This window comes from Nuphar pumila, chromosome 2 (genome assembly GCF_984573655.1).
Source record: "Nuphar pumila chromosome 2, dmNupPumi1.hap1.1, whole genome shotgun sequence".
NCBI classification, from domain to species: Eukaryota; Viridiplantae; Streptophyta; class Magnoliopsida; order Nymphaeales; family Nymphaeaceae; genus Nuphar; species Nuphar pumila.
Window position 1 is genome coordinate 118175314 of NC_143250.1, and position 72089 is coordinate 118247402.

The following is a 72089-nucleotide window of genomic DNA, read 5'->3' on the forward strand; positions in this document are numbered from 1 at the left end:
CATGCCAAACAAAAGAAAGGTCCCTTAGAACTTGGATATTCATCCTCAATTAAGAACAGAGAAGACAAAAACTCATGAAAGCCAATGTGTCATATGTGGCAATAGCAAAAACACTGGAGATTGGGCAGATCCAAATGAATATGCTTCGCACAAGTAAATAAATCCCTATGCTGGTAAAAGATTCCACACTTGAATACACAAGAACGTAAAAAACTCACTACTCACAACACTGACCAACATTGCATACAGCACAAAATATCGCTGAAACTAAGTTACTACCTTACTGGCCTGAAGATTCACATCTTTCTAGCCCTATACAAGAGAAACACCCACTCTACCATAGGCCGTCTCTAATCAACTTTGAAAGATATCCTTCCCTCATTGCAATCCAGCACAACTTAAGCCATGATTCCAAAAATCCCCACTACACCGAAAAGCATCAAGACCTTAATTTTACAGAAGCATCCTATAATAAAGAGTTTGAGGGGAAAAACAAACATGAGCTTGCTCATGCACAAGTCCAGCTTATGGCTGCCAAAGCAAGAAGCAAGTGTTTCAGAGATGCCTTGAGGCAAGAAACACAAAGCATTTAAGAAGTGCTAGAGAACAGCAGGAGATGACATGAAAGCGATAGTGGATATGAATAGGGGGTAGTGAAAGCAAGCAAAAAGTTCTCTGATAATTCTTTGTAGATAGCCCCAAATTTGGTTTAATAGTGCATCCCAATAGGGGACGACCATACTTGTTCAATTTATCTCTCTCAACTTGGATTCTATGAGGTGGGCCCTGGAAAATTTTAGAATAAGCAGAAGGAATTCTCAAATCCTCCAAATGTAGAGCTCGTGGCAGCATTCTCTAAAACTAAAAAGTACACAACGGATCCTTTAATTTGATCCCATATTTACATCAGGTAATTAAGGGCCCCATTTTTTATAACAAAAAATGGCGACATAGAAGCAATTTGTTATCCTTAAATGCACTTATGCAGGTTTTGCGGTAGAACCGTGCTTGTTAAAGGAAGCATGGTTGCACTAGCAAGAGAAGGATACTTCCAATGTCAAGGAATCTTGATTCCCACATTGGGGTGGTTGGTACCCATCTTTGGAAGCACACTTCCTGTTTCCCTAGCAAGCTTCTGGTAATAATGATCCAGCCTACTGATGACCATCTCAGCAATACCAAATATTGCAATATAGATTACAAGATAACTAATTGGCAATGCATCTATGCGCATGAACCTTTCAAATAAGGATAAGGAATTTTTTCCCAACATGCCTTCTTTAAAGCTGATTGGACAGAGTTCCAACTACGAAGGGTGCAAAAAAACACCACAAAGGAATAATAAGATCACTAACTTGCAACCAAAAAATGCAAGATCCCAATCTCGATTTACAACCACCAGAATAGCATCTTGGGGTTTTCGTTAAAGGCATGAATCATAAACATTTAATGGTCATTCAAATTCCCATAAATCTGATTCTCTTGCACTTCAAACAAGAGGATGTTATGAACATACCAAACAAATAAAGTCCCTCTTGGATGTTTGTCCTAAGAACTGAGGAACCAAAAACTCATAAAAGACAGTGAGGAGGCATGTGTGGTAACAACAAGAATATTGGGGATGAGCAGATCCAAGTGAGTATTCCTTACTGAACTAAAATAATCCCAATACTGATGGAAGGTTCCACAACTGATTACTCCAGGACATAAGCAACTTACTGTCAGTAATACCGACCGACACTGCATACAGCAATACACAAACATCACTGAAAGGAAGTTACAGGGCTGAAGATCCCCTTCTTTCTAGCCCCATATATGAAAAACGCCAACTCTAGCATAGGCCATCTCTAATCAACTTTGAAAGGTATAATCCTCCTCCATTGCTATTCACTGCAACTTAAGTCATGATTACACGATCCCCCACCTACATAGACAAGCATTAAAACCTTAATCTCGCAGAAGCACCCTTAGTCTAGAGAGGGGGCAAAAAAACTTTAGTATAGGAAGACCTTATGAAAGTCTTTAACAAATAACCATGTTTACATGTATTGCCTTCAACAAAAACAAAACGAAAAAACATTTTCGAAGTAACACCTGAAGAAAAGTACTAGTGGAAAAGACCATTGGGGGATATTCCATCTTGTTTGGGTGATTTGCTCACACCAAGAACGAAAGAAGAAGACAACCTCAAGATTCATTCTAAAAACACAGAAACGAATACCATCAATCGAACAACGTCTTCATGATCCCCAAAGAGCAAACTCCAAAATCGAGCTCACGTATTGAAGAAGATTCATTCAAAGAAAAAAGAAAAAATTTGAAGTCAATATAAAGGGGGAGTTGGCTAAAAAATTTGGACCATTTCTCGATTTGTGCGTGTCATCCTTGCGCAGGGGCCATGCTAATCTTCTCTGTATCGTTCCAATTTTATCAGATGTTTCCGAAGAGACGATTTAAATGTGTGAAGCTTCATTATATAAAGTACCAAAAATTTTAAGAAGTGCGCGATTTGGGACTAAAATATTCGGCCCTCTAACAGCCGTTACATGGGATCGTAAAGGGTCGAGCTAGGCTCGAGCCCTGTCCGGGCTTGGCCCCGCGCTCTTCGGATGTCGATAGAGCATAATGTGCCCAACCCACCCGCAAGTCCACAACGTTGCTCAAGTAGAGATTTGAACGGGTCAGATATGGTCCAATTTGTCTAGATTGTAATCTGAATTTGGATACTCTGCAACAACCATCCTACTCGGTGGAGTTTAAATTCATTTGGATTATGAATAAGTGTTCGCATAATATGCAGTGACGCTGCATCATGCATCGCCTACGCGGCCACCAGTCTTGGCATTTCCAAAGATGGGTGTGATCTCCATCTCGACAAATGGTGACATGGGTAGCTAGGGATGGCAGTGGACCGGGGGACAATGGGGCTCTGACCCACCTCGCCCCATTTGGACCGGGGATGAAGGGCATGAAACGGGGATGAAGGTTAAAATATATCCCCTTGCAGGGATGGACTTACGCTTTTCCCCGCCCCGCCCCATCCCCGCCTAGCCCCACCCCGCCCTGCCTCGTCTCCAATCCTTTAAGGGGTGACTATAAACTAAGGGGAAACGGGTCCCGCCCTGCCTCGCCCCCGTTTGAATCGGGGATGGAGGACATGAAACGGGGATGGAGGCAGGGGTGGAGGTTAAAATCCATCCCCGGGGATGGAGGTGAGGATGAAGGTTCGGATTTTGAAACGGGGCAGGGGTGGAGACTTTGTCCCCCACCCCGGTCCACTGCCATCCCTATGGGTAGCCAGTGACAGCAGCTGTGTTGCATCATGCATCATAGCTTCATAAGGAATGCTCTCTATGAATAATAGTACTAGTTTCCTTAAGAAATTTGTTGAAAAGAAGTGGTGGTTGTGAGGGTGGTGAGATGAATGCGCCAAATCAAATCCCATCGGTTCACGGTTGCGTTCATAGCTTTCAGGCTGTGTGGTGGTGGGGCCCCACCCAGGGTTTTCTGGTTTCAGCGAGGGTTTCTCATCATAAAAAAAAGAATAAAAAGTAAAAATAGATTGGATAAGATCCACATCTAAACATAGATGTACCACAACTCTTAATCCTAGTGGGGAAAAGTCCATATTTTTAACATCCATATCCTAGAATAGTGTGTTAAATTCATACCAAAGTCCAAGCGAATTCCATTCCTTTGCTCCTAAGGCAGTGGCGGAGTCAAAAAATTTCGTTGGGTGGGCAGACTTCGGGTCTCGGGGACAATGCTATTGTCTTGAAGAACGATCCATTTATTCGGACCAGTGGCGGAGCCAAAAATTTTTCGCTAGAGGAGCAGTCGTTTGTGGAGAGATAAAACTTAAATAAGCCTTTGAATTAAAACAACAATTGTTACAAACACAAACAACTACATTTATAAACATAATAAGATAAAACCTTAAATTGTATTTTTAAACTAAAATAGAGATTGTTCACTTAAGAAATACAAACAACTAAATTCATGAAAAATTTACAATTGGCATCTTCTATTTTTCATATTTTGAAAACAATTCATAATTGCATCATCACTAATGGTATCAAATGTCTCCTTCTCTATGTAAGTAACAAAAGCATCATTGATTCATTCATTTGTCATTTTATTACATGGACGACTTTTGATATTGTTCATAGCTGAAAATGCTCTTTCAACACTTGTTGTTGCAACTGGCAAAGTTAATGCCAACTTAATCAATAGTTACACATGAGAAAATACAATGTACTTTTGAGTTGCTACCATCACCTCTACTAGCTCTGCTAAAGATTTTAAACTTGAAAACTGGTCACTGTTTCGCATTTCTGCAATATATATATCCAATTGATTTTAAAGTCTAATTATGTTTACTCTAGAAAAGTCCTCAGGGTAAAGCTCAACAAAACGAATCAACTTATCTTTATCAAAAGCATAAAAAGAATTGTTTGTACTCAAGCATGCCATTGAAAGGAAGAGCTTTGTATTTGCTTTAGTGAAACGAGCATTCAACTCGTGAAGTTGCAAATCAATAATAGCATAAAACACATCAATACGATAATAATGCAATGTGGTGATCTTTTCAACCTTATGTCTTGGTCATCCTTGAGGTGTATATGAGTCCCCTAGATCAGGAATCAGAATATCAAATCTCTTACAGAATATGGACACTTTGTTTATGAGAGAGTCCCATCCATTGTCTCTCAGACCTTGAAGACATTGTTTTGATATAGTGACTAAACTCATAGCATTCATAATGTCTTGATATTTTCGCTGAAGTGCTTGTGAAAGGTCATCAGTTATTCTCAAAACTTTATACATCAAATGTAAGCAAAAAAACAAATTCAAAATTTTGTAACTGATGATATAAAATAATTGCATCTGGACTTTTTTCTGAATATGTATCTTCTGCAATGAAATCTAACACTTGAATAACAGAAGAATACATACTAAGTAAATTAACCAAAGCATTATAATGAGAACTCCACCGAATATCACCAGGTCGTTTGAAACTTATTTCTTGATTTAATCTACGTCCTATTTCAAGTTCACCCAATGCAAGTGTTTCAACAATTCACATAAATTCTGCTTCTCAAATAAGCTCAGATCTCTTGCATGAAGTGAAGAAAAAAAGTTGACAACCTCCCTAATATATTGAAGAACACATCAAGCAATGATTTTTTTAGCAACACCAACTAATGTTAATTGAAGTTGATGTGCAAAACAATAAATATAATATGTAGATGCATTTTTATGTAATATAAGACTTTTCAATCCATTAAACTCCCCTCTCATATTACTTGATCCATCATAACCTTGCTCACTCAAACTTGATATGCTTAATTTATTCTTACAAAATGCTTCTTCAACTGCTTGTTTGAGTGACATATAACTTGTTTTAAGAACATGCACAAGAGTAAGAAATCGTTCAATCACTTGACCTTTTTCATTAACAAACCGTAAAACAATAGCCATTTGTTCTTTAGTTGATACATCACGAGAATCATCAAGTAAAATAGAAAAAAAAGCATCTCTAAGTTCCATGATAATAGCATTTGTGGTTTGTATAGAAGCAGCCCTGACAATATCCTTTTGTATATCAGAAGATATCAATTTGTTATTTTTTGGAGCACTTTTCAATACAACTTTATTTATGTTATCATTGATCTTTATAAATATCTTCAATAACTCAATAAATTTTTCTCTATTAAGAGATTCTTCAACTTCATCATGCCCTCGAAATGTCAATTCTTGACTTAACAAGTATCTGCTTATATTAACAATTGCCCAAAGGCGAAGTCTATATTCATCTTTCTGTCGAACCTTTTGTTTATAAAGTATAGCATCAATATGTTGTTTTTGTTGCATCAAATGTTGACACTTCATTCATCCTGAATTGTGAAAACTGCTAGAGCTTCCAACATGTTTATCAAACCTCTTTTTGTCTTTCCAGTTATCAAATCCTTCAGATACAAATGCCTCTGCACTAATATTCTCTATATTTTTTTGCCTGAAAAGATAACACTGTAAACAATATGCTTTATGCTTACTTGTACTATACTCCAACCAATCCTTATACTTATCATACCAAGCTAGAATGCACCTCCATTTTCGGTGGTTTAGTTGAAACGTACAATCTCGAGGTTGACAAGGACCCCAGATCATATATGCTCTATAAACATTATTAAGGATATTAAGATGATAACTAGAAATAGAAGGACGAAGTGCAGGGTCTGCAGGTAACTCTGATTCATCAATTTTTGTTTTGCTTATTTTCTGACTTGGTTCTCCTTCTCGAGTTATAGAAGATTTATCAAAGATTGACTTTTTCATTATAAACTTATTCATTCCTATGCAACGAAAAAAATAAGATGTTAGTAATATGCCGCTAAAAGAATAAACACACAAGCATAAGTCGAGCCTTAACCCATCATCATATGATCATACGAAGGGGCTCGGTTCCTTGCTTGCAGGCAACAAAGGCTCTTTACTTGCAAGCTGCAGAGGCAGGTGCAGAGACACCGCACTCTGCCGACACCGCACTCTGCCTGCAAGGGTGCCAGGGACAGGGGCCTCACCCTTGCCTGGCAAAGAGCAGTAGAGGCAGAGAGCAAGGGCTCCCTGCTTGCCAGGACAAGGAAGGCAGGGGAGGGATAAGGGACTCTCTGTCGAGCCTGCCACAATAGAATGGGGGGGGGGCACAACCCCCCCACTGGAAAGGAGAAAGGCAAGGGCTCCACCCCTGCCGGCAACAAGCACAAGAGCAAGGCAGGGGGTGAAGCCCCATGTCGGCAATCAGAGGAGGTAGGGGAAGCAGAGCCCCTGCCGACAATCGAGGGATAGGGGGGAAAAGCCCCCTATCAGGAAGGGCTCGCAGAGGCAAGGGGGGTGAAGCCCTCTGCTAGAAACATCAACAAAGGCAGGGGGTCACCCCTCTGGCGGGAAACAACAAAAGAGGCAAGGGGGTCACCCCCTGCTGGGAACTAGGAAGAGGGCAGGGGAGGCTCCCCCCCCCTGTTGGAAAAACATCAAGGAGGCTAAGAGGGAAGGGGGGCCTCGCCCCCCACCGAGAAACAAGGGGAGTCCTCTGTCGGGAAACAACATAAGGCAGGGGGGAGCGAAACTCCTTGCTGAACAACATCAAGAGGCACCCCCCCCCCCCAAAGCCCCAGCTGACCACACCCACTGGTAGGTCGAGCCCTGCTAGAAAATGGAGCGACAGGTAGGGGCTTCAGCCCCTACCGATAGACTAGAAAAGCAAGAGAGAGGGGGGTCAGGGGATTACCTGCCACGGCCGGTGGCTGGCGATAGTCGTCAGCGAAAGGAAGATGACGAAGGAGGAGGAAGTTCTGACACCAACGACTTGCATTGTCGGAGCTTGCAGCAGAGAGGGCGAAGCTTAGAGGGGGGCACTGCAGGTTCACCAAAGAGAGGCTGGCGGCGTAATCGCTGGTGGTTGCAGAGCACGAGGGAGGAGCGTCGGCGAATGTGGTCGTCGGTGACAGATAGGGAACGGAGGGGCGGAGCAGAGGAGAGAGGTAAAGTGGCGAAGGTTTTACCCCTCGGCCCTTTCGGCCTGCGTCTTTTAAAGACGCAGGCTCTCGAATGATCAAGAGCCCGAGTCAGGCCCGGGTAGGGGTGGCAAAATCTAACACGACCCGCCAAATTGCTTCTTAGGCAAGTTCGGGTTTGGCTTAAATAGGTTCATGTCATAAATGGGTCGACCCGCCTAACCCGTTTATTAAACGGGTTAGGTTTGTGTTAGGGGTATGCCAATCCGCCAACCTGGCTGACCCGTTTAATAAACGGGTTAGGCAGGCGGGTCAACCCGTTTGCCCAAACCCAACCCGCCAACACGCCCACCAATCCATTTACCCGACCTCGACCCACACGCTAACCTGCCAACCTGACCTGTTTATTAAACGGGTTAACCGTGTTGTGTCGGGTTACCCGTTTAATAAATGGGTCGGGTTCATGTTTGCCACAGCCGACCCGTTTAATAAACGGGTCGGGTTTGTGTTGAGGTATGTGACTCGCCAACCTGCTGACACGACCCGCCAACCCGACCCGATTGCCACCCCTAGGCTCGGGTCTGGGTCTGGCTCGGATCTGATCTGGGTCTGACTTAAGGGAGCACCCTCGACACGTGTCCATTTTTTTTCCGACTCGGTTTCTAATTCTGGGGAGGGCGGCTGCCCACCCATGACCACCTCTGGTCACTGTCCAAAGGACATGTTTGAATCATTGGTCAAACACTGCCTGGACATGCCATGTTGCGTTTGTCTAATACCTATGAGTCCATAATGGCTTGATGAAAACAAGCAGTCGGGGTGATGTTTGTTCCCTCTGGGATGCGCCCTGCACCGCGTATCAAACGTGGGATAGTGCTCGGGCAGGGACCGATCTATCCCCGTATGAGTGTGTCCCACCATTCAAACATGCACTAAGTCTTAGTAAAATAATAACGGAGGTCAATCAAGCAAATCTCGTATGTTTATCAAGTAGGAAATGGTGCAAGTGTGAACCAATATGAGTTCCACTTCAACTCTTACCATGGCTACATTTTGGGAAAAATTGTGGCCTATATTATTTGTTTGGGCATGGATTATTCATAGTAAAGGCTGACCAAATATGGGCAGAGGATATACCGAAGTACCTATCCAAAAATCTGGACTGGACCTCCTATGATTTGGGATAGGTAATTTTTAGAAGGTTTGACATGATTCATGGACTACAAGGTTTAGGTAGGATGGATTGTGTTACAATGGGTTCACACTTGGTTTGGGGGGTTAAGGACAAGGGCTAGGACTTATGCAGATCACAGAGATCATGTGATAGGCTTTCCAGTGAGATTGAGCTTGCTGAAATGAGGTCAACACGTCTCAAGCAGGCTTGAGAAGGTTGGAACACACTGATACTGCGAACTCGGGGCATAAAGACTTGGTTGGACCTTGGGCAACACCCGAAGTCTAAGCAAGGCTTCACAAGACCTCGAAAGGTCAAGTAACCAGAGAGAGAAAGAAAAGGGTGAGCCCTTGAGAGTGAGATAGAAAGACATGAGATAGAGAAGAGAAGAGAAGAGAGGGAGATGTTCCCTAGAGAAAGAGATAACTAGTAAGAGAGAATGGAGATGAATTATGATTTCATTTATTTCGTATCTGCAAAAGAGAAATACAAGGCCTATTTGTAGGTCAAAAAGACCCTCATAACTTATGAGCTCAAATTACAACAAATATTAAAAATTTCACTAAGTTTGAAAAAGTACACTTAGACTCCAAATTTGACTAGGCTATTTTCGAAATCATGACCTCTAAAAATAATCAAGTCGCTTCCTTATTCTTGGCCCCTTCCTCACCATTCTTAGCATTCTCTATATTTTGGATCTCAAAAAATAACCTAGGTTGAGTTTAGCTTTTTCTCTTTTTAGGTTCTCCAAAATTATTTTAGGCCAAAAATAAGAGAGGATGACCTATGTGTGGGCCCCACCAAGCCCATTGCTAAAAATAGTAAAGGACGCTGCTTGTGTGGGCTCCACCAAGCCCAACTGCCCTAACCAACTGGATTTATGGATCTGGGTTAATCTGAACCGTATCAAGAATCAATTTGCTCTCTTGGATGTTTTTCATGTGCCTACTATGAAGAAAAAATGTTTCTCAGTCATCAAGTACAATAAAGATAATAATTGTGTTTTTTAATTCAATGCTAAAGGTTTTTGTGTTAAAGATCAGAGCAACAAGAGAGTATTCTCCTAAGAGGACTCAGTATAGGAGCCACTCATTTTTCTTCACACTAAGGATATATTTACTACTTCTGGTTGATAACTATTCATGTTTTCCATAGATCGTTTCTTTGTTTAGATTAAAAAATTTAAATCCATAGTTGAAAATCAACTTAAAAAAAATCTTTTTTTTAAGTCAAGTATGATAGATTGCAAAAGTGTTGTTGCTCTAGCAACTACCAAAGTTTCTCTTTCAAGATTGATTGAAGAATTATTAGAGAATCCAACTCAGTACACAAGTATTGTGGAAGCTTTACAATATGCCACATTTACCCCACTAAACATACATAGCCTTCGCTATGAACAAGGCTTGTCAATTTTATTCATGAGCCCACACATGTAAACCGTATCCTGAGATATCTCAAAATGACTCTTAACTATAGTTTATACATTAAATAATCTAACAGACTCAGGATTGCATGCAAATTGGGCAAGATACCCAGATAATCGTAAGTCCACTAGTGGATACCTCACCTCTTAGGTGTCAAATTTACTTTTTGGGAGTTTATCTAAACAACATATCATTACATAGTCAAGTACATAGGTTGAATACAAGACCATTGTTGGGGGCATCCTCTTAATTAATGCAGCTTAAATAACTTTTGAAGAATTTGGGTTTCAATTTATCAGAATTTTTAAGGATTTGGTGTGATAATATGGGAGTTGCATATTTAACTGCCAATCATGTGTTCTATGCCAAAACAAAATACATAGAAATTGACCATCACTTTGTCATAGATAAGGTTACTCCTAGTGAAATGGAAGGCCACTTCATTCTTCTATTCAAAGATCAAATAATCTACATTCTCACTAAGACTCCACTTGTGCCAAAATTTCAATATTTTAGAAACAAGCTCAATCTTTGAGAGATTAACTTTGAGGGGGTGTATGAAGATAGATCCAGATCCAGAACACATTGAGTTAGATCCTCATCAAAACAAACTAGTGCACACATTGAGATAGACCCACATGCTGTGAAGGAAAAATTCAAAGATAAAAAGACAAGTCCCAATCAGGACTTAGCTGGTGACTTTACAGAACAAGAACTCATTCTTCACAAGACAATTGAAGAAAAAAAAAAGGAAAGAAGAACTTATCACTCAAGAAGAAGACTCTCAAAGAATGTATCTATGGAAATATTTGTAAACAAAAGAAGTCCAATTGTAGTTGGGTCTCATTGTGCCGGGAGAAACCCCAAAATGTGTAACTCTTGGGATTCCCAATAATTAAGAGAGAGATGAGAGAGAGAGATCCCATAGTGGACTTAGGTCACGTTTGGACTGAATAACTTTAAAAGTCCCCCCCCCCCCCCCCCCCCCCCTCCCCCCTACATAGAAAAGTATTAAGAACTTAATTTTATAGAAGCATCGTGTCTAAAGCATCGAAGAAAAACAAATTTATTGCAGCATTTGAAAAGTCTATTGCATAATGTCTGCACAAACAATTGCTTTTGAAAGTATTGCCTTCACCAAACAAAGAAAAAAAAAAACTTGAAAAGTGTCAATTGAAGAAAAGTACAAAAACCCTTATATTTCCCATCCATTGCTCACAAGAACAAAAAAAGGGAATAATCTCAAAGATTCAATATGAAAAGACAGGAAACCTATCACCATAGTGACAAATATCTCAAGATTTATGAAAATCTCGCGATAATATCGCAAGAAATTGCCTGAACGGTTAAAACGGCAAATTCTCACAAGATTTTCAAAACATCGCAAGATTTATGAAAAAAACATAAATACAGCAATTTAAACATGATATTTATGTTTTAAACAGCTATTTATCGCAAAAAATCATGTATTTTTAAATAATTTTATTAATATTTTCTTATAAAAAATTATTTTTTTAATTTATTTTTTTATTGCCAAAAAATGCAAGATTTATGATTTTTTTTCAATTTCTCACAAGTTTTTGAAAAACGAGAAATTGCAGATAAAAACGTTGTCACTATGCCTGTCACAAATCAACCAAACAGAAGGTGCACAAATGGAAAAAGGTTGGCAAAAAGATTTAGACCATTTATCAATTTGTGTGTATCATCCTTGGGCCATGCTATTCTTCGCCCTATCATTTCCATCTTATTGGATATCCTTAAATAGATAAATAATTCAGACCCTTAATATAAAGTATCCAATTGTTTTTTAAACGAACGATATAGGACTAAAACATTTGCACTATAAGCTACATCGCATTAAAAATATAAATATAGGGCCTTTGATACGCGGGCTTAGATTCGCAGGATCCCAAGCATGGATCTCATCATTTGACCTAGAATGGGTTAGGTATCCTACATTCAATCCTAACCATTCAATCACCAGTTAAGATTGGTCTACATTTTCCGGTCGACATGCAAGGGTTGAATGGCTTAGGATCGACATAGGATGAAACCCATCATGTGTCAAAGAATGGGATCCATTTTGCTCGAGCCCAGCTTGCCAGAACTCTTGGGATGTCGATAGAGCGCAGCATGCCTAATTGCCCACCCACAATAACGCAAGGTTGTTTAGACAACAACCAGTAGGGGGTGTGAACGGGTCAAATATATATGGTTTGGATCATGTAGATCAGAATCTGAATTTGGATACTATGCAGCAAGGATCCAATTTGGTGGAGCTAAATCTTAGCACAAATTTTAATAATAGTTCTACAAAATTGGATTTAGAAATTAACTCGTATCATCTAATCTAATCTAATCAGAAGTTATTGGGAGTTTTGAACTCCTTTTAAAATGTGTTTTAGTAGTTGAATTACCGTTACATCTAGAGATGGGCACTGGGCCGGTAAATTGGCCATGGATCGGACAGAACCGGGCTTCTGGCCTGGCTCAAACTTTTATGAATATATATAAATAAATAAAGAGAACTGAACATAGTAGGCCCACTTTAAAATGTGTATAACATGCTTGATTTATTGAGAATCGACTTTTGGATCATGTTTTTTTGATGAAAAAATATATTTTTATTAGCCAAGAAAAAACTGATACCTTCATGGCCCTATATGGGTAGGTTGTTGTTGGCTCACCTTAATGGGTAGGTTGTTGTTGGCTCACAGAGCTTGAGTCGAGCTTGAACAACCAAATTTTTTTCTTGAGCCCTGCCAAGCTAGCACAAGCTCATCTGAAACCTGGCTCGTGTGCGTCCTTAGCGATAGGGGTGGCAATTGTGTCGGGTTGGTGGGTCGACCCGATGGGTTGGCGGGTCAGCATACCTCAACCCGAACCCGACTCGTTTATTAAACGGGTCGGCTGTGGCAAACACGAACCCGGCCCATTTAATAAACGGGTAACCCGACACGACCTGCCAACCCATTTAATAAATGGGTTGGGTCGGGTAAACGGGTTCGCAGGTTCGCGGGTCAGGTTGGTGGGTCGGGTTGGCGGGTTGACGGGTCGGGTTGATGGGTCGGGTTGGCGGATTGGCGGGTTGACCCACCGCCTAACTTGTTTATTAAACGGGTCAGCCGGGTTGGCGGGTTGGCATACCCCTAACACAAACCCGACCCGTTTAATAAACGGGTTAGGTGGGTCGACCCGTTTATTAAGCGGGTTCATTTTTTCCAAACCCGAACCCGCCTAAGAGGCGGGTTGGCGGGTCGTGTGAGGTTTCGCCACCCCTACTTAGCCATAAGTGACATCCTTGGCGCAAGGTTGAAGCTGGGTGCACTCCCCGGTGAGTATTAGTGATCGAATTTTTTTTTCCTTGAATTATCAAAGAAAAAAATTGATAAAGTTAGACTTTTGTTTGGAAGTTAAAAAAAAAAACAGAGAAAAAACCTATATCAGAAAATTTCAGAAACTCAAAGCTTGTGCTCGGAATTAAAAGAAAAAAAATTAGCCCCTTAAACGAAAATTTCGCAAAGAGATAATACAGCCGAAAGAAGGAAAAACACCGAAACACCAAAAAACCGTTAATAAAAAAAAGTGAGAAAAAGGGTAAAAGTAAAAAAAGAAATAAAAAAGGAAGAAGGTAGATATTTCTCCAAAACCCTTCTTGTTTTCCACTCCGACTGCACAAGTTTCTCTCTTTCGGCCGTTTCTTCTCTCTCTCTCTTTGGTCGGCGAAGCCGCTTTTTCCCCTTTTTACATTTCAAAGACCTTCCCTTCCCGGGTGTTCTCTCTCATTCCTTCCCACCCTCCGGCAAGCGATCCGGCCCGCGAAACCCCTTCCCCTATATTCAGAGTCGGCGATGTTCCTTCCGGCGGCCGCCGCCTCCAACAGGTCGGATGTCGCCGCTCAAACCCTTCCCGCCCGCGTCCGCAAGACCATCCAATCCATAAAGGAGATCGTCGGCAACCACTCCGATCATGACATCTACTTGATGCTGAAGGAGTCCAACATGGATCCCAACGAGACCGCCCAGAAGCTCTTGACTCAAGGTCCGGCCCCGGGTTTCTCTCGCTCTTTTCTTCCTTCCCCTCCCTTTCCTTTTTGTTCCTTTATCGCGCATTGAATTTCTTTGGTTCTCGGTTTCTTTTGTTTCTTCGGGCGTTTGGATTCGTTTTTTTTTTTTTTTTCATTTGAGGTTAGTCTATCGTTTCTAGGGTTTATCTTAGTGCGGTATTACGCTTTGGAATTTTTGGGGTTCTTGGTTCTTTGTGTTGCTTCTTTTCGGGCGTTGTCTAGGGGTTGAGTTCGAAGCTGCTAGGGTTCAAGGTTTTTTTTGGCGGCAATATTGAATCTTGAGGTGGGGTTCTACGGTGTAGTTTGGTGTTTCGTAGAAGATTTTTGTTTTTCTTTTCTGGGTGTTTCTTGATGCCTGTTGATATTGCCAAATTATTTTACCTCCCTTCGCGAGCTTATCCCATGCTGGTTGTGCTTATTCTCTGGAAAAGATGTCATTCGTGGAGGATTTTTGCAAAGCGGCTGTTTTAATCTGTTGATATGTACAATACGATCATAAGTTTACTCTTGAGTGTGGCTTATGGCATCAAATTTTATGACCCCAATTTTACGCACACAAATTTGATATTGGGACCAGTTCGTTATGGGTTGCCTCTAGGTAGATCCGTGGGCTAAAACGTTGGATGAGTGGATTCTGTTGTTGCAGGTTCCTAAGTCTGGGAACAGTTCCAGTGGGTCTAATGGACATGTACAGGGTTGAACACACTTGTGAAAGGTTTGGACACGTTCTGGGAGGTCAGATATGTGAAACAGTCCATGGATTAGGACTGCACCGCTCTACCAGATGCGGTTTGGGTTCCTACTGCTCAACGAGGTATGAGAAGGCTATAGGCTACTCCTAAGAAATGAAATACTATTAGGGAGGTCTCAGACACCAGGGATGGAGACAGATCAACAAAACCATGTTGATGGTACTGACGTCGGATTCCGCGATGCAGTATGACTCCGTTCTCGGAGACAGAGTGCGTGAAGGACTTGAGCCCTTGGAGAGAGGCAACCCGGCCTCTAGGAAGGAGTAGGGATGGCAGTGGACCGGGGCGGGGCGGGGCGGGGGACAAGGTCTCCACCCCCGCCCTGTCTCTAAAATGTAACCTTCATCCCCGGTCCACCCCCGTGACGGGGGAGACTTTGGACCTCCACCCCCGCCCCGTCTCAACATTCTAATTCCTGCCCGCCCCGCCCGGTCCGGTCCCCGCCCCACCCCGCCAGAGCCTGTGGTGATGGTCGAATGATGGTTGCTGGCAAGAGTGAAGAATAGCAAACATGGTAGTGCTAAGGGCAAACAAAGCTAAAACAACTTAACAACAAAAATTTAATGAAGACTTATGAAATATTCAGAATAAAATTCTGATAGCTCTGATACTTCTAAGTTTCCTATTAAAATCATATAGTCATCACCATTCACAAGAATACCCACTTCATGCGATTACTGATAGTAGAATCATAGAAAATCCTCATAATGGGCAACCAAACAGTCACATTCCTCTAAATTTGATAGAAAAATAGAGACACTATTGATATATACGCAAAAATGATGACAAACACAAAGCATTATCCACTTACAATTCAAGTTTATGAAAAAAAACCAAGCCGATAAAATTTATATTCATAACAGAAAATCAATAATGAAAACAGATCAATCATCTTCAATGGCAACCATAAAGGACCAAATTTGGGTTTCAAATATGACTACTGTTAGCATCAGAACAACCCAAATGGTACTCCAATTTGAGAACCCATTAAACCATCAGAGAGAGAGGGAGAGAATACCAGAGATGGAATAACAACAATATGACAAAAAATCCAAGTCCTCCAGCAAGAAAGAGGGACTGCAATATGACAGCAAACCGAGATCAAGGCATTGAAGACGGTGAGGTGTTGTGAAAAACTCTCCTCCGTCGCACGCGTGAGAGAGAGAGAGGCTTGGGGAGGCAACGATAGAGATGGAAGGAGGGAGAGATGGCGTCGGCCGACGGTGGTCGGTGTCGGCAAACGGTGGTCGGTGTCGGCAAACGGTGGTCGGTGTCGGCGACGGCCCGACTCCAACGATAATGCAGATGGGGAAGCCGAAAGGGAAAGAGGCGACGGCCCGACTCCAGGGTTAGGATTTAGGAACTTAGGGAGTTAGGGTTAGTAAACAATAAGAGAAAATATAAAGGGGATGGGATGGGACGGGGCGGGGATGGGGATGGGGATGGGGATGGGGATGGGGATGGGGATGGGGATGGGGCGCGGCGGGGCGGGGCCGGGACGGGGATGGGGCGGGGCGGGGGAACATGCCAGTCCATCCCCGCCTCCATCCCCGCACAGGGATGAATTTTAACCTTCATCCCCGCCTCCATCCCCATTTCATGCCCTCCATCCCCGGTCCAAACGGGGCGAGGCGGGGCCCCGCTTTCCCCCGGTCCACTGCCATCCCTAGGAAGGAGTAGGCCACATCCAAGAGAGAGAGAAGACAAAAAAAATGTGAGAGTAGAGAGAGACGTTACAGAGGAGAGAGTAGGGGACGATCAGGGAGAGAAGAGGGAGAGAGAGAGAGAGATGAGATAAACTTAATTCATAAGTTGTATAATCTAGCATAAAGCCCCAACAAGAGAACCCCGGGCCTCTATTTATAGTGCTTGGCCTAAAGTTGGGTCCAGCTACAATCTGAAAAGTAAATCTAACCTTAATCCTCATAAACAATAGTCAAAACCAGACGTTCCTGTTAAAATGTAAACTGTAATATATATATATATATTATTTAATATTATTATATTTTCTTTTTCTATTTTTCTTTATTTTCTTTTTTAGCATCTAGTTCAATAGAAACTAGATATTTGATCCAGTCAAGTTCCTGTTGGAACTTGACTGTGCAAATAGCTGTTGGACTGTAGTCCAACAGCTATAATAAATGTTGTTGGACTGTAGTCCAACAGCTATAATAAATGCTGTTGGACTGTAGTCCAACAACTATAATAAGAGTCTCTTTTGGAGAGCTCAAAATGAGCTCTCCTCTCTCTTCCACTTTTTTGTATATATAGGGGTGAACCCCTTCAATGTAAATTACTATGCTTCTTAAGCATTTTGTTCATGAATAAAATATTATTTATTTTTCAAGTGTTCTTCCTTTTATACCCTTTTAAGGGTCATGCTTGTAGTGTCTCCAATAGACACTTGTTTGTGAGTTATTCGTGCATTTGTTGAAGACCACCATTTCATTACATGGTATCAGAGCTACGAAATCCTTAGATCTTGAAGTGCTTTCGCCTCGATTTTCGTGCCACATTTACAAAAGGTGTTTCATCACCTTGTTCTTGGCTCAAGAAGATTTGTTTGAAGAAAGGCGAACTTGTGTTACAAAAAATTTTGGTTTTGTATCCTCTCTTATTCCCTTGTCTACTTTTTTTCTTTTCTTTTTATTTTTCTCTCTCTCTCCTCCTATTTATTCCTCTCTTACCCTTGTAAAAGATGGATGACAATGATAAGATCACCATCATTCCTATGAAGCTAAATGATACTAACTATGTAATGTGGGCTTCGATTATGAAGCACCACATTTGGGGAAAATGTTTATGGGGTATAGTGGATGGTTCCGATTTGGAACCTAAACTATCTCTTACCAAGAAAGAGGGTGATAAAGAGGTTCCTTTAACGGAAGAAGAGAAAAGTAAGGCGTTAGCCACTTATGAAAAGAAATGGAAAGAGTGGAGGATAGGGCATGCAAAAATTATGTCATGGCTCATCAATAACATAGACATTAAAAAATGCTCTAGTCTAGCTAAGTTTGAGCATGTCGATAAGGCTTGGGAATACCTCAAAAAAATGTATTCCCTTAAAGATATTGCACATGTATGCAATTTACAAGACAAAGTTCGGACAATGACTCAAAAAGATAAAACTATTCGAGAATATTATAATGAGTTGTCCGAACTTTGGGAAGAGTTGGCTCTTCTTGAGCCCAAATGGCATTGTGCCGAAGATATCGAGCTTCACCAAAAGCAACTCGATATGGAACATTTCTATCAATTTGTGAATGGTCTAAGGCCGGAGTTTGAATCCACCAAATCAGCCCTATTACATCGTGGAAAAATTCCTTCTATTGTTGATACTATAGAAGAGCTCACTATGGAAGAAAATAGACTTAGAAAAAGTACTCCAAAAGTTGATGATGACTTAGTTTTAGCTGTATCTAGACCGGGGAATCATACTCGTACTTACAAGCCGTCTCATTTTGGAAGGCAAAACGGCGACTTTGATAAAAGAAAAGTTATTTGTCATCATTGTCATGAACCGGGGCACTATAGGCCTCAATGTCCAAAGTTAAAAAGAAGAGAAGAAAAAAGAGTTGCATCTGTTGAATCCGAGTCAAAAGATCAAGATGCACCTGTGTCTATGGCTCAACTGATGGAAATCCTTCAACCTCTTCTCAAAGGGGTATCCTCCTCAACCGAAGCCTCAACTGGAGCGGCAATTGCATCTTTCTCCGGTCCAGGTAACTTTCCTTGGCTTTTAGATTCTGGTGCTTCTTTTCACATGACCCCAAATGTTAATAGTCTATCCGAATGTCTTAAAAATAACTCAAGTGTGTCAAAGGTTTTTACAGCCGATGGCACATCTCTTGAAGTAAAATGAATATGATGTTTTGAAAATCTTCAAAAATCCATTTTTTTTTTCATCCCAGAAGTTAGATATATCCCTAAACTTAATTTGAATCTCTTTATCTGTCTCGCAAATATCTGATTATGGATGTAATATATCATTCTCTTCTCATGCTTGTTGGGTACAGGATCTCCAGTCAGGGAAGCTGATTGTGGAAGGCCATAGAGAAAGATGACTCTATTACATGGACTTTTTGGAATTACCTAAGAATGCATTTTGTTATAATATTCAGAAATTAGAATTGGATTTATAGCACAAAAGACTTGGCCATCCTCATATGTCTAAAATTCAATATTTTCCAAGTTTGGAAAGATTTTGTAATTCTAAAATTTTTTCTTGTAAAGACTGCATTCTTGGCAAAATGAAAAGGTTACCATTTCTTAGTAGAGCTTTTGTTTCCTCACGACCACTTGAGTTAATACATTCGGATGTTTGGGGCCCCACACTAGTTATTTCCAAAGGTGGTTATTACATATTATGTCATTTTTGTTGATGACTTTTCTAAACATACTTGGATTTATTTTCTTAAACATAAATATGGTGTTTTTGCTAACTTTCAAATATTTCATAAAATGGTTAAAAATAAGTTTAAAAATGATATTTCCGTTTTTCGCACTGATTCAGGGGGAGAGTTTATGTCCAACGAATTCAAAGACTATCTCAATTTACATGGTATTACACATCAAAGATCATGTCCACACACTCCACAGCAGAATGGCCTAGCCGAACGCAAACATCGACACATTATGGAAACTACTAGGACATTGCTAATTGCAAATCAAGTTCCAAAAAGTTTTTGGGCTGAAGCGGTCCTAACTGCCACCTACTTCATTAATAAGATGACATCTTACTCATTAAAGAATACAACTCCAATAGAAAAACTTGTTAATTTAACTTCAGATTATTCTAGATTAAGAGTCTTTGGATGCAAATGTTTTGTTTTTACCAACAAAAATGACAAACTCTCTCCTCGTGCAATCCCATGTGCCTTTTTAGGATATGCTGATAATAAAAAAGGCTACAGGTGTTTCAATTTTCAAAATGACAAATTATATGTGTCAAGAAATGTATCTTTTTTGGAAAAAGAAAGCTTCTTTAAATTTGAAAAATCCAAGGATGCCACTGAATACTCGTTTTTAATTGATCCAACTTCAAAATCCAATGAATGTGATGTTGGATGTGACCTTGACAATGATCAAAGTCCTATTGTTGTTGAAAATGATAATAATGAAGAGCAAATCCATAGGGATGTTAGTCTACAATATTCAAGACGTAGAGAGCAAAATCTTCCATGTGCATTACAAAAATACTCTGAAGTCTCACCTAGAAGAACGTCTAGAATCTCTAGACCTCCAGAAAAATTTGTGTCTTATGAATCTTTTTCACCCACGTATAGGGCCGCCATTACATTAATACAATCATATGTTGAACCATCATCCTATTCTCAAGCCAAAAATCATATAGAATGGATAGAAGCCATGAAAATAGAATTGGATGAACTAGAAAAGGCCAATACTTGGACGATCCAAGATATCCCTCCAGGTAAGAAACCTATAGGCTGTAGGTGGGTATACAAAGTCAAAACCAAAAGTGATGGGACCCTGGAAAGATATAAGGCCCGTTTAGTAGCAAAAGGATATGCCCAAGAGTATGACATCGATTATGAAGAAACATTTGCTCCTGTGGCACGTATGACCACTGTTAGAACTTTAATAGCCTTGGCCTCCATTAGAACATGGCCTATCTTTCAATTAGATATAAAAAATGCTTTCCTGAATGGGAATCTCGTTGAAGAAGTATACATGGAAGCCCCACCTGGTATTAGTATCCCTAAGGGTAAAGCTCTTCGTCTAGAAAAAGCTCTTTATGGTCTTAAACAGGCTCCAAAAGCCTGGTATGACCGATTTAGTCATGTTATGCTTGATATTGGTTTTCAACCTTGTTTAACTGACACTGCTTTGTTTGTTAAGAAATCTGATACAGGCATCATTATTCTTCTTCTCTATGTGAACGATATGATCATCACCGGAGGCGACAAACAGGGAGTTGCAAATATCAAATCTCTTCTTAAAACTCACTTTGAAATGACTGACTTAGGTTTATTAAGATATTTTTTAGGCATTGAAGTTGCTTATTCCCCTCGGGGGTATTTGATATCTCAATCTAAATTTGCTCTTGATATCGTTTTCAGGTCTGAAATTACAGATGATAAGAAAGTAGACACTCTAGAAGTTGTCAATGTTAAAATGAAAATTGATGATGGAGAACTTCTTGATGATCCTACTCCTTATAGACAACTTGTTGGAGCTCTTTCTTATCTTTCCATTACTAGGCCAGATATAACTCATGCGGTTCATACAATCAGTCAGTTTCAGCATGCTCCCACCTCCGTGCATATGGGAGCAATTTTGCATATTATTAGATACTTAAAATCCTCTCTTTCACGAGGACTCTTTTTGTTTGCTTCATCTTCATTAAATTTAATTGCATATACTGAAGCTGACTGTGGAGGTGATCCCAATAATAGACATTCAACTACTGGTTTTGTGTGTTCCTAGGTGAAACCTTAATTTCGTGGAGGTGCAAGAAGCAACAAAAAGTCTCTTTCCTCCACCGAAGCTGAATACAAAACCATGGTAACCACCACTATGGAGGTTGTTTGGCTCAGACGATTGCTAGCGGATATGGGAGCTAAAGCAACACAAGCTTCAAAGATGTGCTGTGACAACAAAAGTGCGATCTACATTGCAGGCAACCGGACATTCCATGAGCGCACTAAACACATTGAGATGGACTGTCACTATGTTAGAGAAAAATACTTACATGGAACCATTGATCTGCCATATGTTACATCAGAATATCAATTAGCAGACTTCTTCACCAAGCCTCTCGCTGCTCCCATATTTCACTTACTCTTAGACAAACTTTCGTTCATTGTACCGTAAGTTTGAGGGGGAGTGTTAAAATGTAAACTGTAATATATATATATATTATTTAATATTATTATATTTTCTTTTATTATTTTCTTTTTCTATTTTTCTTTATTTTCTTTTTTAGCATCTAGTTCAATAGAAACTAGATATTTGATCCAGTCAAGTTCCTGTTGGAACTTACTGTGCAAATAGCTGTTGGACTGTAGTCCAACAACTATAATAAATGTTGTTGGACTGTAGTCCAACAACTATAATAAGAGACGTTGGACTACAGTCCAACGTCTCTTTTGGAGAGCTCAAAATGAGCTCTCCTCTCTCTTCCACTTTTTTTGTATATATATAGGGGTGAACCCCTTCAATGTAAATTACTATGCTTCTTAAGCATTTTGTTCATGAATAAAGTATTATTTATTTTTCAAGTGTTCTTCCTTTTATACCCTTTCAAGGGTCATGCTTGTAGTGTCTCCAATAGACACTTGTTTGTGAGTTATTCGTGCATTTGTTGAAGACCACCATTTCATTATAGTTCCCTCAATTTTGAAAAGTAGGTAGCGCCCTCTTCTTTCCCTTTCTTTCTCTCATTTCTCTTTCACTATGTGGCCTCTGAATGTTGACTTTGTGACTCCTCTAATTTAGCCACTTTTCTTTTTTCCTTCCTTCATGAGCCAAGTGTTCTAACAAGTTAGAAAAGTTTTCCCCCTCGTAGGGAGCCCTCTTTGTATGCCATGTATCCTTCTTGTGGGACCCATATCCTCTTTCCTTGTTTGAATTGGAAGATGACATGTGTCCTTTGATTTTTTCACACAAGCTAGAATTGCCCTCCATGGGGCGTGAGGTGGCATCTTAGATTTGGAGTATGGATCCTAGGGCATCTTTCATAGTATGGGCTCTATAACAAGTGCTGAGCTCTTGGATCTTGACCCGACTCACTACTCTATAAATAAATGAACCACAAACTAATATCAAAACCCAATGTATCCGTTCCATTGGAGCAAAATACCGAGACATCAAATCCTGTTGAAATCAAAAGAACACTAAAATAAATTAGGGCCAATTTCAGACTGCAACATAGAAGGAGATATATGCGGTTGTGTTGCTGGATATACGGTTTAGTTTTTTTTTCTTTGGTAGTTGACTCATCTTGCATGTGTTGGCGAAGTGCTAATGCTGGTATATCCAGTCGTTCTTTGGGACATTATGGCTCTTGAGGTGATTGAGTCCTGTCAGATAGAAAACATGTGCATGAGTGCAGACATGGCTCTTTGAGGTTCTCATAAGAAAGTTGCTTGGACTAAAGAATTTGTTAGAGAAACAGTTGGAACATGAGGGTTTGAACTGAACAAAGTAACATGGCCAATCATGTGCATTCGAAAATTTGAAATGCCAACTTTTGTTTTGATCACCTGTGAAGCTCTATCTGAGCATTAGCAAATCATGACTGATTCAAAGATCATGATATCACGGTTGTACTAGTAAGGCATTTTCATGCCTATGTGTTACTCTATTATGTGAATTATGAGTTCGAGTCATTTATTTATTTACTAGTGCTTTATAAGAAGTTGAGACCATATCTTTACGAGGACATTAGATTCTCTTGCATAGGAATTTAACCCCATAATCATAGATCAGGGTGATTGTTTGTAAGGGGTATGTGACATGAAAGTCTTAAGCACTTGGAAGGGTTTCTTGGTCGCTGTCCATAATGTTATCACTTGTTATTGAAGGTTTGTTTTTCTCCTAATGCTCGAGTGTGGTGAATTTATATTCTATGTTTGGGTTGCTTTTATGCTAATCATTGTGTTTATAATTTATGCTATAGGCATCCGAAGCACTTAGGCGGAGTGGGATGCTCACTTCTTGAGATGTCCAGTTCAGAAGCTGGAGGCAACTTGTTTAAAAAATGAATAGGAAGTGGTTAGGTATTCCTATTAATGGAAATCATGATTCCCCATATTTAGGAATTTTGATTCCTAGGATTATTATTTTTTGATAGGCAAGCTGGGGTTAGGCAGACCCCTACCAGTTATACAACTATACCATTAGGTTTTGAACCTGCAACATCCCAACACAAGGTCACGTGCACTAGCTGCTCCTACCAGACAAGCGGAGCCCCGTTGGTGATTCCTAGGATTATGGAATTGAGATTCCTCGATATAAGAATATGGATTTTTAAAGCAAATTTTACATAATTTTATTAAGTTTTTATCTAGTAAATTTATAATTTACATCTTATAATATTTATTTGCACGTGTTGACAACATTGAAGCTGTGTCATATTGGTATGGATGTTGGTATGTGGTATGGTAAAGGTGTAGCTTGTGCACACAACTGGTGCAGGTGGGTTGTGTGCGTTCTTGTGTGTACAATATTCATAGAAATGTTTAATATATCCTATATATATGTTTGTATGTATGCATATATGTATATATCATCCAGCACCAACACCCAGAAGTACCAGCATCAGTACGGTAGATGGAATTGTAGAATATGTGTAGACTTGTATTTCTTTATTATTTTTTAATGGTTTCACTTTTTTTGTCTCAAATATGGCATACATAATTATTGTTTTTGATTGTCACGTGTAGATTTTGATGTTGTTCTTTGAAATAAAGTGATTGTGGGTGTGTTAATAAAGCTCATATAATCTATCTATTTATTTTTTCCTACTTCCTTTGCTTCCCTATCACTTTGTATACAAATCTTGTTTTTCTTCTGAAATAATTCCTCACATAGATCCTTTAAGTTTTGTTGCTTCCTGCTTCTAATTTCCATGCTATTTCCTGCTTATTAATTGATGGTTCCTGTTTTTTGTAATTAATGTGTTTACAAATGACTATATCCAACATGGATTAATTATCTAATTTGTTTGACAGATCCCTTTCACGAAGTCAAGAGGAAACGAGATAGGAAAAAAGAGGTATTTTGCTGTTGCCAATTTGTTAGTTTTAGCAGTCTAGGGCATAGTTGGCAAACCTGGTCAGTTGACTCGGGAATCGCCCGAGTCAACCCGGATCGGACACCAACTGGGTCACGATTCAGAACTGCCAATCCACATGCAAAAACAATGTTTTTTTCATGCATTTTTAATGCATAATTCCCATAAAAGAATACTTGTTATAAAGAATTATATGTTTTTAAATCATAAATATTAACAAGTATGTTTAGTTGAATACTTATATTAGCTTAGTCATTGATGTCATGTGCTAAATTTAGTGATTATACAATATGAATTTTGATTTTTTCATATCTTAACACTAGAAAATGTATAGTCCTAACTTGTCCAAGTTACCGAGTCGACCCGCTGACTCCCGAGTCAAGGGTTGGGCAATCCGACTCCGAGTTACGAGTTTGCCAACTATGGTCTAGGGCCTCCATGTGAATAGTTCTTATTGAATGGGTGATCAATTATTATTGCATCTGTATTTTACTTAAAATTTTCATATCTATATGATTTGTGTATATACCCATATATGCTGTAAGTTTACACATACCATTCTAATTTTATCTAAACCTTTGAATTGGTTAACTAATGTTAGTTATGTCATATTTATATGAATCATATGTACATGCATATATGTTGAGATGCTTATCTTGTTTATTTGTCGACTCAGAATACAATTCAAAAGGGTCCTACAGAAACAAGAAAGCGACCAGAGCCCACTGTACAAGGTGTTTGGTTTCATACACAGTGGGATCGGAATAATCGGAGAGGCAGCTTTGCTCGAACTAGTGTGCCGGGTAATGAGCAAACCAGGGTCAAGGTTATTATGGTTATGTTGATGGTTGCTGTGTTCTTCGTCATTTAGAGAATTATCTTTATGGATTTGATAATTGACTGCTGATTGCACTGAACGTAGGTTACATTGAATCTGTTACATTCTTGTTCATGCCTTTAGCAGTTGTACATTTAACTGATTCTTTTTCTATTATGAAAACTTAATATATTCACTAATGGGTGGAGGTAGGCTGGTAGATGAACCAAGATAATGATAACTCGGCTTGATTCAGTTCATTATTGAGCTTGCTTCAGGGTCTTTGGGCTAATGAAATGAGCTTCTTTTGAGGTTGACGTGAGCTTGTTATGTTTAAGGAGTTAATGAGTTGCAAGGCTTTCTGAGCTTGACTTGGTCTTGGGTAGGCTTGTGTGTGTGTGCCTGTATCATAGTCACCTATATGGTTCAAGGCAATTTCTTGTTGAGGGGTTTTTCTCAGAGTTTTTTGTCAATAATTGATTTTTTTCGGGGAAAGCTTGTAAGTTTAAATGTTTAAAAAATATAAATAATAAAAAGATAATAAAATAATAATTCTCGTATCATTTTTCTTGCAAAACTATAAAGAAACAAGTTTTAAAATAAAAGACACAAAAAATAGAAAAAGTAGGCTTAAAATACAAAAACATAAGATGTTCCCCAAAATATTGCTTAAATATCATGATACTGTTGCAAGATTTTGAATTCTGGTGTTATTTTGACAGCATGACGATATATTGCCGGTAATTTTGGCTTACCCTATATTTTCAAAATATTGGCGATATCGGTGACTAATGGCCTGTCTGTACATGCAAGTGTATGACTTTAATATATTTACCAGAATCTTTTGAATCCAAGGTTGATGCTTTGCAATAACTATCACCATCAATGGTTTTTATCTAATTATGCAAAAGTTTTGATGCAATATTTATTACTAGGGAAAGAAAATAAGAAATAAGAAATGAAAATATGGAAGAAACAAAGACTGGACATTCCTCCCCAGTAAGCACCTTGAGAAACCAAAATGCTGAACATGTTGGAAAGTTTTTTGTGCTGGAAACTAATGTTCAAGATTTGGTGGATATTTTTGCTGTTTGTAAATAATCTAGTTGCAGTTTGTATTGATACCCATGTGTCACTTGAAGAAAGACTTAATCTTGAGATAGAATTTAATGGGTTAACTTTTTTTTTCTCTCTGTATGAATGTACTCTATTTGATTTGAATTGCTTATTATTATTATTATTTAATCTTGAGGATTGATTCAACATGACATTTGGTGCTACTGTTCTTATGCCCTAGGTTGAACATTGTTATTTCGTATGCTTATGATGGGTTTTAATATTTAAATTTTTTACTTTTTGATGATAACATGCTACAATGCAGGGGTGAATCAAGAGTTCCGTGTGGTACAAGATAATAGACTCAATCAAAACTCAAATAAGGAAAACAGATCTACTGCATCACATTTGCCTGCTGTAAAAAATGAGAAACCGTCTTCAGATAATTCCAAACTGAGGTAAATATTTGCTTTTCAATAATATGCTTATGCTGTGCGTAATGCAGTTATTGGCTTATGGCTATCTTTTATAGTTAAGTCTGTGATAATTTTCGAATGTTACATTTCAATTCTGATACTTTTCAAATTTAAGGTTGTACATTTATCAAGTCTAAGTTTGTGAACGAAGAGTTTATTTGCTAGCTAGTTTAGGCTTTCACAGATGGAAAAGTATAAATCTTTTACGTAATGTAACCTATGTCACATGGGTGCGGGGGTGCGGCACTTTTAAAAAACTTGGGTGCGGCAAAAATAAAATAAATAAATATATATATATATATAACTTTTAAGTTTTAACAGTTAACAACAATAACACTAATGAAATAAAAAACAATTATCACAATATCATCAAATCAATTCATCATCATGCATGCAATAAATCAAATTAACAATCTACAATTCTATTCTATTCATTACTTTTGAGTCTTGTGTTGAAACTTGAAAAAGTATCCTACTTCTGATTACTTTCAATAGACAAAAAACGTATCCAAGACTTGAAAAAAATGAAGCAAAAATAAAGATCTTTCTCTTGGAAGAAGGAAGAAAAATACATTCATGAAAAATGAAATAAATCTAACATATTCTTTGCAAATTTTGGGAAATAGAGTTGCATGTGTGTGTGCAATTCTGTCAAACCACAAGAATTGCAAGCTGACCTTCACGGGTCTGATGCAAACAACCCTGGGCAATGCCCTATATCTTAGTGTGCATTGCCCAAATTAAAACGGAACAGTCTAGCAAAAGAATTGTAAGAGATATAGCATGGTCAGTGCATTTGGTTTCAATACATGATAGTGGTAGCTTCTGGTTCCTATTTTGACAAAGTACTTGAAGAAACACAATGTAAGAGATTGGTTGCATGTGATTGCATCCAACAGAGACCGGAGTGTCTATGAGATGAGGTACTTCAACATTGCGGAGAATGAGGCCAACGAGGAGGATTGATGGTTGGTGTTCTCAGAGAGAGAGGTAGCCGAGAGATTGAGATGAGTGGAGAGTGAGATTGAGAGATAGATTGAAGGAGAGAATAATGTACCTTGGAGATGGAGACTGAGTTCGCGCTCGCCGGACGGTAGCAGGCATCGGTGTGTCGCAGCTCAGCAGCGTCGAAACTTGGAAGACAAGAAAGAGGGCAAAACAGTTTTGCTCTAATCCTTAAGCTCAAGCCCATTTCATCAGGCAATATTTTTTTAAGTCTAAAATTTGGATGAATATGACCCTTGGTGCGGTGTGTTGACCACACCCAGGGTCGGGTTGACCGCACCGGGTGCCGCACCCGCATCGATGCGGGTGCGGCACCTGGTTGGCCGAATCCCTGTGACATAGAATGTAACATTTCACATTGTCAAAAAAGATAATGAAGCATCATAACATTGCCAATGATTAGCAATAGTATATAATTGTGCTGCAGTTAAGGAATGAGTCATCAGCACATGATACGAGATGATGAGAACCATTTTCAATTTATTGTTAGGTACTTTTTACAAGATTGAAGAGGCCCTAGCTAATGGCAAAACCCTGAAGACTGTAATTTAGTTTGACTTCCATAGGGTTTCATGTGCTTCTTTAGCTTCAAACAAAATGACTTTGCCATGGATGTGCTTTTTGGTCACATTAACTTTTTTGTTGAATTATATCTTTCCTGTTGCCCCAAGGGGGGTTGGCGTAGTGGGGTGGGGCCTTGGCTGCTAGACAGGCAGTTAAGGTTTGATTCCCATGGGTGTTGCCCCTCTGCGCAAGCCAACACGTAGCATAGGCCCTGGGGGCAGGGGTCCTAGCCTCGGAGTTTTACGCTGCCGGCACGGTGACCATTGGTATGGCAGGCTGAGCCAGCACAACCAGGTCTTCGTGCCAGGCATGGTTTCTTCGGGTTATAAATAAAAACAATCTTTCCTGTTTGCTAGGACTCTTTTTCTTCAATCCCTTCCATTTACCACACTTCCAATAAAAGTATAGTTTCTGCTTAACAAAAAAATATGTTGCAAGTGGAATTATCAAGGCTAAATGATATATTAGGCTTGTCATCATAATGCATGAAAAATATCTCCCTGTTTGTCTTCAGAAGTTACAGCTAAATAGCACGAATTGCTAAATTATTCCCACTACTTATGACCTGGTATTTATCTCAAATGTTCAGAGGTACGACGATATGCTGCTAGGATATCAAGATTCAGTCAGGCCAATTTTTAGTGGCTGCTCATTTAGAGTTGCTATTTTGGGACATGGGTACGTAAGACAATTGTCTTTTATGGCTATAAGAGATGATATATTGGGACGACTGTGGAAGAGAAACACCTGTAAAGTTATATTCTTTATAAGAGTTGGACAAAAAATCACTCCAGGCCACCAATTTTTTTACATCTAAAAGCATCCATTGGCATTTCAGGGCAGCCATCGTGTAAAATATACATGGGAGAAGCTTTTACAACAATTTGATGGGTTTGGTTCATCAAAGTGATGCTGATTCCATGGAAGTGCCCTGAAAATTATTCAAAAATTTGAAAAATAGGCTTGCAAAGGAATCTTGGTTTCATAAAACCACTCAAACCTCAGGTTACATCTCTTCTGCATTGATCAAGTTTCCCAAGAGAAACTTCGAAAACCTTGCCTCTTGAGAACTTTTTGGAGAACCACATCTTTTAAAACTTTAGTCAACAACCACATCTTTTAAAACTTTAGTCAAGAAGCTCTGATCATTGGTCTGGTGTGAAGGTGAAGATTCTCTATCCCCTTACATTGCCAAGTCTGATCCAGAGTGGCACCCACGTTTACAGAGAGAGCTGCTAAGGAATCAAAGCATAAAACCTAGAAGCAGCACTCCACAAAATAATTCATAGGGAAGGTTGCAAATAGCCTGCCAACTTATCACCTATTTACGGAAAATCACCCAATTTTCTATTTAATGCATTGAAATGCTTTCTTTTTCTTAATGCATTTCAAGTACCTGCCTAAGGTATGAAATGACTTGGCTGCTGTTAATAATAAAAAATTAATTGATAAACAACTCATCTTATGTTCTTTTGTAAATAAAATGAAGATTGAGAATGTTTTATTCATTTTATTAGTAAACCATAGTGAGCATGTTGATTGATCTTATGACCTTGTACCAAGATGAAAAACTCAGGCAGTTGAATGTAATAGCTGAAAAGTTGGGCGTTTTTTGTAACTTGCCTATTTCATATCTATGGCAGCTTGTGATCCTAACCAAGGGACTGGTTATTGTGACCTGCCACCAATTATTCATTTACCGGCCTTCCCAATATACTGGTTCCGTTTTGGTTCAAATGATCCTACCTTCCTTAAGGGGTCTTTGAGCACTTGGCATTCTGCTACTTGCAACCTCATCCTTGTCTCAGTGTTCCTAGCTTCTGCTAACTGAGATTTGGTATCATTATCTTCTCAGCCTATTAATTGAAAGCCATCATTTCTCTGATGGTTATCTGTTCTGCAGATTATATGGCCTGAACATACTCTAAAAACTTTGTTTAATATCTAAACAAATCTTTGGGAGGGAGGGAGGGAGGGAGCTTGCATTAATCCATTTCCTCACCTGCATATGCCTCTATATGCAACTGAATGCGACCTTGTTTGCCTGCAAACTCACCTATCTATATACTGTTCGTGTACATGAAAACATCATTTTGAGCTTATGCCTTTTTATTTTATCTTTTTAGAGAATTTGTTTGGATAAATATTTAGCTCAATCAGGTTAACTGTAACTATTCCAATTCAAATGTAGCTCTATGCTCCCACCCTATTATATATTTTAGAGGCACCCTTTTAAAGATTGACAACCTAGACACACAACACTCACAAATGCTCTTAGCTGCAGCAGCTGGGCCAATTGTGTTTCAGCTTATTTCTTTTATCAGTTAAGTAATCAATTGAATCGTGCAAGGTGACTATAGGCTTCCCAGGTTGTCCAAAGTCCAAACTAGTGGTATTGGTTCTTGAGTTTGATGCCTCTGGCAGATGAACATTTTGTTTTCATCTTTTATCCGGTTTCCATATATGGAGACTGCAGTCAGCTACATTTTCTGAATATAAACAAATCTTTCTCCTTTTATCTGATATTTGTTCTTATGAAGAAGGGATGCCATACAAAGGACTATCCTATTCTTCAACTTATTACTGCTACTAGATTGTATTCCTCTTCATATGTGCACTTAGATGCTCATCTTCTATTTCTTCATCTTTCTGTAGCTCTCCGGGAAAATTAACTGATCAAAAGAACTCCGATTCCAATGGAAACTCAGGGTGCCAGATTCCATCTCAAGACTCCCACGGGGCTTCTGATTCTGGCTCACATTTTGTGTGTGATATTAGTTCCAAGGGAAATCGTTTGCCATCAGAAAGCAGAGGGGCATCTGTCTCAACCTCATTGTTGAGAGTAGGACGTACGCTAAGTTCTGAACGACATTCTGAATCATTGGCAACAACTATTTCTGTGGCAGGGGTTTATTCTTCATCAAAGGATCCAGTTCATGTTCCGTCTCGTAATCCTCGATTGGCTGGAACAGTTGGAACAATTAAACGTGAAGTTGGAATAGTTGGTGCTCACCGTCAATCATCTGAAAACTCTGCTACTCATTCATCTGTTTCAAGTAATTCCTTCTCTGTTTCAATTCTGGTGAAGGATATGCCACCAACAAGCTCATCGTCTGGGAATGCTGCATCTGTGGCCAAGAGTGATCAATACAGTCAACCGGCTGCACACAAATCTGTTTTGCCTGGTTTATCTGTCAATCGGCCTATTGTGGGCAATCAATATGGCACCAGGGCTCATCAACAACATGCTGGTCATCAAAAAGGTATGGGTTTTATAACTTACATTTGTTTTCTTTTTTCGCCTTTCCATAATCTCAGTAAAATTGCTTGCTTATGTTGATTTGATGCTAAACTAAAGTGTGCTTTATAAGGTATGATCATACAGCAGCTTGATGCCTACTGTAGCTTGTTAAAGAGGCAACTTTTTTCATCATTGACACAGTTTCAAGTTTAGACTTGTCTGACCTGTTTTCTTTTTACTGAATACCTGAATACAAATGTTATGCTGTAGTGCTGGACGCTGAGTTTTTTCAAAATTTGAACAACGTAGACAACCCAATGTCCATTGTGCTGTGCTCCCTGTGTCTTGTAAGTGCCCAAACCATTGTTGCTATGCTTTTGTGGCACCAAGATATGTCGTGTCCTGGTGGGGGAACTTAGCAGGTGATGGTGTCGCACTATGATGCGCTGGTGATGCAAAGCCTCAGAGGAACCTGCAAATGGGATACACAATCATGGAAGGAAAAATATATAAGTTCGTCCTTGTAGCAAGATTGAAACAGTATGATTAAGTGCTTATTATATTAAATGGGGGCAACCTCCTGAACAAATACAAGATGGGGAAAGTCCTCACGCTTAACGGCATTGACCTATGGGACATGTATGCCTTTTGATTGAGAACCTACTTAATCCCAGAAGAATTGTTTAGAACTGAAGGACCAAACCACATTATTGGCATCATGATTCTGCATTAATGATCTGCAGAATACAGGGTCTTTTAACTCAATAACTGCTCAGGACTTCAGGTATGGTCGCATTAGGCTGGATGCATTCTTCATGAGTTGTACATACTATGAAAGACATTTAGGATGTCGCAAAAATGACATGAAACATCAAGTCAAGCGCACACCTAGAAGTTGAGCTCCCATCTTCATCTGTGCAAGCCTGTAGCAGTTCTGGCTCAAAGACATGACCATATGATCTTTTTACCTTTAGATAGTTCCTATGGTTGCAGTTTTCATAGCTCGGTTCTGTTTGTCCTTTTCGTAGCCATTGAATGGATCATCTTGTGATAGTTTCTGAAAGGATATTAAACTCCCATGTGTTGACTTAGTTGTGGAAAACTCCAGGTTTTATTTTAGCTTTTGAAGGCACTTCTAGTGATTAGTCACCTTGAACTTTAAAAATTGTCTTTCATATCGGCAGCTTAGAACTTTATTCTCCAATAAAGTAGAATATGATTTAGATTCTTGCTTATTTTTCTCTTCTACCTGAAATTTTAGGTGGTTTTTGGTGAGTCGCTGAAAAAAAAATTGTAGACAACTAACATGGTGTAAAACACCTGAAATGTACAGTTCTTTCTCTAAAATTCTGACTGCCAATCTATGTCATATAGTGTTGATTTTTGTTGTATTTGGAAATTCTAAAGAACTTTGTACATTTAAGTTTGTGAAATCAAATATGGATGCTTCTATTTCGACATACCATTATCTTTGATTTCTAGTATTGCAGTGACATACATAGGAATGCTCCGAATATCCATGTTGTGACTTATAAGGCCTTGGGCCTTCCCATTATGATTTTCTAGCCACCATAAAAAAATCATATTCAGACACCCTTTTGGTTGATTTTTTTTTGATAGAGATTGATCTACTTTTGTTCCATGAAAAATAATTTATGGAATGTTAAAACCTCTAGACAGTGTCATAATTACTTACCTGAGAGTAGGGCTGGTAAATGAGCTGAATGAACAGAATAGGGCATGTTCGGGCTTAAGCTCGGCTCATCCCTGAACGAGGCAAGCTTAACATGTGCTGGCTTGTGTAAAAAAAATTCATGTTATTTATACATGAAATATATATTTTCTCTATATTACACTTGAAATTTGAAGCATATATATTTTATATATTAAACTTGGTAGTGCATATTTTACATCTATATTTTTCATGCATCCTTCTCTCTTTATATATATATATATATATATATATATATATATATATATATATATATATATATACATACAACAACAACAACTACGCCTTCATCCCAAAACAATTGGGGTCGGCGATATGAACCAAAAAAGAAAATCATTCTGGGTCTTCCACATGAATCCTTCTTCTCCAATCATTTCTATCCAATGCCATGTCCTCGGTGAGGTTCAAAGCATTCATATCCTTTCCTATCATCTCCATCCATGTCTTCCTAGGCCTACCCCGACCTCTTTTAACTAATATATTTTCCCATTTCTCCGTCCTTCTAACTGGAGCATCATTAGGCCTTCTTCGAATATGTCCAAACCACCGTAAACGATTCTCTCTCATCTTATTTTCAATGGGTGCAACACCTACCTTCTTACATATCTCCTCGTTCTGAATCTTATCTTTTATTGTATTTCCACACATCCATCTAAGCATACACATCTCAGCTACACTCATTTTTTGAATATGATGTCTCTTGGAAGCCCAACATTTCGTACCATATAGTAAAGCGGGCCTAATAGTCGTCCTATAAAACTTTCCCTTCAACCGCAATGGCATTCTACGATCACACAACACTCCAGTTGCACTTTTCCATTTCATCCACCCAACCTTTATCCTATGATTTACATCTCCATCAATTTCTCCATACTTTTGAATGATAGATCCCAAATATTTGAAACAATCATCCACCAGTATTTTTTGCTCACCAAGCTTCACTGCACTTCCATCACTACTTCGTTGCTTACTAAACCGACATTCCATATATTGTCTTACTCTTACTCAACTTAAAACCTCTTGCTTCTAATGTCCGTCTCCATAATTCTAACTTAGCATTAACCCTAGCTCTAGACTCATCAATCAAAACAATATCATTAGCAAACAACATACACCGTGGCACATTTTCTTGAATTGATCTCGTAAGCTCATCCATCACTATAGCAAATAGAAAAGGGTTTAAAGCAGATCCTTGATGTAACCCAACCGTTATAGGAAAATTGGTTGTCACCCCTCCACAATATATATATATATATATATATATATATATATATATATATATATATATATATATATATATATATATATATATATATATATATATATAAAGCTCACCTACTCTGAGCCAAGCCGAACAATGTGTTCGGGCTGGACTCGTTTAAGCTAAATGAGCTGCTCGTGGCTTGGGTTGCCAGCTGTATGAGCTGATCACGAAGAAGCTTGTGATCAGCCGAACCGTGGTGAATCGTGAGCTGATCTGTTCATTTACCAGCCCTACCCTGAGAGAGAGGGCATTACCTTGAGTATGTCGATACATAATCTGTGTGGGTATTTTCTGGTGGTAGTTTCATATTTTATCCTCATAATTTTCAGAACTTGACAATGACTTGTGTGTGCCTTTGTTTTGTTATTTTTCCGTGCCAGCAACTAATATGGAATGGAAGCCTAAATTTTTGAGCCAAAAGCCAGTCGTTAGCACCCCTATAGTTGAGATAACTGCTTCCAGCATTTCATCAAGTAGTGGTAGCTTAGTTAGGCAGCAAGAGGGAGTTAACCACTTGGCAGAAAAGCTTTCACAAACAAATGTCGGTGAATATCAGCATGTAATTATACCAGATCATCTTAGGGTACCAGAGGCTGACCTGACACGATTGACATTTGGAAGCTTTGGAGCAGTATTTGATGCTAACATGATCTTCACCCCTGGGATTCGGGAGTCTACGGAGAGTGAAGAAGCAAAAGATGGACCTTCTGAAAGGTTTGTGCCGCTATCATTGTCATTAAATATGCCTTTATTTCTCTCCTTTTCTATCCATAGTGTAACATATGAGCAGTATGGCAAAACCAGGCCAGTCATATGAGAAAATGAACGATTGGACCGGTCGTCCATTATGCTTGCAAAGAAAAACTAGCTCGAACTCTCTGCTGCTTGTTTTTTCTATTTAATGTAATTTTACATTATTTTTATCAAGCAATGTAATGTATTTTTTGATTTTCTTTTCATATTTTGTACCAATTAGATGCTCATTTCTTGTTTTGTTGAATCACTTTGATGATTGACCATTTTTTTTCCAAGCATCAGAGTACAATAGAAAAATGTAAAACAAATATATTGGGATGAGAATTGTTTCAATCACGATGTTTTCTTAAGAAATACCCATTTCGAAGAACAACTTAGACAACCCTTGCCAATTACTCAGCAAGATCAATACTGTGACTGTGTTGTTTGACTTGAATAAGAAAGCTTGAGTTAAACTCTAGCTCTTTCTTCTCTCGTGTCTCTTATCTGATAGTTTATATCAGTCTTTGGTGAATGAACTGACTCTGGTTCTTTTGTGCAGTTCAACAGATGATGCTGTGGTTAATCCTGGAGGGATCTCAGGTGACCAGGTAGTTTCGCAGGATGATCAACCTGGTATATCTGGATCCTATTCGCCGTCTCCTGTTTCATCTGAATGCCTATTGCCAGAGGAAAAAGAGACATCAAATGTGCAGAACTTGGAGAACTATGCAAATATTGGACTAGTCCAAGGCCACAGCTCTTCTTCCTATGGACCAGCAGAGCTGCAAGAACAAGATCCTTCCCATCTCCAAAGTTTTCCGGTCAGTCTAGTTTGTCAAAATTATACATCATTAATTTTTAGTCTCATTCAAAATTCGTTCATTTTCCTTTTTTTTTTAAATGTGGCTCCTATTAGCAGGAGGCAATGACTTTCAAAATTTATGTGATATGGTAAGAACGAACTAAGAACCTAGGATCCCAATTAAGAAGTTAGGTTTCCAAAGTTGAAGGCAAAAACTGTCATACTATATGATACATCATTATTGCTCAAGCTTAACTAACTAAACTGTTGAGAAAGTGGTTTAAATCTTGTTGTAATAAGAAACTAAGTGTCTAATGGTCTTGGTAGTTACCTAAAAGACCTGTACATCTATGAAAAATGAAAATACGCATTGTGGGATATGTGATTGTGTGGACATTGTGATTCTGTTCTTCTTGGAAGCATGCTTCAATATCTCGGAAGCGGGCTTCTGTAGCACTTAGCTTCCTGCTTCTACAGCAGCCTTTGAGGGAGCAAGCTTTCAAGAATATGTAAGAGCTTTTCGTTTACCATGTTAAACATCATTTTCGCTAGCATTCACATAAATGCTCTTGAAGGTGACAGTTCCACCATATAGAAATATTAACCATTATTAGTCTAAATCTATTTATGTTGTTCATTAGATTTGTTACGTTTATGGAGCATTATATCAATTTCATGGAACCCATATTTTTTTATCCAATCTATGATTTTGAATCAGTATAGAACTGAAGTAACCGGGTCTCTTCTGATTTATTGAGAAAAAGAAATAATTTGCTACTTGCAGCATGGTGGTGTGTTTATTTTTTCGCAAATCATGTGACTGAAATAATCATATCATGTTTACAACAGTGTCACCTGGTAAAGTCTCTGCTGTTACCTTTTTTTTCTTGTGAGCAATAAAATAATGCTCCTTCCCTGTTTGCATGCTTTTCTGGTTTTCCTTCATGTTTCATTTTACTTTGGCAACTTCAAGTCATTTTGGCTTTTCTGTCAAAATTGAATCTTTACTTCTTCCTCTTAAGCATTTCTCATCATTCATTTTTCTGCTTCTTCAGCATCAGGCTTACATCCATCCAACCGGTTATGACACACCATTTTTCAGACAGGCTATGGATGAGAATGTGAGAGAACAGGGAATGGCATCGCCACAGGAGGTGATTAACCATGGTCAGCATAAGTTCTGCAGATTATTTGCCAAAACCTACATATTTTTCACTAGGATGTTTTTAGTCTCCATCAAAATTTGGTCAATTTCTTTTACAATGTCTGTTGGCTGGTTTGATGGTGGAAACTCCAGAAAAGGATGTGCTAGTCCAATCCTCCTCCTGTTGTCTGGTTATGTGTACTTCGGATTGCATAATAATCCTTTGTTAACCCCCACTTCTAAAGGAAAATGATGGCCTGGCTGTGGAGTCAGATGGCCACAATTTTGTGTTGCACCTGTAAACTAGCACTCCAAAACATTTTGTGCAGATTCGTGGACTCCATTAACTCTGCATAAACGTCCAAACCAGGATTTTTATGTTGAGTTTTGTTCATTATTCAGTACTTTTCAGAAGAAGAGTACATGAAAAAATGTAAAAAAATGGCTTTGCTATTTGGTTTTGTAAGATGATGGAGAACTGAACATTCTTTTCAATGCTGTTGAAATTTATGGTGGTTTTGGTCTGTTTGTCTTTGTGCTTATTGCATATGACTGGATTATGATAAATTTCTCTCTACTTTGTTATTTAAGCAGTCCTGCCTTTTTTTTTCAGACCCTGAATTCACATACAAATGGTGCTACTCCATCCACGGTCGCCATAGTGCCGCAGCAACAGATGACACCAATGTATTCACAGCCTGCTGGTGTTCATTTGCCTCAATTTCCAAATTTCATTCCATACCGACAATTTTTATCACCATTATATGTGCCACCTATGGCAATGTCTAGCTTTTCTGGCAGCCCTGGATATCCTCATGCACCAGCAGGCAGCAGTTACCTGATCATGCCAGGGGGTACCTCACACCTTGCTCCAGGTGGTTTGAAATATGCACCTGCACAGTATAAGCCCATTCCTGCTGCTAGTCCAATAGGCTATGGAAATTACACTAACCCTGCTGGATATGCAGTCACAACACCAATGACACTAAGTGGCACTGCTGGTGTTGACGATGTGTCCAGAATCAAGTACAAGGAGAACAATCTCTATGTTCCAAATCCACAGGTGAAGTACATTAACATGTCCTAGTTTTTTTGGATGGCAAGTTTTTGCTTGATTGGGATGTGTGAAATAGCTTCCAGTTAGAGTTGTACTATCTTAAACAAGGATTCTCGGGTTGAAATCCCACCATAGGCTATTTCTCAACCTGGGACAAAGAAGAATATGGCAGGCTATTGCTCATGTTTATACGACTTGTACTGAAGAATCATTTGAACTATATTACAGTGCCTTGATTGGAAATTGGTTGCTGTAAAACCTACTGGGTTATTGACCAAAGATGACCTAGGTTGTGCAAAAACGTCAATAGATGATTCCCAACTTTGGTCAGAACTACAGCTTGGAACTGCTGTTTTAATATATGCTAGAACTATAAATGATATTGTGCTGGCTCTATTTCTAGCATGGTCATGTAAATCACAAATTTGTGTTCATTTGACTTGAGCTGAAAACATAATATCCTTTTTGAACTGCAATGATCTTTCTGAAGTGAATGGGCCATCAATCATGGTTTAAGGCCCAACTTAATGTCCTTCGGATATTGGAAGTTTTGAGTTCTAGTTTAGGGTGCATTCAAGTGGTTTATATGATTCATTACTTAAAGAACTTGTGATGAGTTCTCGATATTTAATGTATAATGATATGACTATGGTTCGCGTGGATAATAATATTTGATGTTGACTGTCTACTTTGAGATTTCGGTGGGGTTATCTGGTTTTCTTGTTCTGTGGTCCTGATTATGGGTTTGTCCAAGCTAAATCATCCTCATATAATATTTTGATCTTGTTATCTTGAATATGTGCCCTGGATCTTCCATCTTGATTATGACGTACTGTTTTTGAAAAATTAAAAATGAAAATGTAATGTTCCCATGTTCTTGGTTGCGTCCTCACAAGATAGGGTGTGAGTCCCCTTGGGGAGTGCCGACGTGGCAAGGATGAGGGTTATTGTCATCCTTTCCAAAGAGGTCGAGTCTCAATTTGTATCCGTGCTTTCTGAAAGTTAAATCTTGATCAGAGTTACCAGAATCTTCTTAGGTAGGTGGGAAGCACGCTTCCGAAACTTCATGGCCCACATTTCTTCTATGCTTCCCACACACATGGTCTATGTTTTCTATATGCTTTTCTCACATTTCTTTTCATGTTTTTCATGTATTTCCTCTCACGCTTCCACTCACTTCCCATGTACTTTCTCTGAATTGATAACCATCATTAACAAAAATTTAACTCTTTTAATGAATAATCATGAAATATAAGAATAATCAATTTTATTTTATTTTTTATTTGCTTGTTCGATTCCTTTCAGTTACCATATTGCTTCATTTTTATTCTTATTTCACTTTGAAATTGATACTTCTCCTGCTTCCTGCAAATTTTAAAATGCCTCGCTTCTCGCTTCTGCTTCCCTTTCTCGCTTCTGCTTCTTAGTTTGACAACCTTGATCTTGACATCCATGTCTTTTCTCTTTTGCTGGGTTTTGGCCAGTGCGGTCGAATGTTTGTGACATTGCTTTTACCAGGTTGCCTATTAGCAGGAAACTGTTGTTATCATTGTGTATTCATACTGTCATTGTTTACATACGAGAACAGCATCTTTTAGTATTTTCAGTCCTGTTTACTCGTTTCCCTTGCATTGTGTGACTGATTTATGTGACGCTGGCTGTTTTCTGGCAGGCTGAGAGCTCTGAGATTTGGATTCAGACGGCCAGAGAACTTTCTGGTTTGCATTCTTCTCCATATTATAATCTGTCTGGACAAGTGCCACATGCAGGTTATGTGCCCTCACATACGGGTCATGCATCATTCAATACTCCGCAATCTTCACATGTGCCCTTTGCAAACATGTATCATCCTTCGCAGCCAGCAGCAATGGCCAATGCACACCACTTGGTCCACCAGCAATTGCCCGGAATGGGTGGTGTTGCAGCAGCCTCTGGTGCTCAGGTTGGAGCATATCAGCAACCGCAACTCGGCCATCTGAATTGGGGCAACAATTTCTAGCTGCCAATCATCCACGCTCGATAGATTATGGGGAAAAGAGCCTTCATGGAAAACTTTCTGTAACACAAACTCTTGTTTAATATTTTGATAATGCATGCCAATTTAGTCTTTTACATGCAGTTTTTCTCCGCTTGCACATGGCAGCAGAATGAAATTCCGTTTTATGGTGGATGGCCTGAATCGACTTCTCGTCTGCACGAACCAATTTCAGCACATCTAGAAAAACCTGGAGTGATTTGTGGTGGTGCAGTGAGACTGGCTGGTACCTCACACTGTCCATTTTTACCCCATTAATGTACACCATTATATCCTCGTCATACTGGAAAACTTCATAAAAATGTTGTCCATGAGCCTGCAGCGGGTAGGCGTGTGGCATAGCTGGCTGGTTTGCACGTTTGGTTCTACAGGTCAAATGAGTCTTGATCAAGTGGAACAATGGTAGCCAAAATTAAAAACTACCCATCTGCTATTGATCTCTGATCTGTTATGCATGGTTGTTCTGGTAAGGCATGGTGTGGTGTGAACTAAGATCTGCCACTACTAGTGCCTAATCATTATCCTTTCCCCTTGAGAGTGGGCCTGCGATGGCGAGGAACCCACCAAGACGAGGAACCCACTAGGATTGAACTCTAATTGGCCACTCTATAGTGGTAAACCCCAGAAGAGCGGACCGGCTTCATGGAGCCATTCTATACTTCGCGCTGGATAAATCCCACAAAGGAACAAACGCATTCGGCCAATGCATTGGTGTGGTTTCAATAATTTCTGTGTGGCTTAAAATGTACGACAATGGTCCCATCCAAGATGGAACACGAGCTTGGGTGCCTAGGGTAGGTGCACGATCCCACAAAAATTGTGCCCCGCGCCCATCCCTTACCAAGCTCAGTTATGAGGGATATAGTTGGTGCTGCCTTCTATCTATTACTACTACCTCCGGTGGTTCCTAATTTGAAAACAAGTACAATGTGTTCTTGCAGAGAGCTCAGAAGTTGGATTTGTATTTCAGATGATGCCTGTGAGCTTAATAGGGTTTCATAGTTTGATACTTTTGCACTTTACATTTAGACTCTAAGGCAAGCTTTGGATCTAGCCTGCTCTAGGCGTTTCTATTTGACAGAGTCCGTGATGGATCAAGTGCAGTAAGGTGAAACTTATGCATAATCATCGTGGACAAGAAACCTTACCAAACATAGACATAGTGGTTGGTTAGAGGGTCTTGGAGAAACCAGATATGGCCTCCATCTTTATGATGTAATGAGTTGCAAAAAAATTTATATTCACCGAATCTTCACATCATGTTATCCAATGTGGTCGTTGGAAGGGCCATCACTCTTTCTAGTCAAGCGGTCAAATGCAAAACTATCCTCTATTAAAATAAATTTAAAGGCGTGATGCTTATCTTATACCAACCTTTAATAAGCATTTTATGAAATAGTCCCCCAAGTTTAGACAACACAAAGCATAACTTATATTCACAGAAACCCTCAATGAAGAACATCACAGGCTGCTTTAGGATCATTCCCAAAAGGAGAATAATTTGCAAAACAGCCAAATGAATTATTTAAAAAGAAAAAACTGCTATCAATTATTTTTATCTTCTGCTAACATTATTTAAGTTTGTATCGACCCAAAGCACAAAATGGGAACTACTGAATCATAACTGATTTTAATGTAATCGGTTATTACACAAGGGAGAATGGTCATGCTAAGATAATCAATTTCTGTTGTCAGTTTTCCTGGCAAAACAAATTTCTTGGATGAAAGAACAGCTCCCTTCTTTTAAAGCATGCGTGCCCGTTCCATTGAAACAGTTTGGTCTGAAAGGGGTCCCTCCGGGGTAAATGCACATCGTCACCATCCATTGTTTACTTGTGACCAGGTTAGCAGTCAACCTAATATGGCCTCTCGGTAGCCTTTTGTTTCATTTTCCTTTATTTCTCTCTGCCATTGAGTGTAGCTGAGAGAGAAATAATAAGATGAGAGTAGCTGAGATGCGTATGCTGAGATGGATGTTGTGGAAATACAATAAAAGATAAGATTCGGAACGAGGAGATACGTAAGAAGGTAGGCGTTGCACCCATTGAAAATAAGATGAGAGAGAATCGTTTACGGTGGTTTGGACATATTCGACGAAGACCTAATGATGCTCCAGTTAGAAGGATGGAGAAATGGGAAAATATATTAATTAAAAGAGGTCGGGGTAGGCCTAGGAAGACATGGATGGAGGTGATAGGAAAGGATATGAATGCTTTGAACCTCACCGAGGACATGGCATTGGATAAAAATGAATGGAGGAGAAGGATTCATGTGGAAGACCCAGAATGATTTTCTTTGTTGGTTCATATCGCCGACCCCAATTGTTTTGGGATGAAGGCGTAGTTGTTTTACTGTGAGGATCTCTCATCCTCTCTTTTGTGCATTGGTTTTTTTTTTTTCATGTTTAATGAATTCTTTATCTTTACTCTCAAAAAGAAAGAAAAAGAAAAAGAAATACGCACCCAAATTTTCATGGTTAGGGCTTACATGGCATTTCGCAGACATAATTATGAACAATTAACCTGCTTCAGCTTATTATTGATTATTCCTCATCTGCCTTCGTTCATTATTGTGGGCATATAGGCAAGGATGTGAACCATAACGTTGCCCACGAACAACTCATTATATGTAAGGCAGTATGGACGTGGGGCGTTTTTTTTTTTTTGCTTCGGCGAGGGTTCCTCGTCATAAAAAACTCTCTCTCTCTCTCTCTCTCTCTATATATATATATATATATATATATATATATATATATATATATATATTGAGCGTAACTTCAAACGCTCAATCCATCGAGCACAGCGGCCGGATGCATGCTTGTGAGTTGCGTGTCTATCTGTTGGTGATATCTTGCAAATACTTACTAAAAATACCGAAAATGACCATACTATCCTCAAAATTTGGTGATATCTTGCAAATACTTACTAATTAGCCAAAATTCTTCTCCTATCCAAAAAATGGTTCTCAATTTTTTTAAAACCATTTTAACCTTCTCAGGTATTTTAAGTGGACCTCCGACATTCATGCCAATAATATGCGAAGCTCCCATACAAGAGAACCTACAAAACAGATTCACATTTTTTCGAGGTATACAAGCGGATGTCCGGGGGTTCCTCTTACATTTCATGTAGAGCTCTCCTTAGAAGTTCACAACATGCTAGTGCAGAGTTCCTGATATTCACATGCATACCTCGCGAACCTCCAAAATATTCAAACCAATGAAGGGGTAACAAGGTTCGCAAGATTATAGTGTGATTTTCAGTAGGTACACATCAATTAACTAAGAATCTTCTTTGCCTAAAGGTTCATTTTTTCTTTCAACGAACCTTCTCACATTCGCACTAATACCTCCCCTCAGAGGTTTGCAAAATGTTGATTCGTAGTTCCTGATATTCACATGCATACCTCACTAACCACCGAAAGATTCAAACCAAATATTCACAAGGTATTACTAAGAATTTTAAGTACACATAAATTAGATTTGAATGTCCCTTCTATGTTTGCGACCACCAGGTCTTAGCAAAGTATATACGCGAATGTCACATGTTTTGCAGATAATGTAAAACTACTTGCCAGCTTCTTCTGTGTATTTCACAGGTTATCAGTCCAAATCTCAGTAGGTATGCACGAATCACCCACAGATCTCCTTTATGCTAACATTGAAATTGATATTTCTTTTCTGTTTGTGTAGATCTTTATCTTATTTTAATTAGACTCTGAGCTTCACCTTATTTAATTTTATTGCCCATCTTTAATTCGAATATACCGGTCATTCGCTAGCTATTTATGCGGATGTCTAGGATTAGGATTCTGTGCAAATCTATTCACGATTTTATTCCCCTCCATCGTCTCACCTCCCTCCTCTCTTTCTTTTTTGTGAATTGCTCACCGCCTTCCAATTTTCCCGAAGTGTAAGGAACAAGCCGCATGTCTCGTCCCACGTCTCTCCAGATTCGCTGCCATCATGATTTACACCGTTTTGTATTCCACGAGTCCCTTTATCAAGAGACGGAAGAAGAGTGATTCATTCTCTTTGCCTGACCTTGGTTATCCCCCCTCCATTGGCCATCTGACTCCCCTCCTGCTGGTCACCTTGTCGGACGCCTCAGCAATATATTCTGTCCCTTCTACTTTGGTTAAAGGTCAAGATCTGACCCCCACTCCTAAGCACCACGCTGCCCCAGGAATATCCTATGCTCGGGGTGTTTGTGCAGTTATCGATATCTCGACACTGTATTGTGCAGAATACGAGAGTGGTTTCTAGTTTTGAATGGTTGGCTGTTCGTCATGCACCTTCCTAGACGATAGGGTCCTTGAAGGACTTAGGGGAGCCTTTGGATGGTAGGGGACAAGTGAAGTTTGATCTGCAGGAGGAACCCAAGCATGAGTGTTATCCATGCATTGTTTGAATACTTCAATGACATGCATAAAGTGAAGGATAATATGTTTTTGGTCAACAAAACCATCTTCCCATTTAGGGACCAAGTGAAAAAATTTGTCTCTTCCCTTTCCCAGCCTATGTAGATTTGAGTCGATCACTGGATTGAATATTAAAAAGATGACATATTCAGCCAACTCAGAGTTGTCATGGGCGTGCAATTCTTCCATCTCAACCATGATTAACAAGATTTTTTTTGCTAAGGGATGTTTTGACCTTCAACCCCCTATGTTTCCCCTTCTACGAATTGTAGGCCAAGTTTGAAAGTTTGGCCAACGTTTTCTGTGGTTAGAATCATTGAACCCAACAGCTGTTTCAAGGAGGTCCACCTCAAAAACTAGCGTCCTCCGCTCCCTAATTGTGGTTCAAAAGCCAACAATCAACCTCCAACACCCTTTGGTCGGGAGAAGGATATGAATGCAGAAGAGGAGGAGCACGATCAGGAGAAAGAGTACGAGGAGGAGGAGGAGGAGGGAGGTAGTCATATGGATGTAGATGAGCACCACCTTACCCTCCAATAGAAATGTTATCGGTTTTATAAGATCTGCCACCAACTCTCCTAACTCTAGTTTGAGTTACTTTTCATAGCTAGTACCCACCCCTCTTTACAGAAAAAGAAACTTTTTTTTTGAAGATTTTTTAGTTTTATAGGTGCTTTTGTTTGTTTCTTTATTTTGTTATTATGTATATTTTTCGTAAAGTTGTCTTTGTTAATAAAAGATGAAAAAATGTCATATATATAAGCTTGAAAAATCAACGCTATGGATTAGACTATGGGTTAGCGAATGAAAAACTATTCTTTTCACCTACCATCTTAGCCTTTTCCTTGCGACTGATGAATCAACTACAACTATGGCACCTGGGTCAAAGGGCATCATTAAGGAAGAAGTGACTGCAAAATTTTTTTCTTTTTTCTTTTTAGAGAAAAGAGAAAAACTCTCGCAAGGTCTCACTTGACCTTTTGAAAAGAGATTTTAAAAATTTACCCGCTTCCGTTTTTAGAAAATGTGAGAAAATGGGGAGACGAGATTCACTCATCGGTATGAGGTCCAACCGTTCCTGGCGCCTTTACTAGGGGTAATCGAACCAATGATATATTTTATGGCTTTGCTTTGCCTAAATTTATCTAAGAAATTATTTTAAGTCCTAAATGTACATAGAATCAGGCTTGTGCTATGATTTTGAACTTGAAAATGTATATGCTTTTGGAAATGTTTCAAAAATTTGTTTTTTCCAAGTGTTTTCAAAATGGATTTGAAGATGTACTTGGAAAAGTTATTTGAACTTTGAATTGGAAGATTGAAATTAAATTGAAAACTTTTGATTTGAAAGTTGAAAACTTGAAGTTTGAATTGAAACTTGAAGTTTGAATTGAAACTTGAAGTTTGATTTGATTTGAATTGAAAACTTGAAGTTTGAATTGAGTTAGAGTTTGAAATGGATTTCGAAGTTGAACTTTGAAAACAAAATGAAATTTGAAAAGTTTTCGAAATTCAAAGTCAAGTTTCGAAATTTGAATTCTGAATTGATTGAAAATCGAAATTGCACTACAAGAAAACGCGTTGTTAGCGACGGACGGTAGGGACAGAATCTTTCCGTCGCTAGTTAGTGACAGATTAACGAGCGAAACACATCCGTCGCTATACTCCACGAAACATACGAAACTAGCGACAAAATATAGTCCGTCGCCCAGTCCGTCGCTATTTAGCGACGGATTTTGTGACATACTATTTTGTCATTACGGCCGCACGATTTACCAACGACTCTTGCGACAAACGTTAGTCCGTCGCTAAGTAGCAACGGACTTGGCGACGGCGTATCGTCCGTCGCGGGTTTCGTAAATTTGATTTACGTGGGCTTCACGACGGATTTAGCTAAGCGATCACTAAATTTCGAACAACCCTAATCCCAGACAGCTTTTCCTTTTTTTCTTTCGCTGCTCCCGCCGTTCGCCGCTCCCACTCCCGCCGTTCGCCGGTCCCATCGTGTAACGACCCCAACTCATACCTTTGAAAAATGCGGATTTTTTTTTCTAAGAGTTGCGAAAAACTTCCCAGAGACCTGGGGTCCCTACAGTTCCAATTTCAGTTGGATAACCACACACCACAAACCAACTTACATTTATCATTCATAACCAACCAACTTAACTAATTTATTAATGAATCAATAAAAGTCATATTTAATGTCAAAAGTGAAATATCAAATTGCAGGAAATAAGAAGAACTAAAAGTAAATAACAGTAGAGCCACTCTGTCCGCAAGTGAAGCCGTCTGAAACAAATGTGACCCTCGTATCCCCTCAGAAGCGAGTCGTCTTCACTGATCACCTGTATCTGGGAAAAACCAATAAAATAAGAGGGTCAGAAATCCGAAGAATTCTGCGTACAGGTTTCCCTAATAAACCAAATAAGAAAAAGAACATAGATAAGATCCAGGTAATATTTTAGAAGGATACAATTATAACCAAATGATAAGGCAATTAACCAGTTATGCAACAATAAAATAAACATTAAGCATGAGGGAAACTAAGTGAGTAACAATGATTATAATTTAATCAATAAAGGCATTTGAATGCAAGGGAGATCAACATCATGCAATGATCAATGTATAACAACCAAGTGAACAGGTAAACATGCATGAACTAATGCAGAGCAAGAATATGCATGATTTATGTACAATGCATGAACCATTTATTATCTTTCATTTAAGCTTTCTTCTTTCCATATGCATGTCCTATTAAATGCACACAATCTTTAAGTTCCTCTTTTTAATTTATCATTGCCCGCGGATACACCAAACGAGTACAATCCCCGAGGTCAAGTAGGGTTCCCGGGGTAGCTTCACACACAATTTGTATTTTATTACCGACTTCCAAACTTAGCCCTCGACCGATATCAGGAAACAACACCATCCATCGAAACCTTGGAAAACAACATCCAAAGTCGGGGACACCATGAAAAACAGCATCCACTTGCGCCACTTTCTTGGTATACCAAAACAAACTCACAGCTGTGACTAACACACCACTCCCGGGTAAAGTGGCGGATTCTCCCTAAAACCGTGGCCAGAAGAAGAACCTCAATATCGGGTTCAGGGGCAACAAAAAGCACACGGAGTTTTTGTATCCTCACGGTTTCCCCTAAACCGCAATATCCAAGATTCCCACGATAAAGCAGGGACATCAAGGAGAAAGTGAATTACACTGTTCTTTACTTTCTTTTATCTGGTTATTAATTCATTTCTTTTACACTTGCAAATTTACATGCGAAATTAATAACATAAGCTTGCACATCAGCATGCTAAGCTTTTCACGGGACCACCGCCCATGACAACATAGAACAGTGCAGTAAAACATTAATATCACATTTGATTTGTTTGTAATGCATCAGAATAACTAAATCAGAGAACAACTGGTTCTCGAGGCTCACCCAGCCCCTGATGATCCAATTGACCATCAATGCATTCATAAGCAAAAATCATCAATCGCATGCCTCCACGCATTATTTTTCACATGCTTTTCAGTGCTTATTCGTGTATACAAATTTTTGGTGCATAAAACAATAAATTTATAAACATATGCATGAGTTCGCACATATACAAGTTAAAGATGCATGCTTCCATTAAATGCTTTCATTCCATACACATGCTCATATCCCATGTATGATTTTATTTAGCCTATGCATTCATGTCAATGCATGCTTTAACATACATGTTCATGTCACATACACACTTTGATGGAATTACACATCTTAATTAGCATGTGAACCTTCAAGTGGTGGTGCACGTGTCAATACATCAAGTTAGTGTGCGATATGCATAAGATGTAGCTTTGCAGCAAATACTTTGATTTTAGCTTAATGTGTGAGGTGCAGGGAAACAAAACATGTCATGCTCTTACACACATAGGTCTGAATATCAGGTAAGCATAAATATGAAAATTTCAAGAACCGAACCTTACACAAGCTAATCTAACTCAGCCTAAAATATTTTAGTTTAAGCCTTGGCAAACAGCCTGTATGATAACAACCGAAAACATTTACATGTTTAGCTAAATTATGATAACACCCTTAACGTTTGTGTCATACAAATTACATGGGTGTATTCCTAACAATCTTTGCACGTCCATATGCCTCTTAATCACCTTGTAAATAGGTATGACAGGATGCATGACATAAATCCATTATGCTACTAAGAAATTTAACAATTATGAAGCAAATGACCACTTACACGTGAATATATATAAAAAGAACAATATAACCATGCAAAGCTGGACTAACACAGGTATAATGTAGTCTTATTTGAGAAGCAATGACCCAGCCAACCCGATCAGCTGGGTTTGGCACACAAACAACCCCACCCAGCCAACCCGGTAGGCTGGACCTGCTGATGCACACAGCTCAGCACACACCCATTTTTTTTGAACTAACATAACTTTTTTTTTTTGTTTCAGGTGGAATCTGCCAGCACTTGGCAGGTGCAGCGAGACCCACAAAGAGGAAAAAAAAACAGGGTATTGCTCAGCCAAGCCCAACTCGACTGGGCTGCCAGTGGGCTCGGCCTGTCAGGCCTGCACCAAGTCTGCCAACGGGCTGGCCCGACAGCTACCCCAACCAAGCCCAGCTTGGTTGGGCTGCCAAACACCCCCCCTTCAGCATCCATGTATTAGGGGACATTCAAACACAATGTTCAAAACTCAAAAGAATTTCAATAGCAAATTAATAGATAGCTCATATGCCAATAAAGAAACTGAAGGAAATGTGGAAATTCATGACACCAACCTCTGGCTTGGCAACGATTGAGACACACTGTGCCTGTTAATATTTATCAATAAAGGAAAAAAACAAAGGAACCACCTGCGTACCAGCTTCTGCCAATTTCATCACGTACTCATAGTAGACACCAAAAATTGAATTACAAGCAGGAGGGGGTCATTATGGGAAATAGATGGGTCACATAGATGAGGTTCAGTAAATAACAAATGTAGCATTCTGTCATACAACAATGCCACCGTCGATCAAGATATGAAATGCACATACATTAATAAACCGAACCTTCCCACGATTTCAGAAAAGAGTTATAACTGAAAAACAACAGGAAGAACCAACTACACCCACGCTATAGAAGATATAGTTTTCCCATAGCTCAAACCTAGAAAACAAGTATTCAGATATGTATATATTTTTTTTCTTAGATTCCCTAAAACAATACCTAAATCGAATTTAGGTTCTTTTCCCTATTCGAGCCAAAAGAAACACCCGTACCTCTTGAAGAATTTTCCGGCGATTTCTCCGGCGATCGAAGGCTGGAGGCACGTATGCACGATCGGCTGGGGCTGCTCCTTGCTGCTGCCATGACGGGGAGCTCGCTGGAAGTCGGCAATGGTGGATGTGGGCTGCCGCAGCTCGCCGGCGACCTCCTCTCACCCAACTCGACAGAGAGAGATAGAGGGAGAGAGAGATCGAGTGAAGAGAGAAACGAGGGAGATGAGAGAAGAGGATGAGACCCCCCTCTTCCACTTCCCTTTTATCGCCGACCCCCCCCCCCTTCGCCGAGAGGCGCGGGGTTTCGGTTACGCCAGCCGACCCCCCCTTCCTTCCATTCTGGTAAGGGCAGGAATCATGCCCTAGGCACGATTCTTGCCTTTCCCCTTTTATTTGAATGCTACAGCCCGATATAGGGTTTTAAAAACCCTATCGGGTTACGGATCCGGGTCGGGTCCGACCCGGGTCTAAGGGCTTCTTGCTTTTAAATTAAATTTTACTTTATTTTATTTTATTTTATTTTATTTTTTTCGTTACCTACCTGCTACAGGGGACGTGACCCGGGTCCGAACCCGGGACCCGGTGCATGCTCATCTGATTATTAGGGTCCATAAGTTTGGACCCGCAACCCATTGCGAAGTGGATCCATAGGCTGGGTCCAAATGGATCCAACTATGGATCCCTTGCATATTTTTATTAATCTTTTTTATTGATTTATTAAATTACACACATATATATATATTTCAAATATGATATAATTTACATATGGATCCTTTATGGATCTTGGATCCAAAATATGGATCCCACGCCCATCTTTAGAAAAGATACCTATTAATTTCAGATAAATGTAAACAATTAATGAAAAAAAATCAAGGTTATTACACATCGTCCGCCGGTCCCACCGTCCGCAGGCCCCACCGCTTGGAGAAAGGTAAAGGACCCCCCCCCCCCCCCGGCGTTTTCCGGCAGGGGGTCGACCCCCTGCTGTTCCGGCAGGGGGTCGACCCCCTGCTGTTCCGGCAAGGGGTTAACCCCCTGCCATTTCCGGCAAGGGACCCCTGCCCTCTGCCTTTCCGGCAGGGGTTAAACCCTCTGCCGGAACAGTAGAGGGTTAACCCCCTGCCTTTCCGGCAAGGGGTTAACCCCCTGCCTTTCCGGCAGGGGGTCGACCCCGGCAGGGGGTTGACCCGGGCAGGGGGTCGATCCCGGCAGGGGGTTAACCGCCTGCCTTTCCGGTAGGGGGTTTAACCACCTGCCGTAACAAGCAGGGGGTCAAGCCTTTCCTGCTCAGGCAGGGGGGCGACCCCCTGCTGTTCCGGCAAGGGGTCAACTCACTGGCGGAAAGGCTGGGGGTCGACCCCCTGCCCGAACAGGGGGTCAGTTAACTCCCTACGTTCCGTAAGGGGGTTAACCCCCTATGTTCCGTAAGGGGGTCGACCCCTTGCCAGAACAGCAGGAGAGTCGACCCCTTGCCAGAACAACTTTTTTTTTCGTGGTGACTTCATTTTAAAACAATGTTTTTTTTCTGCAGATTTTTCAACGGAACCAGCTCGTGCTCAGCCACCTGTGGTGAGTAAGTGTCAAAAACAATGCAAATCGGGTAAATACCCGTGGTGAGTATGTGATACAAGCGTATCACATGTTATTTAATTATTAGATGTAACACTTTATTGTTCACATACTCACTTAGTTGTTGATATTTAGGGTTGCTTCGTTGGATTTCGGAGATCATGCTGAGCATGATTTTAATGTATAAATATTGAAGTGTTCTTATTTTTGGAGTACGAAGTCCATGCTAGGCATGGTAGTAGTTAGTGAGATATTGAAGTGTGTTTGCTGCAGGTACATGTTTGCCATTTGTTTGATATGAATGATTACACTGTATTGTAATGTTTGATGTAATTGTATTCATGTTTGCATGTAGTTACTTTCAATTTGATTATGACTTCCATGTGAAATTGTATAATGAAAGCATGTTTCAAATGATTGTATCGTGTCATTAATAGTTTGCACATGAAAATATTAAGTTATCAATGCATGCATCAAAATTGTTGTTATTGTATGACATCATATATTGCATGATAAATTTGATATGTTCTTCATCATAGCATTCTGATTGTTCTATTTTAATTCATTAGGCTATTATTCGTAACATCATAAGAAAATGGCTGCAAACCGTGAATGGATGTACCGTAGGATAGTGGACAATGAGTTATCGCATGAATATATGGATGGTGTAGACAATTTTATTGAATTTGCAACGGCAAGTGTCAGTACAGTGGATCCCACAGGTCAGATTAGGTGTCCCTGCAAGATTTGTAAGAATAATCGATTTGTAGAACCTCATAGCGTTAGACATCACCTATACAGGAAGGGTTTTGTGAGTGATTATCAGAACTGGACGTTTCATGGAGAAGAATTTAGAAACCATTTTGATGCACAGGTGAATGTGGTGCACGATAATCCATATACAAATGAATGAGTTGTATTGCAATACTTGGTGTGAATGATTAAAAATTTTATTTGAATGTATTGTAATACTTGATACGAATGATTCGAATGTATTGCAATACTTGATGTGAATGATTTGAATTATTTGAATGTATTGTAATACTTGATGCGAATGCATGAGTTGTATTGCAGCACTTGATGTGAATGATTAAAAATTTTATTTGAATGTATTGTAATACTTGATACGAATGATTCGAATGTATTGCAATACTTGATGTGAATGATTTAAATTATTTGAATATATTGTAATACTTGATACGAATGATTCAAATGCATTGCAATACTTGATGTGAATGATTTAAATTATTTGAATGTATTGTAATTTATGCAACGAATGATTTGAATTATTGCAATACTTGATGTGAATGATTTGAATTATTTGAATGCATTGTAATACTTGATGCGAATGATTTGAATGCATTGCAATGCTTGATGTGAATGACTTGAATGCATTACAGTACCTGATATGAATGATTTGAATTATTGTAATACTTGATGCGAATGACTTGAATGTATTGTAATACTTGATATGAATTATTTGAATGTATTGTATGACATATGTTATTTGTTAGAATATGGTTCGTGGAGGTTACAATGGTCGCTCATCCAGTAGTAGCCAGGCCCAACCTTCATCTTCACGGGCTCTTGTGATAGGTATATTGATTAACTAATTGGATGCTTGATTAGTTCAAATGCGCATTCTGAGAACTTCTAACATATTTTTTTACAGATGATGTTTCGCCTATACACGACCCACGTACACTAGTTGATCACACAAGTCAGGAGCCAACACAGGAAGCATGGTCTTTTCAGTCTAGCACAAGAAGACTCATTCGAATAGTGTATATCGATAATCGACCGTAAGTATTTCATTTTCAATTATTGCATATCTTATAAATATTTTATATTAATATTTACTGTGTAACAATTCATGTGCAGCACGAGGTTTGAGCCACAAGAAGTAGTACGAGAGATTAGGAATTCACTTCTTCAACATCTACTAGGACCGGTTGCTCAATGGAAAGAGTACCCAAAGGAGGTGTTAGACAGATTGTGGTCCTCATTCATGGTATACAGTTGTTCCTCATAGTTAATGTGTTTCATATTTAATTTTTTTAAGTAATGTTTACTAACTTTCTGAAAATATTTGTAGGCTTCGAATCGCTTCGCAATTACGGTAGAAGAAAATGATGCAAGGAAGGTGTGGCAGAAGGTGGCTGTCAATCGATTTGCAGACATGCTGCACACTATGAAAACTGCAGCAAAAAAAGCATCTGGCGTAGTAGATGATCCACTACAGTAGAAGGGCCATGGTCCTATTACTATCAGGAGAGATTACTGAAATGAATGTGCGATAAGTGGGCGGGAGATGCATTTAGAAATCGCTCTGCGAAGGCTGCACAAAATCGAGCGAAAATGCCCGAAACCCATCTACACACAGGTGGATCTAAGACATTTGGGAGCCACCTGAAGAAAATGGTAACTCATCAATATATAATATTAATTTTATAAGTATTGTTGCAAACTTGTGTACTAAATCTTTTGTCCTTTAACTTCGCAGGAAGCAGAAAAAGGAGGCATTGTACCATATAAGGATGTGTTTGTTGAAACACATAAACGGAAGACCACGGGAGTCTTCGTATCAGAGAAGGCGAGAACGACAACGATATGTATTTATTCTATTAATAATCATTGCAATATGCAAGTTATCATAATGTTATCATTAATTATTAATGCATACTTTAAACATTATTTTGTAGGAGGCATATGAGCAACAGATGGTAGAGCGATATGGCGATGACGCTACTCAACATCCATCATTTGATCCTGCAGCATGGGTGACTGCAGTAGGTGAACCCAAAAAAGGTCTCGTGTTCGGGTTTGGGAGTAATCTGAACACTTCACCAGTTATTGCTTCTTTCAGTTACGGCTCACAGGCTACTTTCATCGACATAATCTCCAAGCAGCAACCTATTCTTTCTGGTGATGATGTACGCCAGATCATTAAGGACACAATGAATGACTACTTCCATGACACCGTCGCCCCCTTTCTCCGAGATGAGATCACCAGTATTGTGCTGAATAGAGGATCTTCGATTGCAGGTCCATCTAAGGTATAATCACATATTCAGTTTTTTGACTGCCTTAGCACACATATGAGCATGATAGAATCACATATAGAGTTTTTTAATTGCCTTAGAGCACATATGAGCATGCTATAATCACGTATAGAGTTTTTTTTTTGCCTTAGAGCACATATGAGCATGCTATAATCACATATAAAGGTTTTTTTTGCCTTAGAGCACATATGAGCATACTATAATCACATATTCAGTTTTTTGACTGCCTAAGAACACATATGAGCATGATAGAATCACATATAAAGTTTTTTTGACTGCCTTAGAACACATATGAGCATGCTATAATCACATATTTAGTTTTTTGACTGCCTAAGAACACATATGAGCATGTTATAATCACATGTTCAGTTTTTTGACTACCTTAAAACACATATGAGCATGCCAAAATCACATATAGAGTTTTTTTACTATCTTAGAACATATATCATTTATGATAGAATCACATATAAATTTTTTTGCTTTGCCTGCCTTAGAGCACATATGAGCATGCTATAATCACATATTCAATTTTTTTACTGCCTTAGCACACATACGAGCATGATCAAATCACATATATAGCTTTTTGCCTGCCTTAAAGCACATCTGAGCATGGTAGAATCACATATAGAGTTTTTCTAGCTACCTTAGAACACATATGAACATGCTATAATCACATATTCAATTTTTTGACTGCCTTAGCATACATATGAGCATGATAGAATCACATATATAACTTTTTGCCTGCCTTAGAGCACATATGAGCATGATAGAATCACATATAGAGTTTTTTTATTGCCTTAGAACACACATGAGCACATGATAGAATCACATATAGTGTGTAATTTATTTCATTATACTTTGTTTATCAATACTGACTGTTCTTTTCTTGTGTAGGCTGCTAGCGATAATCAGCGTAGCGGAGCTGAAGGGACAGATAAAGGCAATGAACAAGAAGACGCACAAAATCTTGGCGATGATTAAAGAAATGTGTTGAAGAAGTTCTATTTTTTTATATTTCCTAATTGTAATTGTTGAATTGTAAATAATTAAACTTGTTAATTTTAAGGTGGAACGATTAATTGTTGTAGATTCCTTTTATATGGATTTTTTTAGTGTAGTTTGTTTTTTTATTTACAGGAAATATAAATTGTACAAGAAATATAAATTGTACCGTTCTCGGTATTTAATTTTCAAATGAATTTTTTTATTTTTTTTTCGTTTTTGCGACGGATTAGTGACGGAAACATCCGTCGGTATGTATATAAATCTAGCGACGTCTTAGCGACAAACGTAAATCCGTCGCCAAGCCGAGGTCGTTGTTTAGTATCGGCGGATTGACGACGGAATAAAGCACTCGTTAGTCCGTTGCAATTAGCGACGGACCTGGCGACGGATTTATTCCGTCGCCAGTTAGCATTGAAAAATTCGCGACGTAAGCATACCATCGCCTCGTCCTCGCTTATCCGTCGCTACGCCTGTTAGCGACGGAATGTGGTTGTCGCTAATCTACTACTTTGTTGTGGTGTTGGAATTGATTTTGAATTGAGATTTGAACTTAGAAATCGAATTTTGAAATTGAATTAGAAGTTTAAAATTGAAATTGAAAATCAGAATTCAGGATTGAAATTGGAACTTAAAATTGAACTTTGAACTTAAAATTGAAGAATTGAAATCGGGAATTGAAAATGTAATTGAATTTGAACTAAAGAAATTGAAATTGAAATTGAAATTGAAATTGAAATTGAAATTGAAATTTTGGAAATGAATTTGGAATTTAGAATTGGAAATTTAAAATGAAATTTGAAGTTTGATTTGGAATTAAAATTGAGGATTGAAATGAAATTCAAAATTAAGAATTTGAAATTTTAGAATGGAAAAAATGAAAATGGAATACGAAATTTGGAATTTGAATTTGATATTTGAAATTGAAATGAAATTCAGAGTTGAAATTTCAACTTTTGAAAATGGAAATTTTAGAATTGATATTTGAAATAAAATCCAAAATTTGGAATTTGAAAGAAGTAGAAAATTGAATTTGGTATTTGAAATTTAAAATGAGATTCAAAGTTGAAAATTGGAATTCGAAAATGGAAAATAAAAATTGAAATAAAATCAACATTTGAAACTTGGAAATTGAAATTAAAACTTGGAATGGAAAATGAAATTCAAAGTTGAAATTAGAAATACGAAAATGAAAAGTTAGATATGAAAATAAGAATCGAAAATTGGAAATTGAGAATAGATATTTGAAATAGGTTTTGAAATTGAATGAAATTGAAAATAAAATTTGAAAAATAACTTTGAATTTGTAAATGATTTTGAATTTCGAAAACGACTTTGAAAAATGATTTTGAATTTAAGAATAGAAATAAAAGATGACTTTGAATTTGAAGTGAAAATTGTTTTTGAAAATCATTTCAAAAATCACTTGAAATTTGAAAATAACTTGAATAAATACTTTGAAAAAAGGATGCAATTCTATCTTAAATGATGAATATGCTATTTCTTTGAAAAATCATTTAAATTTTGAGAAAAAATTTATACTTTAAAGAATTAAAACAAGATTAATTTCTATATATTCATAACTAGGGCCATAAATATAATTTAAATTAATCTTTATTTAAAATTCTAATAAAGGAAAAGATTTTGTGCCTTTATAGAATTAAAACAAAATTAATTTTTAACATATTCATGACTAAGACCACAAATACATTTTGAATTAATTTTTATTTTAATTCAAATAAAGGAAGAAAGAGAGAATTATTTATGAAAGAAATGATGATTTTTGAAAATGACCTGAAAGTGTAGGTCAAATTTTTATTTAATAAAGAATAATAACTCTAAGTATTATTTATATTCTGACTAGGGTCGTAAATGTAAATTTTACTTATTTTTATTTATCTTTTATTAAAATGGTACATGTGCCAGTCATGTTTTTATACTATATTTTTAAAATAAAAGACAAAACACAACAATTAATTGTGAAAAATTAATCTATTTGCTCATTCATTTTAAACTAAGCATAAAATAAAAATTCTCATTAATGTAATTATTACAACCCTTGAATGAATTACAATAATTAGAAATAAAAGAAAGAGAAAATCCTGCAAAATGAGCAAACATGTTAAAAATAAATGTAGGCATTTATGATTTTTCTTTAATTATTAAAAAATTAAAAAAATCCAAGATTTGCCTTTTTATGCCCCAAAAAATAAAGAAAAAATCAAATAAAATGCAAATGATGCATGGACTTTGCAAAAATATTTCAAAATATGTTTTTGAACTTTTATATTTTTGAAATTTAGGTTTAAAACATATAAATCTTATTTAAAACTTGAATTCAAAATGAATTTAACCTTGAATTTGAAATTTTAATGAAAATACATTAAAAAAATTAAAATAAAAGTAAATAAACTCTAAAATCTGTTTAAAATAAACTTAAGGCATTCTAACTTGATAAAAAACATTTTCAATTCATAAAATACATGAATTGTATTTGAGAATTGAATTTAAAGTTATAAAAATGCCTAATTTAACTTCATTTTAACATAGAAGATGTCTTTTGTGAAACTAGTTTTGGAAAATGAAGTGAATGAAGGGTCAAATGACCATATAAATTTATGAAATTTTATATAGATGAATTAGACTTAAAATGAAAGGAAACCTTTTTTTACAGATTTCAAAAATGAGTTTTCATTAGAGAGGACACATCTAAACAAGTTGAAATAAATTTTAAGAAATGCTTAGTGAAGCAAAATGATAGTATTCCGATTTTTTATGAGAATCAGATATGAAAACTTTATACAAATTGATTAAAATTTATGAAGATAAAATAAAAATAAGAAATTTTTAATTTACAGATCTAGAAAATAGTCTCCCATTGGGGTGATCCAATCTCATCAAGTTGGTCAAAAACCTGTAAAAGCGTGTGAAAGAAAAATCAATAGGGTTCTGGTTTTTTATCCAAATGACAAACCAAAAATTGATGAAAGTTTATGAACATTGGCATGCATAAACTAGATATTTTAAGGAGAAAACTCTTTTTTACAGATCTAAAAAATGATTTCCCATTAGGGAGATATGAATGCAACAAGTTGATTTTGGGCCTGAGCAATGCCTGAGATTGCAAACAGGCAGAGTTCTGACTTAAAATATGAACGAAATAGAAATACTATATAGAAATAGATGAAATTTTATAGAGATAAACTAGAGATTTAGATGAAGGAAATACTTTTTACAGATCTCAAAAATGTTCTTTCATTAGGAAGATATGATTATGATAAAGTGGACTGAAAACCAGACCCTAAAAGTAACACAGTATAACAGGGTTAAGGATTTTAACCAAAATAGGATGTGAAAACACCATATAAATTGATGAAATATGGTGTGAAGAAACTAGACTCAATGCAAATACATCCATTTTTACAAATTTGAAAGATCATCTTTGGTTAGAGAGAAATTACTCAAACAAGTTAGTCTAATTTCAGGCCAAATTCGGACAAGGCTAAATAGCAAGGTCTGAATCTCTATTTTTTTGAGGAATCAAACCGACTCAGATTGATCTGATTTTTGGTGAAGATATCGAAAACATATGCATAAAGATGAAGTAAAAAAATTACATCAAAATAACATCTAATTAAATGCAAAATGATGAAAGAAAAAATAGATCAAAATTTAAAATATCATTTCAACATAATTGAATGGAATAAAATCTCATAAATGAATTGATCCAATGATCAATCATGAGATATATCATTCTAGATCATAGATGATAATGAAAATGATATAAAAAACAGAAATGAAAGCATCTAAAATGAAATTAAAGGCATTGGGGCATAAATTGAAGTTGATTTGACCCATAGAATGTGGAATTTGATTTATTGAAGAACAAATCTCAATTCTAAATGGCTAGAATAAAAATGCATAAAGTAAATAGCAAATTGAATGGATCCAAAATATAAAATAAAAATTAACATAGAATTAAGATAGATATATATTGCTATTATATGATATTGAAAGGAAATTGCAAGAAAAAAGAGAAAAAGGGGAGGACGATTTTGAGAAAAAGAATAAAAAAAGATACAAAAGAGAAAGAAAATAGAAAAGAGGAGAGAGAGAGGCCTACATTGAGCTTTCTTCTTCTTCACTCCAGTCACCAAGAGAGGAGACAAAGAGGAGGAGGATCACTTGAGAGAGAGGAGAGGAGATGAGAAGAGAAGAGAAGAGAAAGGGAAAGAGAGAATTCTTTTTTATTCTCTAAATTTCTCAAATTTTTAACTTATAGAAAAGGGAGACCCCCAAGGGATCTATTTATAGTTGAGATTGGGGGTAGCTTAAGCAAAAATAAGTGATGTGAGACTAAAAAAATCTCCAAAAAGGTGGTGCCAATCCCATGTGGGCATTTTCTTTTTTTCCAAATGGGCAAAATTGCTATTTCATAAAATCTTTGACACATGACACCCCTCTTGCATATGAGTGCCCATGTGGGTCTTTTTCAATTGTGTAGATGGGCAAAGTAGACCTTCTTTTGAAAATTTGATACATGGAATCACTTGGCAAGTGATGCCCATATGTGATTTTAAAAGTAAAGGGGTTTTTAAAGGCACCTTGAAAAAACGATTTTGATTTAAAATGCTGTGGCGCCCCTTTTTGGAAATGCTTTTTGCTTTTTGGTTTTTGAATTTAAGATACAAAAGAAAATGAAATATGAACAATGAAAAGAGGATTTTAGAAATATTTGGATTTCAAAAATCCAATCTTGATTTATAAAATCCAAATCGGGCAAAAACCGGATCCAGATTGAATTTTGAGAGATTTTGTAAAAATATTGATTTTGGATTTTTGAAATTCAAAGATTATTTTGAAATTGGGGATAAAAAATGGATTTTGACTTTGAATTTGAAATCCCCAAATTGATTTTGAATAAAAATTAGATTTTGAAACTAGATAGGGATTCATTTTGACATTTCAAAATCCAAACTGAATTTTGAACTAGATCCAGGGTATTTTTCAAAAGAATTTTGCAAAATGGTGGATTTGTATTTGAAATTCAAGAACTAATTCTGAATTTAGGATAAAAAATTAAGTTTTTTGAAAAGCATCTGGATCTGAATCTCGATTTAAAGAAAATTTGGTTTGAAATGGGAATTGAACCCTAAATATGAATTTTTGGAAAATTGAAAATGAAAAACCCCCAAATTCTTAATAAAAACTGGGATTTTGATTTTGGATATTGGATCCAATTCAGAGAATGAAATTTGAATCTTGGATCTAGATCAGAATCAAAGAGGAGAAACTGAATCTGAGATGTGAGATTAATCTGAGTTCAAAAATTATTTCGGTTAAACTTATGAACGAATCAGAAGGTGGACCCATATTGAAATGGATCTGAAATGGTTTATTGGATCCTGGATATCTGATGGGATATTCCAGGTTGAATGAATAAATTAGACTCTAGATATGGATCATAGAATGAATCAGATGAGAAATCCAGGTGCATGATGAAATTTGGACACCAGATCCAGCATTGGATCCACTACTGAACTGAAATAGATTGAATCTCAGATATTGATGAAATATTAGATGAAGGAATTGATCCTAGTCTAAATTTGGGGCTTGCCCTAGTTCAAAAATTGTTGGAAACAGTGTCCCAGGCAATTTTTATTTTTTTGGTTTTTCCCCTACAGGGGAAGAAACATAGTACTAGACTGGTCTGAAATAATTTGAACTGGATTGGTTTTAAATGAACTAAATCTGAAGTCAGTTATACTCAGATGAACTAAATTCGAAGCTAAAACATTAGCTCAACCAGCTGGGGCTAGCTCAATTTGAACTGAATTGAGCTCAAACGAGCTAAAACGAGCTAAAACTAGCTGAAATAAGCCGAAATGCAGGTCTGAGTGTGTAAAAAGTGATTTTAAACTAGAACTAGACCATTCAAACTTTTGATGCACTTATGTCAAACTCCTAGGGATAGGATCTACTGGATTTGGTTGACTCAGGGATAGTCTGGCTAAAATTTGAGCTAAAAATGAGCTTATTTTGCGAGAAATACACTAATTTTAGCTGAAATGGGCTAACACTGCTCATTGTGAGCTCAATGGAGCTAGAAATGACTGACATTCTAGCTTTTCTAAATTTAGAATGAACTTGGCTAAGTCTGACTAACGAAGGCTAAGGGTGACTCGGGGAGCAAAATGGTAATTTTATTGATAAAATGGGCTCCCTACCATTTCTCATAAGAGACTATCAATTTTAACATGATCGTGAAGCATGTTAGTTCCCTTCATTGGTGTTCTTACCTTTGCGTGACCCATCCATAATTTGGATGAGCATGTCATTGATATCAACGTGCATACTGTCATGGATAAACTTACCTTTGTCGACCTTGTGCACCTTACCAAGTTTGTTGTTGCTATGCTTGGTCACCTTACCAATCCATTGTCGATGTGCCTGACTATATATCTTTCCCCGATCATCGCCCTCATCATTGATAATCTTGTCGATTATCTCTTCATCGTCATCTTTGATATGATTGACCTTCCCATTGTCGTTGATGTGTTGGATCAGCTTTCCATTATCATCATGGTCGATTGCTTTGTAGGTAAGCTTTCCATTGCTATGGATAAGCTTACCATCATTATCAAGCTAGTTGTCCACCTTACCGTTCATGTGGATGAGCTTGGCACTGATATCAAGCCTATTATCTGCCTTACCGTTCATATGGATGAGTTGCCATTGATATTGAGCTTGTTGTCCACCTTACCGTTCATGTGGATGAGCTTGCCATTGATATCAAGCCTGTTGTCCACCTTACCGTTCACGTGGATGAGCTTGCCATTGATTATCAAGCCCTGTCGTCCACCTTACCGTTCATGTTTTCCATTGATATCGAGCTTGATGTCCATCTTACCTTTGGTATGGATGAGATTACCATCACATAGGCCAAGTCTGTTAATATTTCTATTTCAACATTCCTCTTCAAACTTAACCTATCACACCGGCCAAGTTTGTTCTTTAAACCGATAAATTGAGCCTTTAGGAGAGGTATTGTAAAAATGTCTGCAAGCTATGTTGAAGTTGAAACGTGTTTGGTAATGAGTGTGTTCCTGGCGACTTTTTCTTTTACATAATGGTAGTCAATGCAAATGTGTTTTGACCTGCTGTGAAAAACTAAATTAACAGTTATGTATAAGGCACTTAAATTGTCAATAGTGTAAGATGAGGCCTACTAAATGAAAACATAAATATCGCAAAGAATGTAAGTAATCTATGTTAATCCAAGAGTGGTAGAATCTATAGCTTTATATTTTGCTTCTGAACTAGATCTAGATACCATATTTTATTTTTTTGCACTCTAGAAAATACAATTGCTTTCAAGAAAGGTGCAAAAAATAGTCATGGATCTTTTGAATTCTAGGTAGTCGATCCAATCAACATCGATACAAGTACTACAAAACTTATATAGTGGGTTGGATTCAAAAAATAGAGTGTCATCGCTAATTATTTGTGATTTGGTAGTCATGGGCATTGAGATTGGTTTGCAATCAAGCATTTTATCTTTTTAAAGAATGTCTCTAGCATATTTTTCTTGACATAGGAAAATTCCTTCATTCATATAATAAACTTCTACTCATATAAAAAAAAAAGTTTTCCAAGATCCTCGATAGCAAATTCTTTGCTAAGTTTTTTGATAAAATCATCAATGAGTTTTTCATTATTTTCCATATCATCCACATGAATAAGTAAAACAATAATGCCCTTCTTATAATGACAAACAAACATAGAAGGGTCTTCAATACTACAGAAAAATCCAAAATTGAGTAAAAAAGTGCATAAATGATCGAACCAAGATCTCAAAGCTTGTTTTAAACAATATAAAACCCCTTTTAAATGGCAAACATAATTAGGGTAATGATGGTCTTCATATCCAAGGTGTTGACACATAAAAACTTCTTCATTTAAATACCCATGTAAAAAAGCATTTTTGACATCAAGTTGATGTATTTCTATCTTTTTACAGTGGCTATAGTGAGAACAATATGAATACTTATTGGTTTGATCACAAGAGAAAAAGTTTTATAAAAATCTATTCATTCTACTTGTGTAAATTCACATGCAACAAGATGGGATTTAAGCCTTTCTAAACTGCCATCAAATTTTAGCTTAACTTTAAAAATATATTTTGAGCCAACCACATTCATATGTTTGTTTCTTAGGATGAGATCCCAACTACCATTCTTTTTCAATGCATCAATTTCTTCATCCATAGCTGCTTTCCAACCAGGGTGAGAAAGACCATCTTAGATGAATTTTGATTCTTTTAGGATACTAACTTCATGAATTAGAGCATACTTGGGATTTGTTTGAATATACCTTGTATAGCTCGAGTGATCATAGTCCTATTTGACTGCTCTATTTGACCATGTCCATCTAGGGGTTCAAGAGTATCATTACCATTAGATTGATGGGCTGTTTCAGACTCTTCATTAAGCATTGAAACAACCTCAATTATTTCATGTTGATTTGAGGTCTCATGATTCAAATCATCCATACGTGGATCATTGTGACTGGATTGAGTTTCTACATTTTCACGTTGATCACCTTCACATGTTGTCACCTGATTTCACCATCTTCACCATCGATCTCTTGGTTTCCATTATTTTGTTCTTCCTGCAGATCATGATGATTGACCTTAGTCAACTCTTGATGCTCATGATTTATTTGATGTCGATAATGATCCTAATTGGATCACAATTGAGAGCTTATCTCATAATTTCTTTTGATTGGCCTGCATGAAGTTGGTTAACATTATATTCTCGATCATTGAAAGTGGCAAAATCACTCTCTAGATTTTCACATTTGTAGGGAGCTCTCGGATTAACATATGGCATATTTTTTCCGTTAAATACAACATGCCTTGAAATATATAATCTCTCAGTACCGAGATGAAAGCGTTTATAACCCTTATATTTTATGTTGTATCATAATACAATACAAGGTAATGATTTTGAATCAAATTTATTTTTAGCATATTCACGTAGGTATGAAAAACATTTACAACCAAAGATGTGCAAGTTAGAATATTCATGATGTTTTCCAAAAAAATTAAAATACAATGATTTTATTTTTAAAGTAGATGAAGGTGAATGGTTTATTTAAAAAACTATAGTGGAAAAGCATCAACCCATAACCGTTTTGGCATTCCAGCATGAAAAAACATGGTAAGACCAAGTTTCATAATATTCTTGTGTTTTCGTTCCAAAACTCTTTTTTTTTTGGAGTTTTGGGGCATGAAACTCGCCTTTTTATGCTGAAATTATGTAAATATTTCAAAAAAAGTTCACTTTCAAATTCTCCTCATCCATCACATTGATTTTTTTTTAATTTTTTTATCAAATTGACATTCAATGAAAGTTCTAAAATGAACAAAGCAACTAAAGAATTCAGATTTCCTTTTTAGAGGATAAAATCAAGTAAATCGAGTGTGATTATCAACAAAGATCACATAAAAATGATAATTTTCTCTAGATTAACTGGAGTTGGGCCCCATAAGTCAGAATGAATCTTCTCAAAAGCATTATCAGGCATATGCTAAGAAGAAATAATGGAAGTTGGCAATATTTACCAATCAGACAACTACTATAAATAAAATGGTCATTTTTTGTTTCTATTTTACCAATGTCAATAATACTCTTTCTAAATAGAAATCAAATGACTTTAATATTAGGATGGTCGAGATGAACATGCCACTTGATTTCAGTCACACTCCTAAACCTACAAGAGAAGAAGGCAACATGACCAATATCAAGTGCATATAAATTATTCTTCCTGCTCCTGGTGGCTATCACATGGATTGTTATCTTTCCCTTTATGATACATCCAAAAGAAGAAAATAAATAATATAAGGATAATCTGAGGTTAATTTACTAATAGATAATAAATCTTTCTTAATTTCTAGAACATAAAATAATGTTTTTTAAAATTATGGGAGATAAAATGGAATTGATCTTAGCTTCATCTGTATGAGTAATAGCAAGGCCTTCACCACTTCCAACGATAATAGAATCCTTACCTTTATAAGTTTTTAAATTAGATAATTTACCTGAATTCTTGATCATATAGGAGGTGGCACCTATGTTCGAAAATCATTTGGAGTCTTGATTGTCAGCAACTGCCATAGCTTCAAGCGCTTGGGAAATATCATCTGCTCGAAAAGTGTAAAACCCAAAAGATTTTTGGAATATGTCGAGAGGAAAATTTCTTGGTCATTATGAATTATTGAATACTGGCCTATTTTTGACTTGTGTGTTTGAATTGATTTTTCTTGGATTTAATTTTTGGTGCAGTTGACCATGTGGGTCATCTGGCAATTAAATCAAGATTTTTGGATAATTTTGAATGGTGATTAAACTATTTAATTAATTGGTTAATTAATTAAATTAATGGTTAATTAAATTGGTGTCTAACTTACAATGCTGGTGATTGAGTGGCTATGTTCGATAATTAGGGTTTATTAGCTTTTAGTTGTTAGACATTGCACATTTATTCACTAATTATAATTAATTAGGGATTTGTTTGCTAATTAACAAGTATATAATGTAAATTATGCTAAGGTATTAAGTGAATATCTACTTTTGATTTATGAACATAATTATTTTAGAAATGTGACCTAAGATGTAGATGATTAACGAAAAAATAAATAAATACACATAGGAATCAATTATCGATTAACTTCCATTTTTCTGTGCTTGGATTTCTCGATTGAATCTGGATCCAATTGAGGATCCAAAGAGATAATTGACCAAGAGTATTGAGTTTCAAAAAGAAAAATATATAATATATAATAATAAATAAATTATATTAAGACAATATTGTTTTTAACTAGACTTTGAACTTGGAGTTGGTTCGGAACTGAACCAACCCAATCCATTAGGTTAGTTGGTTGTCAAGGAGGATCCTCCCCTATACCATATGCACATGGGGGGAGGGGAACACCTTAAAAACCGTATGAGAGGGTCTTCCTCTCATGCACCCTTTCTTGGGGGGGAATCCTAGAAGTAGGGTCCCAATACTTTTACATATATGGATAAGGACTTTTTCCTAACTAAAAGGCATGTTACTATTTTTATGAAAACTAAAAAAAAAAATCAGATTTTTTGTCATGCATGCACTTCTTTCTTTTTAAAAATTTCTTAGCCTTTGAAAAGGCAGTTTTTGGAGAGAGTGGCTAGGTCTTATCTGAGCCCTCCATCACCATGATTTAATCATGGTCACACACCACTAAAACCCTAATTGAAATCTATAAATGAAGTGAAAAAGTAAGACAAGCTCATTTCTGAAATTTATTTTTCTCTTCCCCTACTCTCTCTCCTCTCCACCGAATGCTCTAAGTGTGCACTTGAACTTAGAGTTGGTCTTCTTCCTTAATCTCAAAAATGTAGAGTGAGGTACCAATGGGGACTTCACCCTATACAATTTGTAGAGAGGAGATTCTTCATATTTCCTTGAATTTTTGTGGGGTTCTATTCATCAAAGAAAGGTAAGGAAATCCAACATATCTTTTGTACATTCTAAAATTTGGTTTATCCTCTTACGTCCATGCATTCTAGTAATACATAGAGGTAAGGGCATGGGTACGTATGGGGGAAAAAGCCATGCATGCATTCTAGAAATGTTGTCATTTTTTTTAAGATATATGTTTTTCATGGTTAAGCTCCATTCATATGATTTTGCCAAAAAATGCAAGATTTATGAAAAATTTTCAAATTCTCACGAGTTTTTGAAAAACTAGATTTTGCGGTTTTTAACGTTTGTCACTCTATGCTTGAGACCTCATATCCATTTGAACGGAATCTGTTTTGAGTCAAACTGTGTTGGTTGGATGTGAAAAGATCAGGTGCCATATGATGGCACGAAAATTTGTGCCTTACACACCTGATAACCCTTCATCTTGGGGATAGGGCCTCTCAGTTGTGGAACCAAAGACCTGATGGCACAAAATTTTGTGCCATCACATGGCACCTGATCGGGACTCTGGTTTGATTCGTTTATACTTCCCTTCAAATTGGGATGGGGACAGGGTCAGTGGCCAAGTTCAATTCATAGATCTTGGAACATCCCCCAAGCTAGAGGTTTGGTAAAAAAATAACCAGTTGATTCAATAGAACAAATTTTAATGACGAGTTCTGTGGAGTTGTATTCTCTCTAACAAGAGGAAAATCATGTTACATATACTTTCATTTGGGGAAGACTATAGATTGACAGTCATGTGAAAGAACACTTATTGACTGATTTTTGTGGCCACTACAGACGCTTTTCATGTCAAACTGAAGAAGTTAAACAAAGCTATTCTGATAGAGGTGACTCCTGAATTTCACCAAGTTGATGAGACATGAAACCCAGTGGAAGCGTCCCTGACCGTCGATCCTGGGTGTACTTCCTAGTGCGCAGGTGGATACAAGGGATTACAAACCACACTGACTTATTTGATGATGGCACGTTTTATTTTGTAAGAAAACATTTGTGCTGCTGATAGTCATGTTAATAAAAAAGGTTTCAAATTAATGAGGCGCCAGCCTACCAGGATTTTAAAAGATTTTCTTCATGTTTTTCTTCAATCTAACAGTATAGATGTATTCTAAGTGCATGATTTTATATGAATAAACTCTTGAATTGTCCGTTTCCAGTATACAGGTAGGTTTTCATAAGGTTTAAAAATCAACCTTGTAAGTTTTACATAAATATTCAAAGCTTAAAGTTTTTTTAGCTGAAAAACATGATCCAAGAATTCTTCCCTAGCAAATGGAACACATTTATAATGTCAGATTTGTGAAGAACATGAAAACAGCACTCGCTTGCTTGCAGTACGATGGTGGTAAGCTAGAAAAGTGGTAGGCAGCTTCTACTTTTGATCAAATTAACTGCCATGATCAAGGGGACATTCATTTGAGTCATTCATGGCCTGAAATCTCATGTTCAAGCTATGGGAACAAGTGGTGACCAAAACAAGATTTAAGAAAACCAAGATTCTAAGCCTAGAGACATGTTCTTAAGATTGCTATTTTTAGAACTTTAATCACTCCACTTCAAAAATTTTGAAGATGCGAAAAAGGTTTGTTGCGAGTGAGTTCTCTTAGGCATCAACCTAAAAAGAGTCACTGCTTCGCAAGATCAGGTTATCTCTCCCACACTTGAACTTGGCAAGTCAAATCGAGAATAAAAAGAATGAAAAGAGAAAGTTTGAGAATTTAGAAAAATCTGACGATCCAAAAGATGAAAAATGAAAAAATTTATAGACTTTAGAAAGGCAAGACGTTTTTTATGATAAATGAAATTAAAGGTCATAAATCTAATGGTTTGAATTTTGAACGAAAATAACCCCAAACGATCACCCGCTTTTGACGAACGATAAAGGACCTCCAAAACTGTCCAACAATCACAATGATCCATAAACACTATATAAATACATTTTTAAAGTCTTTCAAACAGACATGCACCTCGCGTGCGCCTCACACCGTTGCAAGTGTGCAAAGTATGTCATCAAAATGTCACATTGCGCCTCAAGCGCACACAAGCATACGCGTGCGCACAAAGGGCACATTCGTTCCTGCACGAAGCACAACAATGTTCGCAAGTTACCCTAACACGCGGTTTACCAAAGTAAAGAGTAGAGAACAAACACTTTATTTAAATCACCAAAAAAAAAAAATTTCTGCTTAAATATGAGACTATTAGTACTAAAAAACAATAAATCACCAAAACTTAATAAATATGTTATGTTTTGAAACTTTTTCCAACACAACTGTTTTGTCGAGTGGAGGCAAGGTAACCTACACATTATGTCACGTTGATCCAACTTGATGGACATTATTTTAGTATTTTTTAATTATACTTAGTAAAAATGTTTTTTATATATTAAAACATCAAAAATATTTTTATTGAATTAAAACTCAAAAAAATTCTCGTCATTGCCAGGTGGTACACGTATCTTTGTAATATAGTGAATGGAGAATCTTTTTCAAAAAATAACTTTTGACTTTTCATGATAATTCATGAGTGCGCTGATACACGGTCACAAAGATAAAAGAACACGTGATTCAAGATTGACTCGAAGGTTTGAAAATGTTGAGAGAAATAAGCCACGAGTATATGAATTTAGTAATTAGTAAGAACTATTTTTTGATATTTTAATAATAATAATATTTTTTATAAAAATAATAATAAAAGTAATAAAATATCAATTAAAATATTAAAATAATATCTCCATATGTCACTGTCTGTGTCAATTTATCTGCTTGTGATTTAGGCTGGTAAAGGATCCAAGCTTGGGCTGTTTGACTTTGGCTTGTTAAGGGTATAATCTCACTTGAGCTTAGCTCATGAGCTCGTCACAATCGATCCGAACCCGAGCTTGTTACAAATAAAGATTTACAAACTTATTATGAGCTGGCTCATTTTCTAAAAAAAATATGTTTTTAAAGTTGGATAATAATACATGTATACAAACATATACAATATGCATATTATGTATATAAAATATATTTTTTAGAGAAAGATTGTTTTGAATATATGTATAAAATTTATAATATGTAAAACAAGCTGAGTCAAGTCAAGCTTGTCATGTTTGTGCTCGGTTCATTTAACCTAAAGAGCTGGCTCGCCCAGCTGAGCCTAATGGCGAGCTGCTCGTCTCGTTCCCTGATCCTGCCCGTGACATAATATGCATCATTATAGTGTTAATTAGAGCACATTGCACACTCACCACGTCATTGCTAAACTTTATGCCTATCAAAATAAACTAATTAAATTGGATTTCGTAAGGCACCAATTTAACGAATCCGGATAATTATATGATTGTACAAAAAAATTGTGATGGCCCTCCATCAGGTGTTGGGTCCCACACCTGACAGGCCCTGTCCCCAAGATGAAGGGTGATCCGGTGCTTAATGCACAAATATTTGTGCAATCATATTGCACCTGATCTTTTCACCTAATTTAACCTCAAACCGCAACCTAAAACTAACTGGACGTTAGATATTCTTGGTTAAGAACGTGACTGCTTAGACCTAAAATGACGTCTTACTAAAATACAACGAAAGGAGGACATGACCTTCAAAACATCCATGCAACTTTATCATCATACCTAATTAAAATTTTCTGAAAGATGTTCTTTCTTTTTATGGTTTAGCAAAACATGGATAAGGTCATATGGCATATGGTGGGCCTTTATCATATGATTGTTGATTGAAAGCTCAGATCGTGCCACACATCCACGCTATTATTAGGGTTTTTTTAAATTGTGAAGGACACGTGGTGGAATTGAACTTCTCTGTCAACAGTTGGGATTGGAATATGATAGAGGCCCATCATGTGTCTTTTGATATGACTATCAACAGTTGGGATTGGAATACGAAACGCCGCTAAAAACAAATCATTCTGCATCAGTCCAAAGTACAGCTGTATTTGTCTTTCTCTTCATGTATATTTTTTTTTTATATATTCAAGCCGGAAATATATTAACAAACTTGATTTTCAGATATCCAAGAAAACAAGAAGAACACAATCATTTCTCTCAAGTAAGTTATTCAACTGAATAGAGAAAAAAAAAAGAAGAAGCTTTCAAACACCCCTCAGTCTACCTTAACACTAGTTGATGAAACTCAATCAAAACCCAATACAGACATTCCTCTCTTAAAACCCATTCAAGACTTTTTTTCAAGATCAAAATTCAATTCGATAAGATTTGAATCTAAACTCATGCTTTAATCTAACCCACCATAGACCCTCATATCCACATCCCTAAAAAACTTAAAATGGACCTAAAACTCTATTATTTGAATGTGCATCATTTAAATCAAATCATTTTAGGATCAAAATTTCTGAAAACAAAAGCTCCTTGAGATGTTAAAAAGCTCCTGTTACCAAATGATAGCTAGTGGCATACCGCATAGCATATGCAATTCTGGTGCTATTGCCAGTTGCATAGGATAGAAGTTGAAGGTCGATGACATCATTAGGAGGGGCAAATCCAATGATTAGGAATAATATTATATTGAACCCAACATGAAAAGAGTGAATATTTGTCTTCAGCCCATTTTATTTTTCAGTAGTTTTTATTGTATGAGTACCACAAGA

General features: G+C 37.5%; 1 protein-coding gene, 1 non-coding gene and 1 pseudogene across 3 annotated transcripts; 1 reads left to right on the forward strand and 2 right to left on the reverse strand.

Moving 5' to 3' along the window:
* Nucleotides 1-2347: 2347 nt before the first annotated feature.
* LOC149846898 (U6 spliceosomal RNA) lies at nt 2348-2450 on the reverse strand. The gene has a single exon (XR_016430644.1). It is a non-coding gene; the product is annotated as a U6 spliceosomal RNA (small nuclear RNA).
* Nucleotides 2451-11788: 9338 nt separating this feature from the next.
* Nucleotides 11789-11885, reverse strand: LOC149846899 (U6 spliceosomal RNA; annotated as a pseudogene).
* A 1891-nt stretch (nt 11886-13776) lies between these two features.
* LOC149846900 (uncharacterized) lies at nt 13777-40759 on the forward strand. 2 transcript variants are annotated; one of them, XM_089996647.1, is made up of 10 exons: nt 13777-14159; nt 24632-24675; nt 25370-25496; nt 26892-27024; nt 31267-31874; nt 35229-35562; nt 36146-36407; nt 37444-37542; nt 38146-38595; nt 40262-40759. In XM_089996647.1, exons 1-10 carry the CDS (start codon nt 13970-13972, stop codon nt 40586-40588), a joined length of 2574 nt encoding a protein of 857 aa, XP_089852773.1. In that variant the 5' UTR covers nt 13777-13969; the 3' UTR covers nt 40589-40759. The 2 variants fall into 2 exon arrangements, with proteins under 2 accessions (XP_089852773.1, XP_089852774.1); XM_089996648.1 differs by lacking the exon at nt 37444-37542.
* Nucleotides 40760-72089: the final 31330 nt, after the last annotated feature.

Bases quoted from the DNA above. Each gene is read 5' to 3' on its own strand.
- LOC149846900 (XM_089996647.1), top strand. From the start codon at position 13,970: ATGTTCCTTCCGGCGGCCGCCGCCTCCAACAGGTCGGATGTCGCCGCT. The intron at 24,676-25,369 runs GTATTTTGCTGT...TTGTCGACTCAG, and splicing joins AACGAGATAGGAAAAAAGAG to AATACAATTCAAAAGGGTCC. The intron at 38,596-40,261 runs GTGAAGTACATT...GTTTTCTGGCAG, and splicing joins TCTATGTTCCAAATCCACAG to GCTGAGAGCTCTGAGATTTG.